This window comes from Oxyura jamaicensis, chromosome 3, assembly GCF_011077185.1.
Source record: "Oxyura jamaicensis isolate SHBP4307 breed ruddy duck chromosome 3, BPBGC_Ojam_1.0, whole genome shotgun sequence".
Taxonomy (NCBI): Eukaryota; Metazoa; Chordata; class Aves; order Anseriformes; family Anatidae; genus Oxyura; species Oxyura jamaicensis.
In genome coordinates this window covers 79,818,422-79,890,510 of record NC_048895.1, presented here as the reverse complement: position 1 = coordinate 79,890,510, position 72,089 = coordinate 79,818,422, and the positions used below count along the sequence as shown (strand labels likewise).

Sequence of the window (72,089 nt, the reverse complement as noted above, 5' to 3'; positions counted from 1 at the left end):
GCTGTGGTGTCTTACAATTTTGAACATATGATTGTAAGTGCATAAACTTAAAACAAGCATGTAATACTTTTTCATGCTCTTCACTCATTACTAGGCATCCAGAATAATAAAAACTGATCAGGACACAAAGGCCTCCTTTCATAAGTCCTCCTGTGCAAATATCTTATGAAAATAAAGGCATAATAAAGGTACTATTATTTTCTCTTCACACCGTTTGCATATGCTACAGAGATAGAAAGGATGAAAATTTACCAAATAAGGAGGAAAAGGAAAGCTTTTAAGTAGGTCTCAAGTGGGCTTCTTTTCCAAATGGAGCTTATTTGTCAGTGCATTAACGCAGAAAGAGAGAGCAAAGGTGGGATCACAGGGCAGCCTCTGGGCACATCTCTGGTTAGAACTGCCACATTGCATCTTCGTGGATACAAGTGCAGTGGCAGGGGTGGAGGATGTGGCACCTGCAAAGGCTCAGCCTGGAAAGATGAGGAGAAAGCTCAAATGCAACACACACAGATGGCCAATTCTGCAGCATCACTTCTGTGCTCTGGGACTCCTGCTTGTTGTGCTGCTCAGAGAGACTGTCACAACCTCACGCATGTGTTGTATTCACCTCCTATTTCCCATTAGATGCTTATGATCTTTGAAGGAGGGTTGTTTTTTCTCTGTTACGCGGGTGTAGTGTCTCATCATGTTATGCTGCAGTTCTCACTACTCCTTACAAATCCAACTGCAGTATGAGTAAATCTTCCTGCTGCTGTAACATAAAAACTCCAGCACTGAATCTGGGGTCAAAAAGGTAAAGGCGAGATGTGGGCCACTTAAACAACATCTCAGACATCAGAAAAGATCTAGAAGAATGAAGCCTCCTGCATCCCTGTGAGAAAGCCCTTGTCCCTTCCCATCCTCCCCGTGTCCTGGAGGGGAGGGGAACCTGACAAGACCACAAGAAAGAGCTCAGTGAAAGTGAGCAAACATCATTAAAATTATCCAATGGACCTCAGTAAAAACGTACTGAGCTGTCCTGGCTGAGAGAGACATTTTTCACACTGTAATGGCCACACAGCTCCCTAAGTGGAAGAAGGAAGGTCATTTACTTCACAGGAAAAAAAGAGACTATGAGATCATTTATAACATTACTCACAACCATTATCTATCCCAAATCATTCTTATGCCTTGTCTGTGATATTGGCTGCCTTGCAGTGCTTTGAGTCTCTCCTAACATAAAATCCTTTCTTATTCCTTAATGGCATACCAGCTGAAATATTTAAAGCATTTGCAGACAAATGTACCTAATTGTATCCTAGATGCACGAAGGCCCCAGGGAACACTAACTGCTGCCACAGTCACATTTACCTGCCCTCGGGGAGTCTGTTGTTTCAGTAAAACCCTGTCAAATACAGGTTGGTTAATAAGAAAATGCTTTTCTACAAATAGAGCATATTTGGGCTCACATCCTGCACTGACTCATTCTTCCACCTGATAAAAGCTTCCTGACCTCTCCCACAAGCTGCGAGCTCGCTACACCCCAATTGAAGGGCTGCGCTGGCTGGAGGGCTGGCAGGGCCCGGCTGTCCCACACCTGCAGCTGTGGTCCTCATTTCCCTGAAGAAAAGCCCTGTTTTCACCTTCACAACCGGCCCCAAACATGTGGTTACATTCAGGTGCAGAAAGGCAGACCTAAAGTTGGTCAGGAAAGTTAGGCAAGGAAAGAAGAACACATTCCCACCGGCACTGAGCCACACGGTGTTTTGCCTGAGCTAGCCTGAAGGGCCATATCCCAGCCCCCATGCGTGTGGCAATGGCTTTTATTTGTGACCCTCTCAGAAATCACCAGGTTCCACCTTGCCATGATCTAGTGAACATCTTAACTAGTTTCTTCTCTGTATACGGTTTTCAGTGGTTTGACTAACAATTGCAGCGTGATTCCCAGTCCACCACATGAGGAGCTGGTAAGGATCATTCAGGTTCTCCTGAATATTTTTTTTTTTTTTTTTTTTACTCACAGCCTTCATGCAGCTGGGAGTTCTACCCTGCACTTTCTGAAAACATTTGTTTTTGCTTCTGAGTTCATGCAGCAGAGCATGACTGATGCATTGCAGAGCCCTGTGGAAGCATTTGGGGCCTCCAGCAGGATCATCATCGTGTTTTGTTTACTTCAAGGATCTGGCGCAGTTGTTTCCTCCGACTGGGGCTAGCGAGTGGGTCCTGTTTACTCTTGCCAGAAATGCAAGAAAAGATGTTGTGTCTTTGTGGGGTAGGGTGTCCAAGAAGACAAACACTCCTTGGTGTGTCCCACCACTGAAGAAACTACAGCTGTTTATTGCTCAGGATCTCTGCAAGCAGCCTGTGAGCCCTGCTTGTTCCTTAGCCTATTCAAAATGACCACTGTGTTAGCAAGACATTATTTGAATAGCAGAAAACTGTGGAAACATTTGGCAAGAAAACATGTGAGAGATAACAAAGCAATTGCAATCTTTGGCTGCCACAAAGCGGATTGTTTGAAAATCCTGCCCAGAAAGTTCTGAGGGGAAAATGTTACGTGTGGTGCCCCAGATTATTTTATACGAGACATTAACATTTTTGCTGGTTATGACTATCACTTTTCCCATGCTACTGACAGTGCCCTGAACCGATACAAGGGCAAAAATAAATTGTCTTGCCCAGACCTCATAACTGTGAAAAAGCACGCCCTATTCCCCGAAGCAAAAGCGGTTGAATGATCTACTCTAAGAAACATGACTCCAAGTATTTAGTGGCAGCCATCTCAGATCACTGTTGTGCAGCCTCAATAAAAATTTGAGAGGTGGGTGGAGAGCAACTGAGAGCACTATGAATGAGAATGGTTAGTCCTAAACCTGTGTTAAGGCTAACAGCCAAAGAATAAAGGAGCTGGTGAGGAGGAACACATTGTTCTCATTATCTGCCAGTGGTTGCACATCTGCACTAAAAGACAACAAAAGGGCATTTTTTGTACAATTGTACATTGTGTAATAAGATAAGAATAAAACTAATTCACATTTATCTAGAATTTCTCAGAATGGTTGTAGTCCCTGTAGACATAGCTGACTACAAAATGTGAAAGTCTGAGTCACACCAGCAGATTGTACGTGGCAGAGAAACTAATCTGATATAATAGAAATGTTTACAAGCTCAGTGACCCTTCTCACTCCACCCTCCTCCACTTTAAAAAGCCACGTAAGGCCATGGATCAAAGCAATGAAGTGGCAGCATGCTGAACACTGAAACAATAACAGCCCTGACTTCCTCAGACGTCAATAGTGCAAGTTACTGGAGGATTTTTGCATTCACTGAAGAAGGTAATATAATCATATGCATCAAAGAATGAAAGTGGAGCTATAATGCCACCAACTCTTATCACTAAAATATTGCTAAACATGATTAAACATGGTTCAGTGGAAATATCAGAAGCTGACTACCCAGTGGGATCAAAAAAACAGCAAACAGTTCAGAAATGTGTACTCAGTTAATGCTTACCAGATGCAATCAATTTAGAGTAATAGTCAGTTCCAGTCTTTAATTCATATCTTTATGAAATGAGTACAGATACACTCCTCTTATGTCTAACAGATTTCCTGCCTCTATTTTTTTTTTTTTTTTTTGGTCTTTTCCAAGCAACACACCACCTTCTGTTACTTGAACTCTTTGTCCCTCCCTAAGAAAGCTGGAGGTCCCTTACAGATAACAAACCTGCTATTGTTTCCTGAGCAGATCTCAAGTTTGGTAAGGGTAAATGTGATAACACTATGCATTTAGGGTTTTGTAAGACACGTGACTTCACTGCGCATGACACTGAAAATAAATGAGAAGTGCAAAGTCAAAAGAGCTCATAATGAACAGATTAAATGTTGCTTTTAAATGAGATTTTATCACCCTGGGGGATGTTCCTTGCAGGGTCCCACAGGATTCCTTTCTGGTCTTTGTGGAAAGTCTACAGAAAAACAGAAAAAAAATGTTGAAGAAATGTGAGGGACAGGTTAGCTAGAAAAATTGATCTGGATTACTTGTTAAAGGAAGGTCAGTTTAATAGTATCCATTTTGACAGCCAAATGAAAATCCGTGAAGCTAGGGACAAATAAAAGCAGCTTTCCTACAGGAATGGGGGCTCTGTTTTAGAAAGTGGTGGTTTAGCAAAGGATTTAGGTGAATTGGCTAGTAATCAATCCTATAGGTACTCTCAGGATAGTTCATAGCGTAAAGGCCAATTTGGATCTCAACGAGGAGCAGTGATATATTTAGCTGCCCTACTCAAGTGCTGGTGAAAGCTCAGATGAAAGCAACAAGACTGATCAGAAGTTTAGAAAATGTCAAGTTGTGGGGAAAAACTGAACCATGAGAATGTGTCTAGTCTGAAAAAGACAAGACAACAACTTTCAAACACATAAAAGGTAGTGGCAACAGAGTCTGTAACAAAGTCTTGTCCATACCTTCTGGTGATAACACAAGAAGTAACGAGCTTAAATTGCACCAATGAAGATTTATGCTATCCGTCAGGAACATTTTCTAGTGACAGACAACTGAGCACTGGAACATATTGCAGGTTACCATAGGATAAAGAACTGTTTGGGCCAGTGGTTTCCAATCTTTCTTTTGTACCTAATCTCAACTCAGAAAACCAGCAGCGTTCTGCCTCCCATTGTTAAGTGGTAAAATTGTTTTGTCTTAAAACAAAGAGCCTTAAAGGCTTTTGAGTACTGGAAATAATAGTGATGATGATGATGACACACACAAAAGACATTGCATGGGGAATTCACCAGTTTGATGAAAAACAAATGGAAAGTTAGCTTGGGAGGTAGCCACGTTTCAGAATGGGTTTAAGAGCAGGAAAATGCTCGAAAGCTGGCTGGGGTGCACAGGAGCAGACGTGGTGGTAGAGGCTGTGGGGCTGTGCAAGAGGAGTCATTGCAGACAGCTGCAATGAATCAGTCTTAAAGTAAGCAACACATAACTGGGTTTGGGGATGAGTGGAAATGAAGGGAAACTGAGGACTCGGGGGGTGCCCATCAGGTTACTGGCAGGCCACAGGGCTGGGAGCAGAGAGCGCCAAGGTGAGGAACATAAGAATAAGGCAGAGGGCACAAACTGGGTCATGGCTGACCCAGCCTCAGGGTGATGGTAATCAAGGAGATCTTTTTATGAATGCAAATACCTACTGAGCAATCTTTGTCAGATATATTGCACTTGCCAGCCAAAAAATGATGCTGAGCTGCTGACAAAAAGAAGGGGGGGCTGGGGGCATCTTTCTGTTTTCTGTTTCTTGTGTTGCTTAAACTGTCTGAAGCCTAAGGAAATGTGCACTGAAGTAGATACGCTCATGAAATCAGGGAGGCCCTGCTTGGCTGACCATTGAAGGGTTGTGCGGATGGTGCCCTCAGGTACTAATTTCCCAGGAGCCCAAGGATGTGCCCTCAGGCTGTGTCACTCATACTGCCCTGTCTGGAATCCCTCATTTCTCATGCTTGGAAGCTAGAGTCATGATCTCAGATGTTGTCGCATTAGCTGGGTAGAGAACTGCCAGGCCTCCCACCATGTATGCGTGGGCAGATCCTTTTCTTCGATTAGTTCAGAATACTTTCCAACTGAAGTTAACCTTCACGACATGCTCAACATTATCCTCTATGTTACTGCCTGAGCCTGGAAAAAAGTGTGTTATTTCCTTCCCCCCCAGTACGTTGCTCTAACCATTAAAACACACTGCTAGGTATAGGGAAGAAGCCAATCGGAAATACATTTCCTAAACAGTCTCTGTACATTTTAGAAGGCCTTACTGATACCATAAGTCCTGCCTGGATGGATCCCTCCATCCTCTCTTGCAGTTCCTGGCCTGGCGGGGACTTGAAATGAATGTCTGGCTGAAGTCATAAGCACTGCTCCAGGTCTGTATATACCAACACTCCTCTTGGAGGGAGTCCCAGCCCACGCTCAGCACTCTGAGATTAAGAAATGTACAGAACTGTAAAAACACAAATCACAAACAAGCTCGGTGAATTTTGAAGAGCAGTTTTTGAACACCCCAGTGTGGACGGTAAACCACAACAACAGTAACAGGAAAAGCAGCACCACAAACGAAAACCCAGTACTCCATTTGAAACTAAATTCATTTAATAAACTAGAAGAAATTGCTCAGCAATGAAAAACTCCAGCACCACCACCCTGACCACATAAGATACATGAGAATAAACAGACTTGTGGGCACACCTCAAGCAAGCTTAAAACAGCAGCCTGCTCCAAAACAGTCTCCACACCAGCAAGGTGATCTCACTGTCTGGTAGAAATAACGCTCATCGACCAACTGTAATCAATCAATTTCACAGGACTGCTTACTATATATAAAAATTGAGGTTGGTAAAAATGTACAGGACGTTTGTTCCAGACCACTGTCTTCTGACCTCGATGAGCAAACAAACTGAAAATATTTCTCACGGAAACCGGTTTTGGGTTACAGGTCAGGTAATAACTTGAGAACTTCAGCAAAGGACAAACAGCAGCTCAGCAAAGCCTGCAGAGGACATTTGCGGTGATGCTTTTGATTTGGTAGTGAAACCCCACTTGGGGTCTGTTTTTCCAGAGGGGTCCAGGAAATGGGTTTTATACTTGCTGATGCCTGGGCAAAACAACTTTGGAAGCTGAGCGACTTGTGCTGGAGACGCAGGTCGTGGAGGGGGTGAAGGAAGGACAGCTTGCTGCAGTGGATAGCAGGTAACCAAGAGCTTCCTGACGCTCGGGCACAGGACTGGTTGATTAAGCAGGGAAAACATCTGACTTCTCCATCACAAACAAGACTGTATGTATAGACAAACACGTGTTCTGTGTCAGCAAATGGTATATTACAACTTTTCTTATTCACCAGGTGAAAACTCACTTTTCCATGATTTGTGTCAAGCAACTGTTGGGTGGATGTGGGAAGTCAATTAGAAGTATATGAATCATATCTTTTATCATTATTTTCTAATAATAACAATAACAATAACAACAATAATAACCACCTGTTTCAAATGTGCTGAGTGTTTTGTGGGGAAGTTTGGATAGAAGATACCTCAAAACAGGTTTTGTACTTACATCTAACGGACATATTAAACAAGGGAAGCAGAAAATGTAGTTGATGAGGGGACAGGATGCTTCTGGTCACTGTGAAATATATATTCAAAGATATAAAAGCTCATAATGATAGAGAAAAGTGCTCTGTGGTGTTTCCCATAGCATCGCCCTGATACTTGCTATGGAAATCGGTGACAGTCGTGCGAAGTGGGAACGGTACCTGCTTGAGCGGTTTGGAAAATCTCACCCCACTTCCTTCACATTTCTAAAATGAGTGTATCTTGACCTTGCCCACCTGTTTCTATTCACAGGCTGGAAGAGGAAATGAGCTTTGATGCTTCTTCCACTCCCGACTGATTTTTTAACTGTGAATGAACTTAGTCCAAATGAAGAAAGTGCGCTCTTCACACCCATTAGCTAAACTGAAACCAAAAGTCAGTACTTGAAACACTTTTCTGCATAACAGAAACCAAAACTCTTTGCATTTAAAGAGGGTAAATACCCAGCAGAAATATATATATATATTGATAACTGAATGATGTTTCAAACCAGTCTTAAGAGTTAAGATGGTTTCCTCTTTTTCCTGTGACTTTGCAGCTTGCCTTGAAAGTCACCGTTATCAGACTGGCAGATCAAGGGCAGCAATTGCTGGAGCTGAAGAGAAAGGTATGTCTCAAAGTGAGAAATCTCTGACTTCACTCTGTGACCTCTTCTGCTGGGCAGGTTAGCCAGTCTCCACCAGAAAGCAGGGCACGATGGCATTAGGTCCCCTCTGTACATACAAGAAGTAACAGGGAGTGCAGATGGAAAGGACAAAAGGAGAGGGGACAGAGGAAAAGAAGGATTCATGAAGTGCTGGGAGGTTAGGTGCTTTGTCCAGGACCACGGAAGAAATTCATGGCAAGCCCGTGAACCAGCTGCTAGCACCAAGAAGGGTATGTGATGGGTTAAGTGCCTCTTCCCTGAGAAGCTGCTAAGGAAACAATACGTGGATTATCAGCTGTCACCCAAGTGTTGCTTCACAGTAATATTGCCATTCATCATCTCCTGAGATAAATAGGGCAGATGGCATGAACTGCCCTATTTTATGGAGGTGCCTGCTGCTTTCCTCTCAGTATAAAGAGCCCTGGGTAACCAGTGTGGACTTAGCTACTTTCTCAGTGAGGAGACATAAATCCTTCCCCTGATTTTGTGGGCATACTTTGCACCATATCTGGCCCTAGAATGGAGGAGTGAGAGGTTCCTTGGGGCCAGCAGAGGTAACTTGGGCTCTGCTGGACACTGTGTGCAAAGGAGAGCTGTTCCACCACAGCTCAGTCCATGTTCCTCTCTCTCTGCATAAAAAACCTCACCCAACTGAGAGCATCAACAATGAAAAAATGGTCTTTTATGCTAAATGATGTTCTGTTGTATTTTACACAATGCAGGAGGTACCAGAACTTCTAGCAAAAACTGGAACAACCAGAAGTCACCTAGTGATACCATCAAGCTATGTTTGAGACCTAGCCATAACCATTCCTCTCCAATTATTGACCAATTCAGCCCAAACCAGGCACACACAAGCTGCCAGACTGGATCAGAATTTGCAAGATTGGTGCATAACCTGGTAGACAACTTAGTCTTTATGGTGGTAATCATTTGGCAGAAGATGCTGTGAATTACTGTATCTTGTGTTAGCTGCATAGGAAGGATTTTCTGTGTTGACAGTAACTCTGCTATCAGGAGAGGACACAATGAATCTCGGTGTAAGCAAAGACTACAACAAGTAAATACACCTAAATAAGTTTTAAGATACACAGAATACTTGTAAGCATAACTACCCTTGGGCAGTTATTATCATCAGGTGGGGAAAATGAGGCAGAGAGTTACCTGGCTCTGCTAAGAACATGAATGTAGCACTGAACAAACTCCTCTTGCCCACGGAGATCCCCTGGGTTTCTTTGTATCTTTCCCACACAGACTCCACAGCATCAAGGCTGGGGACTGGATGGATCCTGTAGGTGAACTTTGCAAAACAGTGAGCATCAGGCATTATTTTATTGCTATCAGTGTTGAAGAGGGGAAATGGAGAACGAGAGAAAATACAGTATCTTTTTCCCCAGAGAGGTAGGGCAGTGCTTACCAATGGAAAATAGTGGGTTTCCTTTTGCAACGTGCATAAATCTGGACTTCCTTCCCTCCTGGGAGCTTATGCTGCATTGTAGCTCCCTTGACACATCCCTCAGAGCAGTGTGAGGCTTTCAGACACGGTGTTTCTAGCTCTCTTTGGAATACAAACTTTGGGCTTCATTCAAGAAAGCACTTAGGCATGTGTAATTCCTTAAATTTCAATGTGACTATTCATGAGCATAGTGTTAGCACATATTTAATTGCCTTCCTGAATATGGGCCAAAATAGAGAGTATCCCAGGAGTGTTTGGGAAAGAGACTTAGTTTTCATTACTTTAATAAAGATAGCCACTCCACTTCGAAATATTTCACAAATGGTTTGGAAAGGTTTGGGACTTCTTGCTAGCACATCTCTAGGGGGTGAGGCAGGCAACCAACCCTGCTGCAAATGAGATGAGGATTGTCTGTGCTTGCACCACCCCAAGGGAGAGGACCCACATGAGAACTAATCTTTTCATGTTAATTTTTCCTAAATGGCCTCCCAGCAAGTGCTCAGATCCAATGTTCTCCACATCCATTTGTGAACATACCCATTTTTATTACCATCATATGGGAAAGAGCACTGGATTTAGAATATTCAACTGTGCAGGTAAAAATTGCAGAAAAATTCTTCAGTGTCTTATTTTCTAGAATCTGCTTTCCATTTAAAAAATGAGTGCAAGATGATAAGCAGAAAAACATGCTTTTTGTGTTAGCTCTGATATGATAACAAACTCAAGGTACAACACCAGTAAAGACGATACATTTCATTAGTCTCATTAAAATTGCCACTCGGATTCCACAGACCACGGCATTCATCCCAAATTGTTACTGAATGTGAAAAGCACCTAAATCTTCAGTATTTACAACCATTTCTTGACCAGGTGGTGCAGATACCCTCTTTATTTTTCAAAAGCAGTTTTAAAACTTGATGTGGGTTGTGAGCGAGTATTGGCAGATTTCATTTAGCTTTTCAGTTGTAAATAGTAAACACCTGAAATTGCTGGAATTTCAAAATTGAAGCATTTTGCCCAAGACCTCTATTCATTTATCCTCTTGTAGGTAATAACAGTGGAGGCCTACACATCTGTGATGAGACTCATCTCATCTTAAAATAGATGTCTTTTTAAAAGAAGGGAAAGAAGTGTGTATTTCTTTTTCCATTGCCCAGAGAACTTTTAGCTGGTGAGCTCAGATGTGCGCATCCACACTTCTGACACCTCTACAGAGGTGAGATGAGTCCTACCTCACATTGCTGATTTATCCACTGACCTAATAACAGGTAATGGACACAATGAAGCCAATGCAGCTGCAGTGCAGGAGTACAGGTAGAGGTTTCTTTTCTTTTCCTCCTGCAAACCACCTTGTTATTTTTCGTCTTGAGCATAACTGTGAGTGGGGAGAAGGCAGTGGCTGAGAAATCATTTCTTAGTTTTCAGACCCCAGTTTGCAACATTGGCAGTGAGCAAGAAAAGCCTCCTTTGCCTGCTACAGTCATGACCCATATATACACCAAACTGTTTGGGTGATGCTGAAGATTAGCACACTGACCGCTGCTGCAAGCTTCGAGGGTTTTGGGTTGAGTCATGTGTGGGTGGGGGTAAGGCTTTCTCCTTCCCAGGCAGTGTTGTTTTCACTGACAGCCTGGGCTAGATGAGGGAGGAAGGAGGTTAATGAAACAGCATGTGTGTCCTGCTTGTGGCAGCATCAAACACGGCTGCTCAGCATTTTGGGGTTGAGGGCGGGTGTCCAGCCTCTGTGGTGGGGACAATTTGGGGGCTCGGTGCAGTGTCTGCGTGCTGCCAGTGCCATCTCTCCTCCTGCCCTCTGTGCAGCTGAGCTGCTCCAAGTGGCACAAAGGCTCCTTCACCTAAAGGAGCCCGGGCCATTCCCAGTTCTGCAATGGCAGAGCTGCTTTGGGCGGTAGGGTGAAAGTAGACTGAGCCACAGTCTGTTCTTGCAGCATAGGAAATGGGGTTAGTATGCAGAGGTGCGTGTGGCTGAAGATGTTACGCAGCAGGGTACATTGCTGATAGTGCAGTACGTTTCTCTGCTCGAGGTGACACAGGAACATCCCCCGATGGAGGTGAGAGAAATGCTCTTGAGAGATGTGTGACAGATCTTCAAAGATAATTTCTGCGTTAGCCGTTCATGAGGACAAAGGCCCAGAAAGGCAAAATAGAAGGGGATACTCATATTTACACACAAGTACTCACATTCTTGTGTAAAGATAGTGATCGTACGTGGAAACAGGCAACCGAAAGTTTCCCCGGTAAAAGTGTAATTCTTGTAAAGCGAGGCTGGTGTGTACAAAGATAGTGCACTCTCACTGAAAGGACTGTTTTAAAATTAGTAAAATGTGACCGTTCGCTTTGCTTTATTTTAGATCTTATTTCGAAACGTAAGGCCATGCTTATAGTGGCATCTAGTGGCTGCTGTGCTTATGGAGGCCTCGTCCCCGACACCGCTGTCAGCACAGGACATGGGGAGCTGACACGAGTTGTTTGCCTTTTGCTCTAAGACTCCAGCAGCATTTTTCTTGTGCTTCTAGTGGAGCAGTGCAAAGGTCAATACTGAAGCCAGAGGAGCCCCAGATGTTAGGATGAATGTTGGGTTAGAGCAACTTATAAATAGGTGAAATTCTGGGTTCAGGGCTTCATTTTATTCCTGATTTGTAGAAAAGCCCCAAATTAAGGGTGCTTCAGAGTGACAACAGCTAAAGTAGCTCAGACCCAAGTCTCGTATCGTGTAAAGTGTTGGTTTTTCAGGTTTAGCAAAAGGGAAATGCACACTTCCAGGTTTACCAAAGGGCAAAAGAGCTGGGCTCTGGCCGTGTCTCTCTGTTTGTTGGTGCTGTATTCTCACCTAGTGGGACAAAGTCAGGGCAATTGCTGAAATATGGGCCATGAGTTCTCCTGCTATTGGGTATCCTAAAAAGGGACACTACAGTCGGGTGGTTATAAGATGACCCATAAGCTCCTTCCCATGCTGTGGGCAACATTGATGGAAATCTTGGCGTGATGCTGTGTTTTTCCAGTGCAGGTGCCTCCTCCTTCTCATCTGCTGTTGTATTAGTTGGTCTCTCCACCTTCATTGACTACTGCACCAGGAATTTCAGCTCCTTTTCACCCGATCTGGCCCGTGCCCAGTTCTTTATCCACCACATTCCCTGCTGCCCCTTTCTGCAGAACCCGGCAGGCTTTGCTAAGAAAAACAGTGAGCTCCGCTGTGACCTATCTCTTCCGTTTGACCCACTCTTTCCTTTAGTCACAAGCACAGCTTTGACTAATAATGTTGTTCTGGGGACTACGGCTTCTGTGAAATTCAAACACAACAGCTATGCTACTGCTACAAAAATCAACAGGTCAAGGGAAAGGGCCTGAGCAGTGGCATGCTGTTGTCGATGAAATTAATTAGCAAGGTCTGGGCACATCAGTGCTCTCATTAATGTTGAGACCCAGCCTGGGACTACTCCTGACAGGCTGCAGAAAGGGTACACCTGTATGGTGTGAGCAATACCCTGCTGTTTTCTGTCAGACCTAAAAAGCAGTCTCAGGCCCTTGTAGTAAGATAGATGCAATCAGCGTGATCTAAACTGTCGTGATGAGTGACTCATCAGCCAGAAGATGACACCAGTCCTCACTGAATAGCACCTGGTCCTTCCCTCTCAGCAAGCAAGGGCTGAGCCTCAGCAGCTGTCCCGGCACCACCATGCACCTCCTGTGAGACCTGCTCTTCCCTACTGTATCTGTTGGAAAGCTGCAATGGATTCTGGAAGCACTGAGATAAAGTCATGGCAGGAAGACCCACCAAGGGCCTTCAGACCCTTCATTGTTTCTTCAGAGATTCCCCAAGCCCCAGGTAACTGCAAAGAGAGAGGAGCTATGACAGGAGGAGGATCACTTCATGCCTGCTCTGCTTTGTGCGTGGTTCCCTGAGCATCCCCGCACACACTGCTCCCAGGGACGGACTGGACCTGCCCTTGGTGCAAGCCAGGGTGTCTCTGCTTAACCTGGAAACAGAGACAAAATTGAGCTCAAGGGCCAAAGGGTGGTGCTTCTTACATACTGAATTTCTGTGTTAAAACAATTCAGGCAACAGTATGGGGGAAGACCTAGAGAGCTCATGCTCTACAAAAACCCAGGGGAGCCTCTTCTTATGTGCATACCTTATATTGTAATGTATGAAATATTGTAGCTAATGAGTCCCATTTACCTGAGATGTTAATACATCCACATCCTGTACCACTTTTATCTTTTGACATTTTAGATTTTTTTTTTTTTTGCAAGTTGTAATTTTCTTGAATATATTAGAGTGAATTCATTTAAACACCTAAAAGCTTAGCTATAGTCTAATTGTGACATAGATATTGGTAATATGAAATCTGCTTTTGCAATGCAAATGCCTGTCTATTAGCAGAATCTTGTAAATTTGATTTTGAGTTGGGAGCAGCAGCTGTTTATTCAGTTCGCAGGTTTCTTGTGGTTTGTGGTTTCTTGTGGTTTAAACATTTGCAGGGTGTAGACACTAACGAGAGCACTGAATTGTTTATGGTGATCTTTGAAGCAGCATTGCAGATTTGTTATGATTTTTTGCCAGGCCAGCAGAAATGTATTAGCCTCTCCTTATGCAAAGTCCCACGTGCAGAGTAACCTCATTAATCCAACTCTTTGGGACCATACCACCACGCAGGTTAGCAAAAACTTACCCTGCTACCATGTGGCAGTTGATCAAATCCTTTCTTCAGATCTGTTATTTGGAGGATTGTCGCTTCCACAAAATAGTGCACTTAGGCATAAATAAAAACAAACAAAAAAACCCCAACAACTTATTTTTATAGCTCTTGCAACAAAAGCTGACGTAAGAGCAATGGACAATGCATCAGGTTAGCAGTCATCTCAGTGGCTTGTGAACTAGCTCTGTAATGCTGGGTCTGCACTGGGAGTGCATGAATGGGCTCTCCTAGCTGGAAACCCATCTCTTACAACAGTCTCCTACCAGAAACTGTGAAGTAGAGCTTCTTTCACCATTTATTTCTGTATTTTTTATTTTTAACTTTTGCAGGTACTTCCACACAAGTTCTATCACTTCAGGTTTTCCAGTTCAGTACTCTGCAACATGTATTTCCAGGAGCCAGTTCATGCTGGTTTGTATGAGCTACAGGGCAAATGGGCTGTTTCTCCCAAACTCAGAGAGCGTGTGACCAGATTTCTCCTAATAGCTCCTATCTTAATAAATACTAGTTACAGAGTGCTCCACTAGATTGTTATCACCTCTTCAGGGAAAGAGATGAATTTAATTCAAGTAGGCTGGGCAAATCTCTGAAGGGATACACTCATAGAAACAATATAAAACCATGCAGGAATAGGAAAATTATTCTCACAGTCCTTTCCCCTAATTGTTCTTCATGACATATCATATTCCTTATGTAGATGGCAAAAGGGAGCCCTCTAGGGTAAGTATTATGTAGTAAGATCTCTGTTTTCAAGGTGCTTTGCAGCTGCTTTCATTTTGTATTTCAGCAGCAAGGAAGGTTCATGAAATACAGTGACTTACATTGCAACTTCTACCTCAAAGAAAACCTACACTGCTGCTCATCCAAGGCCCAGAGACCTTGTGAGCAGAAAGATCTCTTTATCTATGTCCTGCTTCTCTAAGCATCTATCAAAGATAGGATGGAAGGGCTGGAAGACCTGTGCAATAGCTCAGACTGGCCATTCTCAGGCTCCCCAAAATAGGGAGTGAATGTGTGAACGGAGACCATCCCTCTTAACAAAGTCTCATGCTGGCCTTCACTTTTTTTCACTCCCATGGATGTTTCACGGCTGCCAAAACCTCACATTTAATGTACTGCCTCTCATTGTCCCAGTGTTACCTATCATCACACCACTGCTCTCACTCCCCATTGCCTATGCACTGTCAATATTGCCAGCCAGTGTCCTGTCTGTCTGCTTTTTCTGTAACTATCACGTCTTTCCCTCCCACTGCTCTCAGACTCCTTCAGCAAACAATCAGACCCGTCCTGCTCCCCTGTACACCCCGCAGAGGGGCGAGGAGCACAGAAGGGCAGGAAGAGGAGAGCAGCGCCGTGTGGGGCAGAGATGAGGCAGGAAAAGGGACAGCTGGAAGGAGTAGGATTGTTTGTGATATTTACAAACACCAGGAGATCTTCGTACCTAGCAAGGTCAGTGGTTTCTGTGGTCTGTTTTATGCAGTGTCCCTTCCTTGCTATTGGCTGAGTGCAAGACCCCGTCCAGCCGTGGCTTGGAGGCACCGTGTCCACTGGGCCCTGTGGCCTCATGCTGTTCTCTCAGTAAGGATTTACCGTCGTTTCAGGTCTAATGACACTCTCAGTTCTTCCTGCTGTTTTGCTGATGCACCTGGCTGTAGCTCAGGTAAATTACAGGCCTGCAGCAGAAATGACTGGGTGTAACCACCTGGCCTGTGTTGAAAGGCTGACAGACCCCGGGACTGCGGAGCCTCCTCCTGAGCCTGAGAAACTATGAATTGGCTTGCGAAGCCTGCGGCTTCGCAGCGTACTACAAAGGCTTCTTTTTTTCCAGTCCCTTTTGTTTACCACCCCAATGGCAGTGTTTTTACTGGCTCTGGCAGTTGCATAGCTAAAGGATCATATGACTATATATTTTCTGGTCTTTCCTTCTAATCCAGAAATACCACAGGCAGTAAGAAGTTCTTGTCCAGGAATTCCTGTCAGTGAGAAAGTGTAAAGCATTTTCATTTTTAATGGGATTTCCTGTTTCTTCTTTTTCAATTCTTACGCTGAAGAAATAGAAACAAGCTATTTTGCCTTGGGCGATGACCTGGGGTTGTTTCCTCTGCCATGCGTAGCAGCTCAGCCCTGTGCTTCCACTGGGACTGTGTTTTTTGTACAGCTCCTGACTTCAGGCAATGAAATATGAAGTGAGAGAATAAAGCTGTTTGTTTGGCTGAGAAAGGCACAAAAATGGATGCTTTGCTGTGCCTGTTAATATGGGGCTAGAACAAGGGTAGCAACATCAAAATTCATTTCTGTTCCTTTCCTAATCAGGTGCCGTGGCAGGGATACAGTTACATCAAAACTTCCTTTCACACTTCACTACTGGCCTGGATTTTGATTTTAGATTTTTAAATTCCTCTACCCTAAAAGGTTCATCCAGTTTTGAGTTGGCTTCACTTGGGTCCATTCCTAAAATAACAAGCCCCTCTGCTGTCTGCTGGGCTGTCTGATGAGTGCTGTGGGCTAAGTTCGTTATGCTCTGCTCTCTGCAAGGATGCTTTTTTCTCCGTATCCAGACTATGCCTTATCATTTCTTGCACCTGACTGCATTTCTAAGGCACTTCCTGGTGGCCATGTAATCCCAGAGATGTTCCAGTGTGGGAACCCGGCTCACAGGAGCACTCTGCTTGGTGCAGCTCATGGTGAACTCCAGCTGGATGAGAAAGCAAAGGGAGCACTCACCAGCAGGGCAAAAGGTTTGCAAGAACTATCTGGTGTGCTGCCCTCACCTTCCCCTGACAGACACAGCCTGTCTCCATCAGAGAGGCATGACGGCTGCATCTTGAGTCACCAGTTAGCATCTGTCTCCCAAATACCTTCCTGCTTCTAGTCCAAACCTAATTAGTGTGCTAAGTGTACTCAATAACTAGCACCAGAGTTTGGCTGTGAGAACTGCTGATTGCAAAAGGCTTCACCTGATAAAGAATTGCTCAGTTAGTTCACTAGCTGTTTTGAAGTAACAGAGAATGGCAAAAGACAAGATGTGGGGCATAGGTTGCCTCTTCTGGAGTGCTGAATCAGAGTCTAAAAAGAAGCACACAGTGTGTTACATGATGTTTCCAGCCAGAGTCCTGGGTCTCTCAGCTAACAAGTGGAAGTATCGTGAGCTTTACTGCAGTAGAAGAGAAGGAGTGGAAACTCCAGAAGCTCCCTCAGGACAATGTTTCTGTTGCCTCTTGAACTTGGGAGACTCAGCTTCCACATGGAGGGGCAGCTCCTAACGCCTCACTGGGTGCCAATGATGTCCCCTCTTCATCTATGTCATCTGCTATATTACAGAGATGGGCTACCCAGATGCTCATACAGATGCTGTAGCTCAGAGCATTTACAAGAGGCAAAGAGTGACTTAACAGCTTCAATTAGCTTCTAGAAAAGACTGCACAGTGCTTAAGGTACGCCAAAAAGGCAGCGTGTGTCTCCTCTGACAAAGCAATGCTGCTGCTCCTTGTGATGCTTTAGCCTCCTGCAGTGCCAGATGTAGCTAGTGTTTTACTATTTCTTTCTTCAAATAGCAGTGCTCAGGGGGGATAAACTTTACTTAACCTAATTAATTTTAATCACAGCTTTCAAATCTCATACTGTGCAAAGAATTACAAATTGGAATACATTAATAGAACCCATGGTTTATGCTGCAAGCTAATCGGAAAGTGTGCATTTACATTTTCTGCATGAGTTTGCAATTACCATTAAAATAAAATTCAGTTATGTCCTTTTAAATTACTAAAATGTGAAGAACAGATTGAGCTGGTCCCATTTGTTGTAGAAAATGACTTGAAAATGGCCTACATTTCAAAGAATTAAATGATTCTTCCTGAATAAGAGGTTTTAGAAAATGACTTCCAGTTGTCTAGAGTTAAGGTGCTTCCAGGCATTCTGGTTTAAACAATCTTTCTTTTACAATAATGGATTGCTTAATGTTTCCTACCTGCTTCAGTAGGGATTCATGGAAGGAACAAGGAGGGTTCTTTCACAAAGTCAGCAACCTTTAGGAGTAAGCTGGAGAAATGACATCTCAAATGACCATGTCCAAAACCCAGTGCCGAGCACTGAGATGCAGTTCAGAAAAATTACTTCCCAATGGAGGGGTTTCTCATCTGATGAATGTGGGGAAGAATATGCCCAAATCCTACAGTCCAGCAGCTTTGGCTTTCATTATGAACACAAAACTCCCCAGGTGTTTTTTAAATCATAATTTTGGTAGGGTCAGGTTGAAAAATTTACACATACCCAATGATTTTGGAGCCCGTGTCTCATTTAAAATGGGCAATGGCATGCACAGGGATGGTTAATATCCTCAGCCACTGATGGTGACCTGAGCCCATTCCCCAGCACTTGGCTGTGGGATTTTTGGGCCACTCTTCAGCAAAGCCCACTTTTGTAGCTATGTGATTATACAGGAAGGTTAGGTGCCAAATTTCTGTGGTCTAGGTCACCTTCAGTACAAGGGCTTCACTTTTGGGGTGCTAGTGACTACAGAAGGAGTCAAAAAAAAAGGTGGTCTTGGCCTTGCTCACCCATGCCAAAACAGCAGTTTTTTATTATTATTACTATTAATTTTTTTTACAGGACTGTGATGCCAGATCAAAATGATGTGGTTGACTAGCTCCTATTCTCCAAAGCACTTTTGGACTTTTAGGAAACCAAGTCCCATTCACGTCAGTGGAAACCTAGGTTTCAAGGAGCCAAGAACCCTCCTGAGCATGCAACTCAGACACCTAATTCATTTGGCTCTTTTGAAAAAAATGTTACTTCAGTGGAAATGGCCTCATTTTGAAGAAAAGTTGAATTGCTCCCCAAAGGACCATTGTCTACAGGAGTGTAGTCTATGTTACAGCGTGACAGGGCCCCAAACAGTTTTTAATATAGTTTGACATTGTATTATAATGACAGTGTTCATGAAAGTACAGTAGTGTTTGTATTTGTTTTTCAGCACAACCTCCTGCAACTTATTTATTTATTTTTAATTCGAAATCATGCAATGCAAGCAGTGCAAAAATAAAGAGGAAAACCACAGTCTCATAGTACTTTGTACAGACACAGGAACAGCTTACTCCTTTGTAAAGCAAAAAGGTCAAAATGCATTTCTTTTGGGAAAACATAAGCAGATGTATATATTATAGATGATAACCTTTAGCTAAGTTATAAGCCTAGTGCTTATTAAATAATTGATAGTACATCAGAGCTTCATGAAAGCCATGTTTTACATGCTGAGAGTTTGAATAAAAAGGCTTGTGATAATGATTTCTGTAAAACGTAATATGAAGTACAAATATTGACTCAGAGACCAGAGGATGAAACATTCCTTTTTTATTAAACAGGTTATTACATCTAAAATCACACTGAAGCTCACTGAAAACTCTGGAAGAGTAAAATTAACCATGTTATCACTCTGAAATATCACTTCAAACTTGTATTTGCATCAGAAAGCTTGTTGAGGGTTCCTTCTCTTTAAAAATGCAGCTGAAATGCTCTGTAGAGTGCTCATAACCACAGAACGATATAAGTAGCTTTAAAGGAAATGATGAGCTGATTCTTGACTGATGTAAATCACCAGAGCTCTGCTAGAGTAAGTGGAAACCCACTCGATGGACAACTTTAATTTTAAATAAGGTACAGACTGCAGATCCACCAAAATAAGTCCCCATGCACTTCCCTTAATCTGCAGTGAGAAGAGGAAAATTCACTTCTACACGCCTCTGGTTCCTGTAGGTGAGATCTGTGGGATCACATGCCCATGTGGCAGAAGGAAATGCACAAACGCACCTTGTCTTCCTTTCCATCACACTCAGGTAAATTCAGAGAGGTTGTACTGCTGCAGAACAGGTGGAGGGAGCATGTAGCTACACCCAGAGCTGCCTTGCCCTGGGTTTGTCTGCATCCTTTACGCCAGGTAAGAGGACGAGAACTGCTTCTGGAGCAGAAGCTGGGCTCCGTTTTCGAGTCACTTCAGAGTTGAAGGTAAGAAGCCGCTATAGTTTGAGGCCACAGTCGTGATGAGAGTCCCTGAAGTACTCTGGGAATTACCCAGGGCAGTCACTATCAGAGAAGGAGAGCGCTGAGCTTGTCCTCCTTTTGTCTGCCAGCAGCTGCAAATACTGCGAGCATCCTGTGGCCGCCTGACTGATTTCAAATGCTGGTTTGGTAATTCATCTGGGAGACTTAGGTACTGATAATGGTTTTTAATGTGGAAAATCCTAAAGAAAAAGTAGCATCTAAGGTGTTTCTTAAAAAAGAAAAAAGGCTAATTTCTGTGCTTCTAGTATTACTGGTTGCTAACTGCCATAATCCAGCTTCTCTGTATCTGAGCCTGTCCAGCTCTCATCCAGGTCAGCTGTGGTTTTACATAGGCTCTCTGCAGTTCCTGGAAACCTCAGCCTCTACCCAAGTTGATATCTTCTTTGCTCTTAAATTATTAACTTCGTCTAATTTCAGACACGAAACCACTTTGCACCCATTAGAGCAGTGCCGTGCATCGAAAAAGACTGCACATGATGCTCCTCACAAATCCAAATGGAAATGAGGAAACCACTGCAATTCCCAATTCCAAGCCATAAAACAGTTTTCAGCACCAGCAGCTGGTGAATTAACAGGGTTTAATTAGCTTCAGAGCATTTCCAGGCCACTGTGTTGAAATGAAATGTGTGCACAACTTAAGGCTCACTCATTGACAATCAAAATTTCTAACTTGCCAGGCCTGGGGAGTTTTGTCTGCAGAGCAGAGCTGCTTCTTCAAAAGCAGTGACGTTCCTCTGGAGGCTAGGGAAAAAAAAAAAAAGCCATATTTTTGCATAATCACAGCTTTCAGTAGTACAAAATTCACAGCTCTGTGAGAAATAACAAAACAAAAAGCCTTAGTATGAAGTCCTCACTGCACTGACATGTGAATGCAAGAGAAAATTGCCTTGCCCCAAAAAGTCCATGAGGGCTCTTTGGCACCATTTTCCCTTGTCTGGCCTTTATTCAGGTTCTTGTCGCAGTTATGGAGAGGAGCAACATGGTCCGAAGGGCTCTGTGAGCAGTCCAGCTCAAATCCCAGCTCCTCCTGCTGCTCAGCCCTCCTTTGGAAGAAGTCTCTCTCAGCTCTCAGGAGCTCAGGCCTTGTCTCTCCACCTCTGAGCTGCAAACTGCTGCAAAGCTCCTTCTACACAACCAATATACAAGCATACGGGTTTGTGGAAACCTTGAGAACCTGAGTGCTGACAGCAGGTAGACAAACCAAATAGGTTTTGACCTGTTTTGGTCAAAGGTTTGACAATCTCACGCTTGTTAACATAATCTCAACATTTTTGACAACTTACTTATTCATGCTTGCCTGCTTTAAGCTCACAACACAGATAAAATGAAGAAAAAAGAAATGCACATGCCATGAGACCATTGAAGCACGCTGACAGGATCAAAACGGTAGTCTGGATGTAAAAATGTCAGCTCTGTGTGTGCCAAGCCACTTGGGAACTTGATAGTCTATCTCTTCTTCTAACCTTCATAGCAAATGTTCTTCTTCTCCATGTGTTGCAAAAGCCTTCTAGTTGCTTGCTTAAAACTTTTAACTCTCAGGCCTTAGCATTAGCTTAGCTCTTGCTCTCCCTCTGCTGAACAGGAGGAGCATTCTAGCACAATCACTGAGAATAACACAGAAAATCTGCAGAAAAACTGCATGCATTCATTACCACTCTCATGGTGAAAACATACTGCTTTTCTCCACTAGTATGCAAAATAAAGAGCAGAATAACACATTTTTCTATTTCATCTTGCTTTAATTTAGAGGAAAATCTGTGCATATAATGTATTTATTTCTATACCAGTGTCTCCGTAGCTATAAAAATCATATATTTAGCAAATTCAGGAAATAAGCTCAATAATTAGTCCAAAACACATCTAGGCGCATGCCCGGTCTTACTATGGAGATGACAAGGAGAGGATGACTACATATGGCTACACAAGATCTCTGTACTTGCCTGAACTTCAATAATGAGGGTAATATGGGAGAAAAATCTGGGCCAGGCACGAAGAAGCCATTGGTCCAAAAAAATTGACCGATCGTTTCAACGGGCATAATTTAGGGTAGCGGTGACCCAGGTGCCACGCATGTCCCTCCAGCTGTGTGCTGGTGTTGGCCAGCTCCTTGGCTGGGGCTGAGTGAGAGCCCCAGCAAGGTACGGCCTCCTTGGGCTAGGCAGGTTCACAAGTTTCTGCATGGTGCAAGGAGGTGTCTCCCCTGAAAAGATGACAAATCAGATCTTTAGTAAAACAGCCGTGGTACATGGACAGCAAATACAGAACAAGGTGCTTTTCTGTGCTGTGCTGACTTTTAGTTTTGCTCTTAGGCGCATTTTCTGGATTGGAAACCCTGCCCTTTTTTTTTTTTTTTTTTTTTTTTTTTTTTTTTTTTTTTTTAAGTTAAAGAGAATTTGGGCTGGTTTCTCAAGCCAAATAGGCTCCAGCTCTCTCAAAATGATGGGACCCCAGGGAGCCAAGAGCAACTGAGCTAAGTCAGGAGAATAGCAGAAATTACTCTTTTGTAGAGCTTTAGAGGTTTTCTCTAGACATCATGTGAAACAGGTATTTATTTTTTCTTTGCTCTTTCAGTGGTGTCACAAGAAAGTAATGTATTTTATTTATAGCTTTGCAGTCAGTGCTGGATTTCATAAAAGGAAGATGAACTTGCATTTCCTGTGTTGTAAATAACAGGAAAAAAAAAAAAAAAAAAGAACTTGAACTTGTTGAGAAATTCTTTCTTCATATGTGCATTACTTGTGGAGATACAGCTTTAGGCACATTCTTCAATAATTGCACAGGATTTTAATGTAACAAAGTGCAATCACTTGTAAGGAGTATCCTAAAGTGTATAACCTAAACATACTTCTGACAACCTCTTATTTCAACAAAAAGTAATATCATAATTTTCAATGATTTTATGGACTTTTTAGCAAGTAAAAATTTGTTTGGTTTAGAATATTTTGTTCTCTCCTTGAATTATAAAGCTCCTTCGGACATTTCCAGCAAGTTGTCTCTCAGATTGTTTTATTTAATTAATAGCTATGATTCTGAGCAAGATTAAGCAGAGTCAGCTAGTTTGTAGCAAGCCCCCGAACTATGGTCTTTGATTAATACCTTTTTATGTAGGAGGCATATCTCATGTTAATAGGTAATTTCATCACCCTGCTATGTCTCCAAAAGATGTATTCATATATTCACTGCTATCCCACTTCGGCAACAACAGTCAACCTGGTTTGCAAGTAGTTGATTAACTTCCATTCATATCTGTCTAATCAACCTAGAAAAGAGCAGTGAAAAAAAAATAAACAACACGCCCCCAGTCCTTACTGGCCTAAAGGATCTACTCTCCAGCAAAGCTAGATGTAGGAAACCTGCCCCAAATTGTGCCGCTTACCTGCTCTTTCACCAGGTACGGAATCGCTGGAGCCCAGTAGTGAAACTCCTGGATGAACAGGCAGGAGGCTTGAACCTTACCCCCAGTTGGGTACCAATCTCTCGGAAGGTCAGCTGCACTCCCTCCTGCCTCTGTTACCCTGTAACCATGCTTGCCAGCTATTCGGGCAAGAACCACTCTGCAAGCATTATGCATCATCGATGAGAGTAGGCCCGATGACCACATTCATATCTTTTTTGCCTGAAAGGTTCCCCTGGGACCAGTGTCCCCCCCCAGAGACTGCCCTGCAGCCTCTTGCTGCTGTTTCAACCTTAGGAAGTGTTGCAAGATGGGCTCCAGTCACTGGGTTGTCATTACAGACCTGTGCTGGGACTTGTGCGCCTAAGTAACCAATGGAAATCCAGTCATTACTGTAAATTTTCTTATTACTGATGCGCTATACATTGCCAAGTAAGCGTTTGCCTTCTGGTTGCCCAGTGATGTTTTGACGAGACACTGCTGCCTGCGAGACCAGATGACAGTGCTAATGACCCATGTCCTTGTTCTCTGCTTCCCTCGCTGATGCCTCTTGTTTCTCCACACTCAATTAAGGAAGGGAATTGAGGTTAATATTCCTGTCTCTGAAATTAAACCCATCCTTGCCCCACAGTGCAATTAATGAAAACAATTTGGATACCGAGCCTTTCATCTCTAGGTCACTGGTTTATTTAGTAGGGGTTGGTGATGACTCACGCCATTAATTTGTCTGCTGGGTGGCAAACACCAAGCAAATCGGTGACATTAGCCTAGATTAAAGACGTTCACCTTGCAAAACCACTGCCACAGCTTCGCATCCCCGCTGCTCTTTGAGGTGGAGTTGTGGTGGCTGCAAGACGTCTCGTACCGCAGTTCCTCCTGCAGCTCGCCTGGAGACGCACTGAGGACACACGTGGCTTATGCTGCTCGTGGTACTCCTACTGCCAGCAATGATTAGAAAATGCTGCCTACCGTATCTCAAACCATAAGCCATCTTCAAAATAATGGGGCAAGTTATGCTGTGCGCTCTCAATGTGAGAACTGCAGGTCAGTTATATGTTTGGCTGTTTCAAGGCCCAGAGCATATTCAGCATCACAAACACAACAGTTGGGTCAAAACGGGTGTGTGTCATCTCTGGTTTTATTCATTGGCAGATGGGGAATTTTGGGGTAATCACAAATGCTAAGCGCAGACGTCTGAGAGTAATCTCTCCCAGATCCATCTGTACAGCCTGCAGTGAGGCTGAGGTGCAAGGCAGAGCAGCACTCTTTGTTCTGCATCATCCACTTCAGGAGCCTAAATCAGGCTCATAATTTGAATTGCTGCCTTGCCAGGAAAGCAAGTGGGAGCTTGTGTCTTGGTGAATACACCCAGCACCTCTCTGTCTACCTGCTCCAAGGCTCAGCTTTTCAGAAAGAGGTCAATATGGGAAGAATGGTCACACAGCAAGCAGAGATAGCATCAGCCCTCTGTAACCCTGATCCTTGTGGAGTGCTGCATGTCTTCAAGCTTCTTACAGGCACTGCTGTCCTAGATACACTGCGGCAGTCTTCTCAACCCTGTCAAGTACATACAACTCCTGAAATTAAAGAGAAACTTGTAGATTTCTTTTCCTTGCCTCTTCAGAACAAAACAAAAAAGATCCCCAGATCATGGAGATCATGGTTTGTTTTAATCATGTAAAATTTTGAATTTTGCTGTGCCTGAAATCAAGCAGAGCCAGCATTAGTGCATTATCATCACTCACACTGCAACGATTAGGTCTGAGCAGATACCAGGGGGCACATTAGTCCAAGTAAATGCCAGACATAGGATCATAAAGGTTCAGGAGAGCTCAAAGTGCTTAGTGTTCATCATCTGATTCTTAAGGGATTTGTACCGGCGCCAAGCTCAGAAGTCAATGGCATAGCTTATGATGCACTGCCATACTGTACAGCAGTATTTTTCTGCAACTAACCACAGTAACACTGATGCTGCATTCAGCTTCTGACATGCCTTGGGATGCAGCCACTTCTCCGAGTACACTCGGCTGGGCAGCAGGTCAGACCACGGAGCTGGTAGCAATGAGATTTGAGAGATAGTTGCGATGATCTTGCAAAAATATTCACCATGTAGAGCGCTGCTGTGGTGGCTTGAGCACAGATGAATAAATGGCTCGCCTGAGCACCTTTGCACTTCAGGCAGATTTCAGAGCTACTGCATGCTTGTCCATTACACAGCAGGAGGGAGCACAGCACAATCACTCAGCACTTCTAAGCACCTCTTAAAACATTCAGCTCATTCAGTCATCCTGCAAAGTAAAAGGCTCTCAGGAGTTGGCAACGCTGGCTGAGGGAAGGCTATGGTGGGTAATTTTATACTACACTGCCAGCATACAGATCTCTGCTGTTTTGTTTAGCAAGTGATCTACACCTCAGATTTCTTAAATATTTACAAATTATTATTTTTTAATTCTAATATATATTTCTGAGGAGGGTAAGGGGAATAATGAATTATGAAAAAAAAAACTGTCTTTTAGTGCAAGAAGCTAATTCAAAGCAAGGAACCTTAAGCAGCAAGTTCCTTATCACTATAAACCATTTATAAGAAACTCTTTCCATTGCCGATACAGCTGCTGTGAGGTTAGTGAGACTTTCCTGCAAACACTGAGAAATGGGAAATATGGAAGATCACACACTCTCCCTTCTCCTGCATGTGCTGCTACCGATCAAGGACTGCACTGTCTTGAGGGTCTCCTTTTTGCTAAAGAGCCTTGCAAACAGCAGGCAGCCATGACGCTGTCTGTAGCTGTGGCAGCGGCAAGTTTTTAGCTCCTCAAGGTCTGTTGAAAAGTGACTGCCTCCCACCAACTGACTGACTGCCTGTGTCCAACCAACACAGTAGGAAAAAAAAAAAACACACAAGTTTTTAGGAATGTCATCCTGCTGCAGGTGTGAGGACAGTGCCTCATTTGCTTCCCCACTCAGGCAGTTTCAGACATCTGGATTAACAAGCCCAATTGACTGCAAATTCATTTTTCTCACTGGCTTTCTCTCCCTTCCTTGCAAATTTTTGAGATTTGGGCATTTTGTTTGATTGAGACTTTGCAGGCTCACTTCTTGTGAACCTGTTATTTTGCTTTTCCCCCAGCAACTTCAGTGACCAGACCAGAAGTAATCACTTGGGCAAATGAAGACACAGCGATGCTTAAAACCTTGTAAATATGTAAGTGCCTGCTGTTAGACTCTTACACCCTCTCTTGCTGATGGTAGTTTGAAAATGACTCACTTAACTGTTACAAAACTAGTTTCCAAATAAATCAAGTACAGACTAAGGTTTTCTAGACTCATTTTCTTTTGCAATTAGATTTTATTGCATTCTTTAGTAACTGTCTAATCTCAGTATGTGGGTCTCCCTGGCAGGGACTAAATTTGTGGGAGCTGAAAAGAACACAAAGGTGTAATTGGTTGTATCAGCTAGCCATTCTTCTACCTCAGAGACTAGATGTCAGGGAAGAAGACAATCCCCCAGATGTGAGCTCTTACACAATTAAAAACCAAATTTGATTCGCAATGTTCAGCCTCTTTTGCACCTTTCATGATTTGCCACAGTAGGATTATGTTGAGAAGAGATCAAGGTCTTAGCCTGAGGTTCTGCTCCAGAAGTAGCGAGATAAACAGGCTGGAGAGTTCTTCTGCCCCTCTTTGCTCAGGCCATTGAGCTGGCAAAGAGAAGCTGTTGCCGCTGGTAGTGGTCACGAGAGCACACACCACTGGCTCCTTCCACTGCTGGCAAGGACTGGCCTCTTCGTCTGCATCTAAGCAGAGCCGGTGAAGGCTGAGGATTTGCCCAGGTGGTGCAGGCCCTAAAACATCAAAATTGCAACAGTCAAGGCTGAAAAGTCAGCGTACACTTTTCTAGGGGGTCAACTCAGCTCCCCAGCAGTGTTTGTAAGGGTTTTTACCCTCTTCCTTTTCAGCTCTGGGACGTCAGAGCACTCAGGAGAGCAGCCATAAGTAAAACCAGGCCCTCCCTCGTGCCACCTCGTTTCCCCATGCTGTTCCTTTGTCAGCGCTCTTGGAGCAAGACTTGTGCCAGGGCTACAGGTCTATTTCCCTGATTGAGAAGCAAGACAGTATACTGGTGATCCTGGCCATTTCTTTTTCTTTAATCTAAACAAAAATCCCAATTCCCCGTGTCCCTTTTGGTACACAGGGCTTTTGATGAGCACAATCCTCAAATTTTGCTACAGCTTCACTGTCTCCCAGCATTCACGGACATCTGGAGTGGTTGTTAAACCCCCCTAACAAAAAATTACCAGCCCTCCTCTCCCCACCAAGGCTGCCAACATCCAGCTATTGTGCTTCACTCATTTAAAGCACAGCTGCAGTGATCAAAATGGCTCCTTGCGCTGCCTCTGTCTGAGGTCCTATCTGAGCACTCGAGTGACAGAAGTATTTTGTGCCTGGCAGCCCCACAGGGCCCAGGCTGAGCTCAGAGGACATGCTAAATTAGCTTCACCTCCTACCTCCCAAACAATTCTCAGCTATGCTCTACCCCCGCTGCTGCTGGTGATGTAAGGAACTTTAATAAGAGTCTGATTTGCACGTACCAGGTTTAACTTTTGGGAGGCAGCTGTCCGAGGAGCCCTCCAGCGACTGACAAAGGCAGAGGCCTCTGGGGCCTTGTGAGAACAAAGACACCCGCAGCAAAGACACTTAGCAGTGGTGGCTGGGTGAACACGGACATCCTCACGTCACAGGATGACGCAGTCCCTCCCTTAGGCTGATGTTTGAAATTCTGCCCGTTTTCTGAAGGGAATCTGAGTAGTCCCTAAAGGCACATGAGGTTGGCACGAGTTATGCTGCAAAAAGGGCTCAGTGATTTTTTCCTGATTTTGTGCTGTAAGCTACAATGGTGACCCATCCTGTGTGCTAAGCCAATATGCTATATGAATGAATGCAAGTCACTCCTTGGTCCTCTGCCTAAATACCTCCAGAGAACAGGCTACACAAGCAGCTGCTCCACTGCCTCTCCCCTTCAACTCTGCTGGGAGGGAAAAGAGTTTGGGAAATGGCAAAATCCTTGCATTTCCTCTGGTTTGCATGCCAACGTTAAGAGATTTGTATTTACACTGGGAACACCAACTGCTTAGTAACAGGGAGAGGCCTAAGGGCAAACAGCTCTGAGTCTGGCAGGGGGATGGCACAGCTGGGGCGCACTGCATCATGCCCCATCTTCTCCTGGGCCCAGCAAGGAGCTGTACCTTTACCCCAAGGAGGCAGGGGCTCCATCCTGTGCGTGTCTAGCTCTGCCTCTGCCAGGGCCTTTCATTTGGTAAGTTTGATGCATGAAGACTGGATAGGTTTCTATCTGCTCCTCTTTCCATCCGTTAAAGGCAGCAGTTCCCAAAGCTGCCTTTAACTACCACCACTCTCCAAACTGGAAAGGGGTAATGGCAAAGCACACCCAATGATGGGAACACAAGCCTATTTTATCCTTTAAAGTATCACAAGTTTTTAGCTACTTCAAGTAAAGCACACAGCTATGAATATATATTCTTTCATTAATACTTGTTTAGGTTAAAGTCCTGGTATTAGCAGTGTTTTTGAAGTATTTTAAGACAACTTATTATTAATTATAAATTATTTGATTTAAAATCAGTTTTTCTGTACATTGCCATGACTAGAGTCAGGATGCAGGTTTGAAGTCAAAATATTTGTAGTAAATCTCTCAAAGTGCAGTGGGAAACCTAAATTGTGCCTGCAAGCAGAAAAGGGTCACACAGGCACAGAAAATAATTGACGCACTCCTACATAAACACATCTGTATGTATCTGTCTTTAAGGAACTTTATCCTCAGGCAGAAAGCACTGCTCACCTAGTAACATTTTTAAAGTAAATAAAAGCTAACTACAGAAGGCTTACCTGTCGCAGCTCAGCAGATTTTGGAAATAAAAATAAGTCTATCAACGTGGATTTGATACTTGCAGTTCTCCATACCTATACACATCAGCAGTACGTGTAAATGCACATAAACGTGTACACAGACTTGTTTTTTAATGATTCTTCTCCTCAACGAGGTCAGCACATGGAAACACATTCTGAGGGGTCAAGTGGGTACCTGTAATGCCCAATTTGTTCAAAGCAGCTTGAAACAGATCTGAAGCAAGATTTTGTCTTCTTCACAGGCAAGGAGACAGTTAACAGGTTGCATCCATCTGTGGTATGTCAAAAGAAACTCTTAAACAATAAAAGCCACTATGTCTAGAATAGATAAGTTCCAGGGAAAGGAATTCATCCATACTGAACAACAAGAGAGGAGCACTCATCTTGTTACAGAGCACCACCATGAAAGATGTGGCATTCTTAAAATATCTTGATATTCAGTCATGAGCAAGACTATTCATCCAACACTCTACTTGTGCATACAGGAAGGGAAGAGCTAATAACAGAAGAATTTTCTATTGGTGGTGGGAACAACTGCATGATGATTATCCCCCACCCAGTGTGGGATTTCATCACAGATCAAGGATGTCCTGGCAAGTGTTGGGGCACTATTACATGTTTGTGGAAGTCTCTCAGCTTTTATGATTCCTGATAATGTAATAAAACCCTCCAGCAGAAAGCCACACTGCTCATTCCTGAATCATATGAAATCATTCACCATTTTATATACAAGTTTTGAATTACAATCTTTAACTTCTCATCAGAAAAAAAAACAAACACAAATAGGCCTAAAAAAGCATTTTTGGTAGAACCGCACAGTGTACAGATGCATACTTTCAATTATACAATATCTTACAGAATACATACTTTAACAAAAAGCAGAGCCTGTTACGTTTTCTGAGAAGGCACTGCCCAGACAAAATTAGATGTTTCACCTCCATTATTGGAGAAACGGCTTTAACTGGACAAAAGAGTACATGAAAATCTTCCTGAACACTCCAGATAGCTTAACAGAAAAATAAAAGTACATTTGTAAACAACTTTCAAACAAGAGCCTTAAGAAAAAAATAAAGTCACTAGAAAATTAAGCTGTTAAACTCTTAGTAGCCCAAACTGCTATGTTCTACACTTTTTTGATACACCAGTTTTGCCACACAGAACACCTCACTGAAAATTATAAGCAAATAATAATTAAAAAAAGGTACAATTAAGAAAGAGACAACTTGAAAGCCAAAGGTCAAACTCCAAATTTCCTTTGTAAATTGCAAGACCAGCATATAACCTAAATATTGAATGGAGCTGAGTTCAACAGTGCACTGGTAGCACAGCACTTATTTTACAATCTGAGACCCTTTATAATGTAAACTCTGAAAACTCATAAACAACTGTTAGAAGTGACGTTTGTATTAGGTACCATAAAGCTAGCATTGCGTTCACTTCCATTATTCAGACTTTGCCATAAAGTGACTTTTCACATGCAATGCTGATTTATTTTAAACAAATCTGTTTTATGATGAGGCAAACCATAAAAACTGTCCTGGGAAATGATTTTGTGTATGTGATTATCAACCAAGCATCGCAAGTTGAGCATTGGTATTTATGCTGCCCTACTGGATGCTTAAGCATATGTTAAGCAAGCTGCTGAACACGGAGCATGTCCATTTTGGTAGATGGACAGATGTATGAGAACAGCAGTGCTTTGGATAACTTGTGCTATTCCTAATACTACAGTTATTTTCTCCACCAATTACATTTTGCTATAAATATGTGTGCCCTTAAGTTGATCCCAATATCAGTTTCAGCTAACTAATCAAATTATCTGCTAAGGTTTGGGGAATGATAACCCTTCCTTTATTTAAGTAAAAGAGGGAAGCACTTCTTACTCCCAAAGGTTTGCCAACAGTAGATTTATTTTCAAGACAGAATGACACCATTCAGTAAACTGTCAGCCACTTTTGTTGTTCACAGATACATTCACAAGATGTTTATTATCAGGTAGGCAGGAAGGGGAAGAGAAAAATACTGTGATATTTTTACAATGAATGTTTTTTCCAAACTTCTGCTAATGGGCTCCTACAAATAATTATTAATTTCAAGTATGCAGAAATCGAAGTTCAGATTACCTCTCATATTTTGAAGGCTCAGCAGCTAAATTTCAATTTTCTATTTTTCCTTTGCAAAAGAATGGTAAAACCCTGCCCACAGCTGAGTACCCCAAGAGCTTATGTAAGGAATAATTTCCTATTATATTTAGAAATGCCTCATTTTTTTTTTACCAGTTAGGAGTTAACACATAAACCAAATAATCAATCTGCAATGTAAACGAGTAGTTATTTTCTCCCATGTAGAAATGGTAAATAAGGACACTGATAATTACTATTAACATATTCTGCTTGAATTCCTTAAATGCAATTCTTCAGTCACAAAGACAACAGGCATTCTGAGATGGACTTCAAAGGAAGTATGTTCAGATGAGTGGAATAACTGAGATTCCTGATGAAGATTGAAGCTATTTCCCCCATTTTCTTAATAGCTTCTGTCATTTCCATACTTAATTCAATTGCATAATTTGATATTTAAAATAAATTCATTTCCCCGAGTCTCTTTCTTCCTATCCAAAACACAGTTACTTGCATTTATGGCAAATACTTTTGAGGAATTAAGATGTGAAGAAAAAATATTCCAGTAAGTGGTATGAAGGGAATACTTAAAATCTTGTTTTAATTTACTTTCTGAATTTCCTTTTAAGAATGCTTCAGTGACAAAAGTTTTGAAGGTTTAAAACACTTAAGCACATTTTGTTTCCATCTTTTATACAGGGGATAAACTTTGCGCAGTGAATCACATTCATACCTTTTCCCAGTAACTAGATAGAACTGCATGACATTCCCCCCAAGAAAGTAAAGAAAATACAGCCTTTTACTTCAAATATTTTATGAATGCAAGGTTACAACAAATATATTAGTCAAAATGCAGGGCTATCAAGCACTGAACCAAGGATATTGGCATCAGTTTGACTATTACTTTGCATGTGGAAAAAATATACTACTTCTACAGGTAAAAGGCATCACTAATGCATCAAGAATTACTCTGGTCAGCCAACATCTCCTCTGCAGCTTGGTGCATGTCTATGTCCTGAAAATAATCATCATTATAAACTTGAGATGAGACACTGGAACAAAACCATTCTTAAACAGGAAAGTTTTTGTTTTGCTCTTATCGAGGTAACACCAAAACCTAAAACCAAGGTCTTACAATTTCGCAGCCTCTAACACTTGTTAGGCTAGCCTTCACACAAGGAGCATGCATACAGCCACTGTTCTTGCTTTACATTGAGGGCTGTTGGTTAATTCAAGTCACTGTTTTCTCACCTTATCTGATTAACCTGTTGAACTGGATGTCCACCATAGGAAAATGAAAAAAATAAATGATGTTAAGTGTAGCAGACAAATACAGACCACACCAAGAAGCTTACACTCATGAGTTGTCATAATAAGGGATAATAATAACAATAAAAAAACCAGTCTTTTCTGTGCATATTTTTCATTTGAAAGGTCCCAGGAAATCATGATGTGCCTGGCCGTTTCTGTTGCTGATTTCTGATGACCTCTAATTGTTTTTTGCATTGCTGATAGTAAGTTGAGAGACTCTTATTTTCATCTAAGAGCTTTTTATGTTCTTGTACCAGACGGGATGTGTTTTGCTGGTCTTTTTCGTCCTGGTCCAGTTCTGCTATTAGTTCTTGTCTACAGATTAAAAAAAAAAAAAAGTAATTGTCATTTATAATCTACTTCTATTTGTGTGTAGATGACTTAATATACTTCAAACTTTCACTTGATCGTCAGTCTGATGGTGGTATCTTGTGCAAAAAACTAAGTTAACAAAAAATCTTATTTTTTACTGTAGTCTGAGGAGAAATTCTCTTCCAAATCAAATCCACATTTAAATTTTAGAACAGCTGTAAACCATAGACTCAATCTTTACAATTTTCCTTTTTATAATAGCTTTAGATGTAATTCTACAGGTCACAGTAGAGCATCTAAGGATCTACACAGAAATTTATAAATTTTTAGCTCTAACTTTGCTTAACTGTATGCATATTCAAAAATTCAGTACGCAACTTAAAAGGCAAGACAGCAATAATTTAGGTAAGTTTTTAGTGAAGTGCTGTTTTCTATTTGGAGTTGAACTTCTTAAAGCTGTGGAAAGCAGAATCACGCACATCATTTTTACACTGTTATTTGAGCTAATTTTTGCAATAATTGTTCAAAATGCTTATAGCAGCTACTTTTAGAGGAACAAATTCTATATAATTGTATCTCTTAATTTCTATGAAGTGTATTAATTTTACATAAAACATGAGGTTGCAGTTTTGTTTTTTACTGCATACTAATTATGTACAGACAGAGCATTAAAAAAGAAAAAAACATAAACCCCCAAAACCTGGAGTTGCCCAAGCAATTCAGTTAATGTTTCATCATGTAAAGTTCAAAGCTGCAGGAACTCTACTGTGTGCTTTACATACTTTTACAACCCAACTTCTTTCTAGAGCAGAATTTGTTTGACTCTTGTAAAAAAGCACTGCAGTGACTCTGGCAACTTTACACTGAATCACTGTTTTGTACTTTGAGCTGTATATTTTAAAGCAGTGCAAAACAGAATCAGGCAGATTATTTTTGTAACTGTCATTTCACTTAATTTACGCATTAAGAATTCAATATGTTTTTAAGCAACAATTTTAGATGAACAAATGCACTGATAAACTTGCTAAAAATTATCCTACAAAACTGATGTAGCTAAATAGAATGCAGTTTGTTTTACTATTTGTTTATGAGGTGACAAGAAGGCAAGCTGCCAACAATATTTTAGCAACAAAATAGTAGAGGAGAAAGTTCCTCATGATAATTAATTGTTGCCATATGGTTTGTAATTACAGCTAAAGAAAACTTCATTAGTTCAACCTTTATAGAGTAATTACTACCTCAAACAGCATTAAATACATCAATCACGGTACTATTTTTTGTTTCAGTCCTAAGGGCAATTATGTTCTGACTAAGAAAAACCAACTTGGGAGAAATACGTCTATACAGACCTTCCAGGAAAAAAAGAAAAGGAGGAATCTAAAGGTAAGAATTAACAGTTGTGAAACAGAAGCTTATTTTTATATAATTTATTGATCCGGAGGGACTATAGAAATAAAAACAAAGGTAAGACCTTCATGCTAGTTTCAGCATCACCTCAACGAGGTCTAAAACTTCTAATCATACTTGAAAAAAAAATCTACTCAAGATGCTAAGACAACATGAATAGATGATGTAAGGTCAATCTGAAAGTAGCTTTTTCCCCATTCTGTCTGCTGTTTCTCAAGTAGAGGAGGTTTACACACACATTTTTCTCATTGGCTATTCCACAAACACTGAGGCCTGCAGTGTCTCAGACTCTGGTGGGTAAGAAGCAGGTTCCTTGGTATAGTACATAAGTATGTAATGACCTCTCAGAACTGCTCCCCAGCATCAGGAAATAGAAATGAAGAGAAGCAGAACACAACAGAACGCGTTGCAAACTGAAGTTCTGAATCAGCAATAACTTTGGCCCCAATCCAACAGTACATGCAAGCAGTTGCTTCACTTATATGTGTACACAATGTGCACTGGAAATAATCTCTTTCCTCTTACGATAAGAAAGTATGTAACAGCTTTTATGTATTAGGCACTAAACCCCTGGTAGAAAACCACAACATTTGTCTTGATAATACTGCTATAAATGTGATTATTAACAAAAGTCAGATATAAGATAAAATGTAACTGCCAATAAATAACATTGAGATATTACTCAAAATTCAATAATGCATTATCCAAATGGTTATCTACAATTTACTACTGAAAGTCTTTTATTGGACAGTACGTGAAACAGAATTGCAAAGTTCCTCAACATTCCAGGTCTTTCACTTGAGATGACACAAAAATTACTACTATGGAAAATACACAAATGTGCCACATGCTTTAATGTAGGACTTGTCCAGAAAAAAAAAGTCTTAATATTGCTTAAAACTTAAGTTATGGGCTCTGAATACCTCACCTGTGGTGTGTACCTTGGCATCTCTACAAGATTAGGTCTTGAAAATAACCATGCCCTACGAAATTTTACTTCATAAAGCCTGAAACAGCAGTCACAGATAATTGACTTAGTGTAAAAGAAGCATACCGAAGAACAGAAAAAGGTCTGAGACATTTCACTTACTTCCTCTGCAACAGCAATGCAATTTCTGTCTGAACTTTCATATACTCTTGTGCCATTTTGCAGTGCTGTTCAAACACAGCCATAGATTCTTTGGAGTTTGGACATGGTGCTAGAGGCTGAAAATAAATCAGACGTTAAAAACTAATGAACTAATGAAGTCTCTGTGGTGTATTTATAACATCTTTTAAAAAATAGTAGGCTTTTAAAAACAAGTGTTAAACCATGCCCTGGAAAACTTTACTGCACTGATGCCAAAGTTGTCTCAAACCTCCAATCTGCAGTTATTAATCTGACAATCTTTTTGTCACAAGGATCAAAAATCAAACTAATGTTTAATCACATGCACCCCAAATAAAGTGAATGCAACAATTTGATTCAGTAATACCCAAGCAAAAAATATCTTATTTTGACAGTCAAACTCAAATTACATTTGGTTTTAGAGATCATGTTTCCCAGGGCTTGTTTTTAATAGCTTCATCAAATCTGAGTCAACCAATCTCAGATTACATAATATATTTTTTTTAGCCTTGGTCAAAAGTTAAACTATAAACACTGGTAAATATGTGGCACTATATTTTGCAGTCCCAAATTCACACTTAAGAATGTAATGCAAAACAAACCATCTAATGACACATATATTTATTACCTGTAACTGATGATCTAATGTAAGATATGCCATTGGGATGGAGTTATCTGACCCATTGGTCTCTGTAACAACACCAAGAACATTTCAATGCATTTTTATACACGGATAATTCTATTTTTATAGGACAAAAACAAGAAAACTACATAATTTCACAATACACAATCTGAATGTGAAAAGGCAAATGGAAATAGCAGTGTTCCAATCCCAAGGCAGATGACTCTTTTTGCTTTTCTGATAAAGTTAAGAACTTCAAAATTACGGTCTATGACACCAAGAAGAAACAAATATTAAGGTTGCTATCCTACATTTCTAAAAGCCATGTATCCGCATACACATTCTTTAAAATATTATTTTTGTACAGTTTGCTATTATGTTCTGTTTATAAAAAAATTGCCATTTCATTCTTGTTTATGAAGGATCAGCCAGCCAGCCATGCATCTAATGATTTTAAAATTAGAAGCTGTGCAAACCGGCTCTGCCAAAATAAAATAAGCACAACCTCCTGCTCAGTTTCCAAACCTACTCCTGGTGAGGATTTTAAGTATCTTCCTCACAACATGCTCTAGGGCATTTCCTTTACTCTATAGAGACACTTTATGGGTAGCAAGGGACCCAATACCCAATCCATCTCCTAGGCCTGGCTGCTCTCTTCTTACACTGCAGTTACTCTGGATTTCTCTAAAGCTTTCATCCACATTTAACACGTTTCTGAATTCTTACAGGTTATATCTTTTGGTAGCCCAGAATCTGGGGATCACAAGGTTACTGTTAAGCTTTAAGAGACATAGGAGTAAAGACACATTGAGAAGCTACTGCTTTTATAGCTGCATTATCGCTACTACAGGATTATATGGAGGAGGGTAGGTGGGAAAAAAAAGGGGCTGCTTACCCATACCCCAAAAGCACCTGCCACAGAGTAGTCGTGGTAGAGAAACTAAGGTGTTGCCCTCAAAGACTATGCTATCTCCAAGAGCAGCTTCAAAAGGAAACAGAAATAAGAGAGTGGGAATGGAGAAAAAGTGGTTAAGTGTATGCTTGTAAGGAAACTGGAAGATGGTAAAAAGAAATAAAAATAACCAAAAAACTAAAACCAGAGAGACTTAATCACCACAGTGTCTTAAATCAGAACAATATAGAAGGCCTTCCCTACATTCGATTACTGCCATTTATGGAATACTGCTACAGCAAAGGAATTATTGCAACATTTCAAATACATCAATACATGCAAAATACTTCAGATTGCATTCCTCAGCTTTTGGCTGTGTCACAGAACTGTAACTTTTCCTGTGATTGATCAGATTCGGCTGTGTCCTCATTTTGTCACTTTGCCTGATTAATAATGTATTTTCTTTTACAGAAAACTAATATTATTTATCTGTTTAGAAATGCAAATAGCCCTTTGTTAATGGACTGCATAAACCTAATAAGATAAAATATACATGTGGTATATTCTGTATTTACCTGAGTAAAAGGTGAGGGATTTCTGTGAACAAGAAAGCCACCATAGTAATGGACCCGACTTTAGCTCTAGTGGTGTGCTGCATTTAAGGCCAGAGATTTAGGACAAACTGCCTTTGCACTGGCATAAGATCAGCAGATAATTCATTGGAAACTGAAATCTATTTAACTAATGGGCAAGAGCTTGCTTCTGTGTGAAGCAGCAATTCCCCTAAGTGCTCGCTGCCTAAAGAAACTTGGAACCCGAGTTGTACAAGAGAAGGAAGGCTGTGGCAGAGGGCAAGGACTTTGGGAATTTGTGTGTTACTAGGCATAGAGTGTGATTATGCGAGGTGACAATGGACAGAAAGAAGAAAGCACAGAAGCAAAGAATATGCTGCACGAATACTTTGCAGAAGCAAAGTATGCTGCCCTCCCCTCCTGCTAAAGCAGGGCAAAAAAGAAAAGTACACATCTTACTTTCAGAATCACCTTATATTTGGTAAAATACGAGTATGCATATATGTGGATATATATATGCTGGCACAAAATCAGTCCATATGTGAGTTTCCATTTTGCAGTTGCTTACAGGAAAAGAATGACAGAATCTAATCAGTCAAAGATGAAATGGATTACAAGCAAAAGATTTCAGAATTTAAGGCACTATAAAATACGAACTTGAGATTAAGTCTAAGATTTTTCATGTACATTCTGGTAATGAAAATGTAAGTCTTACTTATGTTCTAAAAAGGAATTTGTGGGCATCCATATGCAGTCCAGTATCGGTCCATTTCATAATGGTGTGCATTATGACTTTTAAGATTGAATTCAGCTATTAAATTATGTTTACTCAATCTTATTTTGTAACAGAACAGTGATGCTTCAGTAGAAGTATTTACATTTCTGTAGACACACTCACGTTTGTATGCTTAAGACCAGTAACTTTGTGTGCACATATACATTCTGCATAAGGAAAATTACAACACGCAGATAAAGACTTAATGTATTCCAGCTGATACTCACCTAAGTAGCACTTCATTCCAGAAATCAGAGCAAGAAAGCTTTATCTGTGCATTCACAATACAAATGCACAGCACGAAAATGCTGCAAGATGTCTACTTCCCTTACTCCCCAACGACACATTGCAGACAAAAACTGGTGCTCTTAAATAGAAGCAGCACTGCACCCATACAGCACTTTGTAACAAACAGAATTCTTACAAGCTTCCATAACTTAGCATTATCAGTATAAAAAGTTTTTAAAGCCCTTGTCAGAAACAAAGCAATAATGTAGTGATTTAACCTAAGCAGCATTAAAATGGGATGACACTTTAACTGCCTAATTTTTTTTGTATCTAGGCACATACCCCACAGCATAATCAAACATTTATTTATTTTTAAAGGTAAAAGGTTAACTACTGAACAAAGGATTACCTGCATCATCAGGTGTCCATGGATTACGAGTTGGCTTTTCAGAGGTTGGTCCCGAGGTAGTGATCATTCTCACACTAGGACTAGATGACCTACTGCTGTTTCTACTCTCCTGAAAAGATACAGCAAAACAGAATGACAAGGAAAGTTAACGCTTTTTTTTTTTTTTTAAAAAAAAAAAGTTCATTTTACAAAACATTATTAAAATGAAAAAAACAAATGTGACAAAACCTTAACCTATAAACCTTAACCTATATTCCTCCCAAATACTCCCTGCAAACCTTTCTTCTTGAAAGCTTTCCAGATAGCTTTATAAACCTTGTATGCATTTCAGGAATTTCATCCTCATCTTTACTTCAACTTTGCCATAGAAAAAGAAATAGATATATTTTTGCTATTCAGCATAATAAAAAGCACTGTTGAACAATGCATTGAAGATCTTTATATAAAAAGCATAATACTACACCTAGTAATTTTCACAATACTGTTCAATGAAATCTATCAGCTCCATAAAATAAGGAAGGAAAGAGTTTTATTTCTGATATTTAGCTGATGAATGGAACTACATTCAACTAAAAGAACGCACCTTAGTAACTGCACTAGACTGCAATGTATTAACCTACAGTTTTTATTGTGGTTCCTATGTTAACTCGGAGGTTGTACAATCCATCCTTAGAAAATATGGAGAGGTATTTAACAAAACAATCAATTAGAACAATCAATTAATTTATTAAAACACAGAAATTAAAAAATGAGGAAATTCTCACTCAAAGCAAATTAAAAACTAAAAATTCTGTAGGAACCTCCTTTACACTGAGAGAGTACTTTTATTACTTAAAATCATTTTCCTTACCAAGGCACAGACTATCTAATACTGACTTCATTATTTTACCTAGCTTATTTTTCAGAATACTTATTTACTATATAAATTATTGTATGTCATACATCTTCTCACAGACATAAAAGTAACGCAGTAAAGGACTTAAAACTATAGACCCCACTATGTTTTACAGGAAAAAAATCAAAAGATAAGATGCTATTTAAAAGACAATTATTTTCAATATGGTGTGCTTTCTATTGAAATTATTAGCTAAATGTCCCTATTTTTTAAAAGAACCACTCAAATATACCTTACCTGGAAGCTGTATTTCTTTATGACCCTGATTTCCAAATATTTTATCTTAATTTAATTTTAAAAGCCAGGATTTCAGTCAGTCAAGCATCAATCCAAAGAGTAGTAAGATCCTACATACTGAAATACCCATTATTTCAACTGCATTACAATAAGTTTCTCCGGTAATTGCTTCAGTTTAAGAGGCTAGGAAAACACGCTATTAGACTGCACACACGAGACCTATAACAGTAAATGCCCATACTTTCTAAAATGAAACATCTTTAAAACAGCAATAATTTAAGTCTACTGGGTAAAACAGGGAAGTCAGAAACATGGCTCAATTATTACCTTCTCAGAGCTTTAAAAATTGTTTAAAATGTAAACCTTATTTTGCAGCAGTTAACACTGTCCCTGTGCCAACACTGAACACTTCAGTCTTGCTTGCTTATGTAATGGAAAAATGTTTCCAAACAAAGTACACAGTTTCAGCACCAATAGTTATTAAAAATGATTGTTTTTGAAGTTTCCTTACATATTTGCTTAAGCTATCTATGTTTCTCAAATGATTTCAGTCTTCACATGCTGAGGAAAATCATATGTGAGTGCTTTCTGCCTTATCACGGGAAATACAGTCATAAATACAAAGTAACATGAAACTCTGTGAGAACAAAGAAGTTGCCAAACTGGGACTGAAATTTATCCATTAGCCTTGTATTCGTTCTTTGGCAGAACCACCGCAAGCAACATGAAGAGGAGTAGCTTCATTTTTTATTGACTGTTTTACGTTAGTAGCCAGAAAGTATTGTAGACATAATCCAATGGGATGATATCATCAGGATGACCACATCAGATATTTTGAAAAAGCTTTTGTGTTGAAGTCTTTGTTGACATTATGAAGGTTTAAGTGGCCTAGCTTACTGTTTACTGTCAGTGTGCTCAGATATGAATGAAAAATAAGTATCAGAAGACAGAGCAAGCATTTTTAATGGGGTGTAAGTCCTTAAAGCAACAAGAGATCTATTGAGTATGTAGTTGACGGCAAGGGGGACCCAAGAAATGCTCTAGTTAGGGCATCTTAGGGTAACTCTAGCAAACCATGCTATACCAGGGGTGCTTGCTGTACCAGATTGCTTTGGTCCATCAGCACAGTAAAACCACTTCCGCAATAACACTGTTTAGATGAAATTACTAGAGACAAAAGTGAAGGATTCCTATCTGGGGCACATTTTAAAAGCATCACAAAATCCAAGGGAAGTTTCCCAAACTGAATAGCTGTTAGATTACAGTGGTTGAGTGTGCTGAGTGAGATACTTAAGCTCTCCTGGTGTCACACTAGACCACAGCCACCTTCCCTGACACCAGCTTTGCTGACAGATAAGCCAGTGACCGCTTTTCAGCAACCAGTTTCTGTCATCCCTTCATGGATATCCTGCCATTGTTGCCTCCTCCAGGTATCACAGTATGCAAAACATACTTTTTGTAAGGTTACTCTCAAATCATCTTTGCCAGGTGGCCAAACCCACACTGTATTCTTAGCTTCTCAGTTTCCATTTCTCAAAGGCTTAGCGTCTTGAAAAGCTGACGTGCTCTAAGGACCCCCCCGCCCCCCTTCTCAGAACAGCACGATTTTTTTCCAAGCTTAATTTAAACAGGCAAACAAACAACAAAAAAATCAGTGGTACTAGCCCTTTGTCCTCATCATCTGTGGATTCTATCTCCCTATGAAAGGGGAGAAAGAAAAGTGCCTCTGTGACCAATTGCACAATCTCATGGGCAGAATGATTCATCTGAATGGTTTCAGAACCCATGAATTCTCACACTTAACTTGCATGCGGGCATGTATACTCAAACCTTGCCTCTCAACTGTTCAATACAGTACCACACTTTTCTTTAATATATTCATTTTTTCCACTTCAAAGTAAACTGAAAGCAGAGAGGCCCAGTGACAGTTAAAAAAATGTTTAAGAGAAGTATTTATGATATTATGATGGCACTGTAAAGGATGGATGATATATACCAATATGACCCCATAAAAATATATAGACAAGGACATCTTACTGATATTGCAACATGCAGTTCTTCAATGATTATGTCAAGTAAGTTCCTAAATCTACCTGTGTAAAATGCCAAATTTTGCAATGGAGGCACAATCCTGTATAAATAGCAGATTTGTTGTGTTCAATCTAGCCTCCCAAAGCTTTTTATGGCTGCAGCTCACATCTATTTCTGTGTTACAGAGATGTTTAGGCAAGAGCAGTACTGGTAATGGACAGACACTGCATAGTCCTAAGGGGTTTTTGAAGTGCATGTACAGGCAAATGGAAAGGCAGAGGAATCAAGTCAGTGGAAAAAAGAGATTACATGCCAACATGAGTGGACCATCACAATACGTGTACAGAAACAAATGGGAATGGACATCTGACTGTAAGAAGATCGCACCAGCGCTGCTCATGTCACTTGGAGTCGAGTCTAAGGTCAGCGAGTACTAGAGCACAAGACATTCATCAAGTCCTGTGAAGAACAAACTTAATACATGTGATCTCAACAGCAAGCCCCTCCAGCGGCTGGTCCAATGACTGAAAACCTTTGGTGTAATATATTTTCCTACCTAAGCTCTCGATGTAAAAGAGTAAGCTGAGTACTAAAATCAACTGCAAAGCATTGCTACTGTCTGCTAATTTTGATAGCACCAGTAAGACCATTACTAGAAAATGTCTTAAGTCTCTGAACACACAAAAAAGTATTAATCACTATACAAACCACACAAATAATTTTTCTAGCACTACACAGAAAGAACAATCGTAAAAAATACAAGAAGGTTAGATCAGACCAGAAGCTAGGCAGGGAGTCTTGGTCTACCCTTGTCAGGCAAGCACCAGAAACTTTGGTATATTTGTTATTAGGTACAGTGTTTTCTTCCACCTTAACAAAAAATCCATTCCAAGTTGGAAAAATCTTCCTGATACAAACAAAGCAAAAAACATCATAATCATTTTCTCTTAACATGTTGGCAATTTCCAGAAAAAAAAAAACAAAAAACAAAAAACAAACAAACAAACATGTTAAGTAAGATTTCTGTTCAGCCTTACAGTGTATCAATCAAATAGCTTTAAATTATTGTCACAATAAAAAAGCAGCACCACAGCAAAATTTTGAGCAGGACAGGGGCTTAAAAGGACTGGGTGCGGGAGTGGAAGCACATAGTGCTGTGGCAGCTCAATGAAGGCTACGCCAAAGGGTGGGTGTAAGAGAGAATGGAATGCGGGGAAGAAGGATGTTTGCAATGAAGAGAGGGAGGGGGTAAAGGATTTTCATGTTAGAAAGGATAACCTATATATGGTATGGTGCATATGGGGAGATACTATAAACTGACCAGAGCTACACTAGTTACAGATGTGTTTTCTGCTTTGGCTTGTAGACTGCTTATACACATAGCAGTTCAAGATTTTAATAAGAATTCAAGGCAGTGAAGTCCAAAGCTATAGAAACCTAAAAAGAATACTTTTAGGTCTTCTCCCCTAATTACGCTGTGCTTGCTTTCTTAATTGTTTCCCAATTGAATTTTAATATGCGTATCTACATATATCAAAAGTTAGAAAAGGCTGCTGAAACCAGTGCTTTCTCTTCTCACACCAGAAAAAGGCTGTGTGTTTTATGCACTATCCATATAAATAAATTTCTTCCAAAGTGCATTTTTCGTGCCTGTTAAAATGTTATGTTCTCCATTTCTTATCATAATATTTCCAACAAGTGCAAGATAAAATAAGGTAATTTTAATTCTTCCATTTACATTTCCAATATGTATGCTATCAGAAGGAATAAAGCAAAATGTGATTCTGGTACTTCTATAGACCCTCATCAGACACTGGGGAGGTAAACAGAAGTTTTTGTATCCTCCTGGCCACAAGGACAATTTAGCTAGAATATCTACACAAGCAGTAGAATAGCTTTCAAAGAAAGGTTTTTAAAAAAAGCTACTAATATTTAAGTAAATTGGAAATTCTATGTTTTCAAATATTAACTATTCATTAAAATGAACAGAATGGAAAACCTTAAATAAAAATTATAATTAAAAACATTCATACACCAATCAGTGCAATTTGGTATAAATGTTGCACTATTACTTCATTTTTTTCCCCAATTCTCCCATAATTTTTGTTCTACTGTTAACCAAATAGGCTAATCAATTTCTTTACTAAATTTTGCAGATTCATTTCTTTCTGAAACACCTGCCTTCTCTGAAGATACTAAGATGCATTTAAGAGTCATTCTATTATTTTCAAATAGATGTAAATTCTATCTTGGTAAATTTGTAGTAAATTCTACTAATAATATCTAGGTGATTTATGAGGTTTCTGTGGCTTTCACACTCTACAGAATTAAAGAAGGATCGAATGTTGATTGCCCTTAAAGTTGATCAGCCCTAAAGTTACCACCTATTTTAGATTATTGCAGTAGGCAGTTTAATATGGAAACTTGATTAACCTGATGAACATGCTAAGCTCCCATTTTCCCAACATACTAACAATAATAGGGAACCTCAAAATTGCTAATTCACACTAGTGATGAAGTATCCTTTCTGAGTTACTGAAACAGACACAGTAGCGATAAAAACACAAAATGAACACATCTGAACGAAGCATCAGCTGTACTTTTCTCATCTACGATGTTCTTAGTATATTTTCAGTTATATATAGTATAACACTGTCTGTTACCATGGCACTTACAATATCAGATATGAAATTACAAAATGTCTTATTGAGATAGTTTTATTTTTTTGTAACATAACTTTGTGATAACACCTTCCTATAAAACTTGCACAAGAAATGGAAAGATACTACTCTAAGTTACTGTTTGGGGCTCAGAGATTCATTAATAAATATGGTTATAATATTAATGTACACTTTTTAAATTATTATTTTTATGCAAGGAGTCTAATGTATGTATAACTGCTTTAGACTTATTTCAATTGTTTTCAACTTATTTCAATTGTTTTCTACACAGAAAGAGGTAAAGGCTTTCCTGCATAACACCTGCACTGAGCCAAATTGAGTAGTACACATGAACTATTTGTACATAAAAGTGATAAAATACTGTGTGAGCTATACAGAAATCACTAGTCATCTAGAGCTCATTCATAGATTATCCTTGTGGTATCAGGTTTAAAAGCAATAAATGGCACTGCATTCAAGCTTCCACATGATTTCTACGGAATTATCCAAGGTAGAGATTTCCAAACCAGTTTCCCTATACAGATACAGCATCAACTTCACTGCAAGATAAAGAAGAGATGAGAGACATTACCTGACTGGACTCTGTTCCAGCAACAGTAAGATCTTGAATGGATCTGCGCCTCTGCTGTCCGTTTCCTGCTGGGAAAAAAACAAAAACAAAAACAAAACAGTGAAATCTATTCAGAACAAAATAAGAAGGGTGCGACTGTTGCAGAGGAGCTTGGAATTTGTACAAATCCACAGAGAGAAAGGGAGAGAGGGGGAGAGAGAGACAGCTGCAGAATTTTAACTCAAAACATGCTGGCCTGTCAACAAAAAGTATCCCCCAATACAATAACCACTCCTACCACATGAATTGCTGCTGCACTCCACTCCACCATCTTCTGTCACATGTATTTGAACAGGCTTAGGACTCGGGGCAGGAGCTGATGACGACATCTATTTCGAGTGCGTTACGTTATGGGGATTTCTAAAAGCTAGACTGCAAAGATAACACGCTGCCAGCTTTAACCTGTTGCTCTTTGGTATGCTCAAGTAACATAGCAAGGACTTCTGCCTGTGTTTTGGTTCCCTTGATAAACCAAGAAGCAAATGTGCTTCCTTCTGGGCAAAGTGAAAGCTCTTTCTCTCCTTCAGAGAAAGGAAACTATGCCCTATTCTCATGCTCTGAAAAGTGTGAAAAGGGGACTGTTCAGCTAAATCACATCTTGCTATCAACCTCCTGAGCACAATGCTGTAATCTTTTCCTCTTCTCCTTCCACCTGTTAGCAATTATCTACTTGTGACAGCTACATAAAACAGTTTAAATTTTAACACTGACACTCAATTAAAGGCATTTCCAGGAAACAAAGTCTCCTTAAAAATAAAAGAGATTATGTAACGGAATCTCCCTAACTACTTTGATTTTTATTACTGTGATTGTTTATATTGTCTCTTGAGAGCAGGTCAGCTGTCCAAAAGGAAACACCAAAACGTCCTGAGTAACAGCTGACAATGCTCAAAATTCTTGGTCTTAGATCTGCATTACGTAACTTTTCTACTAGAGGGTAGCATCTCAAACATGTACTACAGCAGTGGCAGCCCCTAACCCACCAACCACGCACTCTGCAGCCAACCCCATTCACTCAAAGTCCTGTAACAGGCATCTATTTTTTTAAAAAACTTTTAGATATTTATTCAACATCATTTCAGTATTACTTCAAAGCCTATCTTAAGTGTTTTGATTCGTAACAGTTACAACAAAAATGGAAGACTAACTATGCAATATGAATCAATACATTAAAGGTATCAATTTAATAATTCATAAATCATTGATAATAACTTAAATATAGGTACTATCGCATGTAGGAACACATTACCACAAAGCAGCCATACCAAGTCATCAGCGTCACTTCAACAATTTGTCATAATATTTTAGAATATAAAATTCCTAGGAAATACCATAAGAAACAACCATATTCAAAAAATCAAGAAGGATTCCAGAAAAGGAGCATATTCTTTACCCTGACTACAAATGATACATTGATACTTATCTAAGTATCAATGACTTTATTAAGCTTAATACTTTTCTATGGAGATACTAAAGATGAAGCAAATGCCAAATCTGTATCAAATTTTTGAACTTTTTCATTTGTAGTGAACCTTTTCCCACTAGCTGACCATTTAGAAACATGTTTATACATTTAATAGAATTGTGTACTGTAGACACTTCATCTGGCTGGCACAGCTGATCTCAATACTCAAGATACAGATGATCCACCCATGACTGACACAAAATTATGTGCACGTTTCATTCAACAACACTGTTCTAAAATTAGCTCAGCTGAAATAAGATTGCAAAAATATCTGAAATTCTCATTTCAGATTAGCAACATTTGTGAATTTAAAGAACCCGGCACATGTGTTGCTGAAACATTAGAACATGGCTGCCAAAAAGTTAAAATAATCAGGGTGGGGTGAAAGAAAAAGAAAATGCTTTGGGATGGGGGGGGGGGGAGAGGGGCCAAAACTACTGTGTTGCAATAAATGAATACCTTTAAATGAAATATCTCCAAGTTAGTAGCATGAGGGAAGAGCAAGCTCTACTAGGCAATGCCATTTTAATTAGTGTAACTACTGCAGACATCTGGCAAATAGCTTAGACAAAGCAGAAACAGACTACAAATCAACAAATACTTATTGCTCCAGATTCAAGATAAATTCAGTTGAAAAGTACACTATGGAACATGTAGTTTGTATTTGAAATTATCACTCCTACTTCTCTATACCTTCCTTTCTCGATTTTAATCATATTTTTACCTCTATATTCATTTAAAACTCCTATTTTTTCCTCATTATAAAAACTATTTTGTAAATGTGCAGAAGTTAGTATGATGTACCATGTCAGTATTTTAACAGTTTACAGGACTTTAAGATTAGAAATAATGAGCACTCAATTACACATCTGTTTTGAGAGCTTTAGTGAAAAAAACTCTGAATGCCTGATCACCACCTGAAATCATGAAAGACCTTAATTTAATTAATTGTACCGAAAGAGAAATAGACCCATGGTTCAAGTGATTACCATAACATAGTTCTGGAAGTTCCAAACAGTACCTGGGGACTTAGGCTTTCAGGTTTTCTTAATATGCATACCTTGCAGATGAGAGCTACAATTACTGGAATATCTGAATTACATTCTGTTTAGTAACTTATGGATGTATCAACTAAAAGGGCAAAATGAAAGTGAAAAAACTGAGTAGAGTAAGAACAGAGATGAGGCAAGATCAAAATGATGCTTAGAGGAACGTAGCATTAATTGCTGTATTACAAAGTAGTCAAAAAAAATCAAGAGAAAATAAAGCAATCACTACATTCTCAAATGAGTTTGATGCTGCAAAGCATTTCACATAAACAGTAATTTAAAATTTGTTCACAAAAAAAGATTTGCTCTGGTAAAGTATACGTTGTCTTCTCATTTCCTTTGTTCTATCTGCATTTTCCTGTTTCTTCCTCCAGCTCCCCCCTCCTTTCCTCTATTTCATCTTCCTCATTTTCACTTCACTCCATCTTCTCTTCTATTCTTCTAAGGTAGGAGCTTACTGCCTCCTACCTGCCTCAAGATTCTCATTCATCTCTCCTTACCAATATATTTCCTTGGCCTCAAAAATAAGTTTCACACACTCTTGTTTGTTTTCTAAAATATAATTCAGAACATACAAAAAAAATCTAACGGGCTACTCCACAGACTCTAGTGAAACCAATTACAGCTTCCTGCTAAGGCTTTTGATCATCCCTCAAATATCCAAAGCAGCTACACACTCTTCTCCCTGCCCTGTATCAGATACTTGCTGTCTCCTTTTACACTTTCACAAACATACATGCTGCTTGTTCTCTTCTCTTTAAGGCAACAGTATTTTGTTTGTATATCTGCAGCCGAAGTACAAACACACTCTCCCTCTTCTTTCATCTCTTCTGTTTTCTTGTTCAGACTCCCTCTCCTGTTCCCTTCTTTTTCAATTTTGTGCTTGTGGATCCTTCTCTTGGTTCTTCCCTGATCATGTTCTCCCAACCTTATTCATACACTGTACTCTCAAGAACTTTCCTACAAGAACCAAACCTCCCTTACAGTACAGGATGATCAGAAATTTAATATTGTTTGAAGTTTAAAAAAGTTAAAACTTTGATCTGGATTCCAGAAGAATCAAGTGATCTGGAGAGACAAGGGCAGGATTTCTGGCTTATAAAGGCTTTGAGGTAGATGTAGAAATCACAGATTAAAGCATCTATGATTTCTATGATTCCTATTCTAAAGATATTCAACAAGATGTGTCTATCCTGAGTAATCATTTATGCAGTGCCAATGCTATAAAAATATTTTAATGCTGTGGTACAGTTTTAGATGGCAAAATTAAAAAGCCAAATGCATTCATGCTGTATGCATGAGCTGCTTAACACTGCTAGTGAAGAAAAGGCATACTTTAAAGTATATTTGTTAGATGCATCTTGACTGGTTTGTATCCAAAAGGCGTTTTGATTATTTTTCTTGATCAGGTTAAACTATGTATCTTTTTTCTCTTACACACATACCTATTTAAGCCTTTTGTACTTACTAGTTTTTTTTTTCCTCACATATACATATGAAAAATAATAAAAATATATAAAAATATTGTTGCATATTATCTGTACTATACTACATATTACCTGTACAATAAAGGGAAAGAAAAGGATACTTCACCTGGCTATCTGGATACAGTCTACCACTGAAAATTCATTTGCCAAGCTGTCACACTAAATTGGAACTTGCTGACCCATTTTTCATTTTTCAGGTTTTGTAAACTAGTAACAAAAATAGAATCTTGAATCAAAACATTTTCTGTTTATACTTACTTGAAAGTATTAAAAAACAAGAGCAAATGCATATTAAAAATGTCCACTTCTGTAAACATGTTGCCATCAAATGATAAAAATTTGCATTTTATAACCTTGGTAGCATAATTAGTTCATGGATGAAAATCGGCCAAGGCAAAGCCCATTACAAAAAAAAAAAACCAACAACAGCAGATGTAGTACTCATGCTTCTAAAATAGCCCAGCCCCAAAGCAGCTGACTCACGGTAACATGCCTGCCTGCCTGGTGCCCTCCCTCTGCGGGAAGCAGCTGCTCAGCAGAAGCTCAGGCAGCAGCACGGACAGTGTCAGCACTCGCTCTTCCCACGGACGGACGTGCCCAGGGAAGGTCGGACGAGCTGGGTACGTGGCAGAAGTGCTAAAGAACATAATGGGGTGGGATCCAGACAGGGGTGCCAGTTTAGAAAGCTTGGAAGTACGACTGGAAGGGGAAAAGTGTGCTAAGAGGCTAGGACCGATAGCCACATACTGAAAGAGTAAGGAAAGGAATGAAGTGAGAAATAGGCCACCATTTATTGTCTTAGAAAGAAAAACAGAGCAACATGCTTTTGTGAAACTGCTTTGAGGATACAGACAAATATAGTTAGTTTATTAAGAAGCTGGTCATTTTCATGTCACATAACAATTAAGCTCCGCTTTAATACAAGGGACATGTTCTTTTTTTCCTGGCCCTGCAATTCTTTGTGGGAAGCTGTTCTGACTAAGAGACATCTTTTATTATACAGCCCAGACTTATTTGCATATTTGCACCTTTTTTCTTAGTGCCAATACCATGTCTTTTAGCTGAAACACTTCTCTCTTCCCAGTCTTTAGCTGCAGATCCGTCTACAGGAAATAAATTACACGTTCGTCAGCTTTCATTCTGTGGGCTAAAACAGCCATGCTTTTCCACTTTCTTCTTCGTACTTTTCATACAATCCAAGTAGCTTTTCTTGCTATTATTTCAGAGTTCACATGTTTCTTTTATAGCTCAACACACTATTCTGGCTGCCCAGTATACTATGCTGAATTCCTCAGAGATCAGACCTCAACAAGGGCCTGTAAAATAGCATTAGTGCTTTTTAGTCTCTCTTGGAAATACACCACTCAAAAGGAACTGTAATAATTTTTTTTTTTTCCTTTACAAATACTTCACAAGCAGTGTATGACCCTGAATTTTATCCTCTTTCTGCATCCCCATCTGCCCATCCGATCAGAACACAATTCATCCTATGTGATACTTGAATCCTCCTCTTTATTAATAATCACTCTTGATAACAAAATTCACTGTTAACACTTTATTGCTCATTTAATGCCTTACGAGTGAACTTTGAGAAAATTCATTCCTACGCTTGCTCCAATCCTATACCTTCTTTCATGTCTACAGGTTGCATCTTGTTCCTGCATTCCTGTCTACAGGTTCATCTTGCTCTTGCATCTGTTCCAAATTTGTTAGAACTCGCATCTTGCCAAGTTCAACTAAAATAGTCCAGGTGAAGGGCATCTAAATGACTTCCTTTTCCTAAATAAGTAAAACCTCAAAAAGGTATCTGATATGTTTGGCAAAATCTATTTTGGGAAAGCCACATGATATGTTTTCACTGACCTTTTAATTATTCTTCTCTAAAAGTTTCAAAGTTTTTTTTTGAAGCCTTATGTGCTGCTGCAGACAGACAGTACATGCAGACAACAGGTGCCTAATAAACTTTTAGAGCATGTTTGCTGAGCTCCCATCACTTACTGACACCATGAAACCTGACAGATCTTTTCAGAATATTGCTTCACTTTCTCTTTCCATGCTCTCAAGATTTCTTTTATGCCATAGAAGGCCAGGATTGTCTGAAAATTACAGTGGAAACCTAGTAAACTTTCTGGATGATTTGTTAGCCTCAGTGCTGAATAGCTTTTATTTTCACTGACTGTGCTATTTTTTCTTGGAAGTTACATTTTGACATTCTTTATTTTTCATGTAAGCTCTAATAAAGCTATTTGAAACTTTGGTACAGAACTGTATCTTCTGCACTCAACTTTAAAATACCAATGCCCCTCCACATTTATATGGAAACCTCCTCAGATGACAAAAATTTAGAGTAGGTTCCACAGTTTTTAGTGGAACTCTCGATTAGCAATAAATACTATTATTTGCAACTCCTGACAAGTCACTTTGAAACGGCTTGCATACCACTAAGGGTATACCTATCACAGTTTGGGATTGATTGTAACTATTTTTAGGCTTTAAGAAGTATAAAGTGAACATCTTGGGCTGGAAAAAAATAGAAGATGGGAATGTAAAAGATATATTTCTAACTAAATGCAAATTTGAGATAGATTAGGGTTATTCATTAAGGTACCAACAGAAATTACCAGCTATGGTGAGGATTATCCTGGTCCTCTTCCTGTCAGAAGCTTGTCTTAGTAATTTTAGTTTATTTTAAACACAACATAAATACCTCATGCAAACACCTTTTAGCTCTGGAAAACTGTAGTCAAATATAAAAATTCCACAGGTTAAGCTTTAATCTTGTTTAATCACATGCATTACACAGATTTGTGTTTAAGTCTTTTGCTCTACTAATATTTGATTAGATTAAAATGGTTGCTCAAACACTATAAAGATCAGGGCAATATAATTATCCAGACAGAAATTTTTAACTGATGTCTGTCTTTGCCAAATCATGTATTGTAATAAAGTTCTGCCTAGTTTTGTTCTGTATGAGAATCTAACATCAGGATCATAAAAGTAACTTTATTAGCAAAAGTAAGTTAGACTAGAAGATCAAAACCTTTACTGATAGAAGTTAGTACTAAAAAGATCATGCTTCTCTTTACAGAGACATTAAAAAAAACCACACTGGGCTATTTCTAGGTCTGTCTTAGAGCTGCTGGAGCAAGAAGTATTTTTTAAGCATTCTGATCATTATTCCAGCATCTTAACCAATTGACCCGTTCACCTGGTCTGCGATACCTGGTATGATGATCTCAGGGACATCCAGAATGTTGCCAAATGAAGCAGTTTTACGATGGCCTCGTTTAGGCTTGGAAAAGGCTGAAAAAATACACATACACAATACACATGCAAAACACTAAAATGGCAATAGCAAAATTATTAAATTTGTAATATTGCATTTTTCATAAACTTTGTTAAACTGTAGTTCATGCAAAAATATTTCATGCAGAATAAACTGCATTGCCTTTCACTCATGCTTACACATAGTAAAGCAATTGTTAAAAAGCAAAAACGCAGAACTAGCCATCAATACAACACCATGTAATTAGTTATAGTTAGCAACACAAAAGTCAAACACAGAAAGCAGCATGGCAACAAGAAGGGAAAACCAAATGTAATTATCCAAACAGAGAACAAATTAAATTATTTCAGATCACCTCTATATTCAGAATAAATTCTTGATTGCCTGAACTTATGTAACACTTCCTCTTTAGTGCTGGGCATAAGCTATTTTATAAACAAAATTAAAAGTTGGATACTTCTATTTCTTTGAATCACCTCCTGTTAAAGCAAACCTAACCTGTCTCTGAAAAAAATGCTTACTGTTACTACATTGCACAAACATTCCTGCCTTCCATTATTTTGCCATTTGAGTGACAATTTTTTGTTTGAAAACTGGATATCACTACCAAACTTTTAATTTCTGAATGACGTTCAATAAACATACTATGCTTTAGAGTAAAATTTGTTTTCTTAATTATTATTCTGCTGCTTCAGTAGCTACAGATAAAGTTTCCATTTTGTGAAGTCTAAATGCAGCTCCCAAAGGTAGAACGTTGAGGCTCATCCATCTAAAACTTAAGACATTTGTATTATGTGATTTACTCTAAACTCTTAGTCTAGCAATAGATGGAACAAGAAAATTACAAAATTCTTGACTATTTACTCTCAACAACAGCCCAATTCTCACCCAGTCAATTTTTTTTTCGAAGTCACAACATATTATTTCTGTCACAGAGTTGACAAGATTAAAAAAAAAGCTAAAATAATACAATGCGGTTTCAGCTCTTTTTGAAAAAGGCATGGTCAGATGGGTTCGATCTGATTTCTAGTAGTCTACTGCATTAAAAACCAAACAAATAACCCACCCAAACTCTACTATATTCAATATATTCTTTTGTTTCAAGAAGAAGAAATCTTACAGTCACAATGACAACAACAAAAAATTAAAATATTCGGAAATAATGGTTACTATTCAAAACAATGTACTTAAGGAAGACAAACCAGGAAAATTAAAAACTCACACAAAAGGAAGGCCAGAGTTATCTTCACTAATGTCAAAAACTTACATTGACTTTAGAGTGTCAGTGACTAAAGTGAGTCCTGACATTTTAAAATAAAAACACATTATTATTATCAGGTAAGTACACAGCTGCCGTCTGTGTTAGGAAACCTTTAGAGATATTCAGGGTGAGAAGTGCTGCACAATCATTCAGTCAAAGACTGACAATACAAGAGACAAATCTTGGAATAAGGCTTTAAAATAAGAACACAGAAGTAAAAAGTATATAGGGCAAGATAATATTAACCTGAGTATCTTCACAATTTAGTAAAACAAGATCCTGGAATTATCATAATATAACGAAGAACAATAGTAAAATCATTGTGGTGCAAAAGAATCGGGATATAATGCATATTTCTTTACTACTTACAGTTCCTTGATTAATTATCAGATCGGTAGAGAAATACTAGATCAACTACATAACTCTGGACTAACCAAAGTAATGTTGTCTGATTATGGTACATAACCACAGATTTAAATGAAAAAAAAAATAAAAAAGTTCCAGATATGAAACTTAGAACTTCAAGCTTGCACAGATTAACAAACAATATCCTTGATGAAGAAAACAGACAAGAAAGTGTTTGCCACATATACACATTTTTATTAAATCAATCTTTTAGGAAGAACTAAGATTGCTTTCACCATAAAATTAAGTATTTATACTTGCACATAAATTCTAATTCACTCAAGGACTCAAGGATTTAGATAAAACAGTTTATAGCTACCTGAAATAAAGCATCTGAAGCTATTTATCACTATTTCTGATACAAAAGATATCAATGCTTTGTTCATCAGATGAATAAAATGTTTATCTTTTTGAGATATATCAAAGTGAATTTTAAAAGTTATTTGGGAACACGCTGAACTTTAAATCTACCGCTTCATTTTTAAGTACTAGAAGAATAACCCTGAAGAAAATGTTATTTTAGAAATAATTGTGATGGAATGAGATGGAAAAACATTATTTCAGATGCAAAGGATAAAGCTTGTGCATTTGGAACTAGACTGGTATTTAGAAGTCTCATAATGATTTTAGAAAGGTGAAAGTCTAATTTGACAATAGTAATCTCTTCCCTGACCTTAAAAGTACCTAATTAAAGTACCAAACCTGTCTGGCAGTTGAACGTACAACAGTGAATGAAGTAACTTTCCCCCACAACTAATAAAGGACAATAAGGACAATAAAGACTACATGAAAAGTATTTTCATATGTTCATATGACTAATTTTATTAACTTTCTCTAAGATGGTCTTAAAAAAAATCCTACTTTTCTTCTTACCAATTCCTTACTCTGTCTCCCAAACATAATTTTACCTGTGGTAGAAGGTATTCTTGCTTCTATTTCAGACATGTCAGCACTCATCCTTTTCGCTTCTCCTGAAACAAGGGCTGACTGTGGTCGCCCACGAACATCTGACAAGCTCTCCACACTGCTCCCACGAGATGGGGGTAAACTCAAACGGCCAGGTTCACCCTGTTTCAATAGTTACATTTTTAAAGAGAAAGAAAAAAAATCTGCAGAAGCCCTTCCATGATATCCTCAGTATGTAGGGTAAAATAATTTCTCTAACATAGATTTTAAAAACAAGTCAAAATATAAGAAAGTGTTAAAAAAAAATATCGTCATTTAACATCCAAATATCTTGCATCTTGCAACTTTCAGAATAATTAACTTTAGTTGCATTCAAATTGAGGAGAATTAGGACAATATTGTCACAAGATAATATTGGTATTTTTCCATCCCACTTGAAATAAAATAGTGTTTTCAAAATTCACATAAATGTGACACAAAAAAAATCTGCTTCTAACTTCAGGCAATGATATGCAAATATACATATTTTCTAACCTAATGAATCCTCTTAAATGAACTATTTATTTATTTATTTAATTGGAGATACCTTATTAGGGCCTTCCAGTTTATATTTTTGGAATCATTCAGTATTTTTCCATCCCCTTTCATGCTCTTTTCCTGTAAGTAACTGACTCCAATTTTGTACTATATTTGAAAGAAAAGACACTAATGTTTTATAGCAGTTGCAACACTTTTGTCCTTCTTTGTCCATTTCTATTATGGCTCAAAACTGGAGACGTTTGCTTACCGGCTGCTTGGCTGTATTTTTCATTTGCTGTGCCAATTTTGATTCTAAACGTTTAATAGTGTCATTGGTAGAAGCTCCTTGGAAGTCACCTGGTTCCATGTTAGCATCACTCTTGTTGCTTGTGTTTGTAGAAGTGATGTCCATGAATGAACCTAGAAATCAGTAATAAGGTCAAATTTACATTACAAATGCTAGCATTCATTTCTTCAAACATTCTCAGCAGCTTAACTTTGCTGTAGAGCACTCTTTTGAAAGCTTTTAACAAAAGGCAAGACTGCAACAGATCCACGAATATAAAAAAAAAGTAAAATGGAGTGGGTGGAAGAAAGAACATACAACTAAGTACTACGATGACATTTGAGGTCAATCTTTAGGTTGCTCTGAATTTAAAGTAAATGGTAAATTAACAACACAAGCAGCAACATCATTCACAACTAGTGGCAAGGTCCGTCATTTGCTACAGAGGAGCACAAATACCTGAAAAATAGCAGGCAATATATATTTGTAGCGTAAGGTAATAAGTCATATCTTAAAATTATGTGCTGAAGGGTGGAAAACACAAGATAAAGTCAGTAAAATGCTATGGCTGAAAAGATTTTGTAATGTAATTTGCAGGTCACTGAGTTGCAAAGTAGCCAATGAAACTTCATTCAAAATAACAGCAATTTGGAGATAGGAAAAAAACAAATCAAGCAGCAAAAGGTGATGACACTTTAGATTAATAACTACTGAAGTGGGAAAACTGTATCCTATAAAAACAGAGGACTGAACAATCTTTATTTTCTATTAGTAAAAGGATTCCTCTGGGGCCAGGATTACTTGAAAGCCTAGCTTACATTTTGTTCTACTTCCCTTTCTAGTGATTTCCTTGTGCTTCATTTAAACCTCTGTACTTACTGCTGCTGAACATAAAACAACTACAAGTTTAAATTGTAGAGATCATAACTGAAAGCAGGCACAGCTTTCAAGAACAGTCAAAAAATTAAAGATGTCAGCTCCTACACATTACATGAGACTGGAAGTGTCAATTGCTAGCAATCTTCATGGAAACAAAAAGGAGACCTTAAACTTGGACATTCTGAGCTAGCTTTTATTATATGCTTGTTTTCCATTAAAACAACCGGTATGCTTCAGCAAAACTATTTGTTTGAGAACAATATAAATATGATGTGGTACAAAGTATTAACAAAGATTCCTGCCAACGCTTAAGATTTTGGCAAGGTTACCTTTCCTACTTTAATTTCAAAATCAACATAAAAGTGTGCTTTATAATCCACCTGTATCACTTTATGGTGTTTTCTTTTATTTATACAACTGTACCTGTACTAGTGGCAGAGTTGCTTTGGCCTTCATCTGAATACTGGCAAGGATACTGCAGAGGTTCATCAGCTCCTGGAAAGTACTGTGAAAAAAAGCAGTATTTTAATAATAATAAAAAGCAATTAAAATTGCTTTAAAATAATTCAAATAGTAGTTCATGAAATAATTCATAACAAATCATATATTATACACAATTACAAGCATTTATATAAAAGTAAATCCAATTATTTTAAGTAATACATTAAAATACATCTATGACTCCTGTTATTAATTTTCACATATTTGTTATAAATTAAATACTTTACACCTCCCATAAGGAAAGAAATAACTCTCTTTTTCTTTTACCACAATAATTTTTCTTTTTAATCAAAAAGAGAAGGAGAGAGAAAACATGAGCCTGCCTTTAATGTGAGTTAAAAGGCATACCTGCTGTAATTCAACTTCCAAACGTAACAGGTTAAGAAATGATTAAGATACTAAAGTAAGTGTTATACCCGCATCAAGTGTGTCATTATTTTAACAATTTCCTCCATGGAAGGTCGTTGTGAGGGATCCTTGGACCAACAACGGGTCATTAAACTTTCAATTGGTTTAGGTAAGTTTTTGATCAGTGGTGGCCGAGTACCTACAATTGAAATTAGAAAAACAACAATTAATTTGTTAAACAGACTGTAAGAAGACTGACAGTGAATAACCTCTGTCTGATATCTTGCCAAATAAATAGAAGAAAACATATAGTTAGTTGTAGTCTGATGGAACTGTCCCATTCTTCATTTTCTCTCTTTCAAACAAAGAGCTGACAACAAAAGTTCATTTGTTTGCACCACATACAAGTTACAGGTACGTACAAACAAGAAATGAAATGAAACTTTTCCTTCAATAGTGGTTTGAATAAATTCACTGACTGACCAAATACAACATATTGCATTGGTAATTAAAATGACAAATGAATATATTACAACTTTCTGAAGAGTAAAGCTCTAGTCCAAGCTAGGAAGCCTTTGATTCTTAATGCTGAACTCACCAAAAAAAAAAAAAAAGTACTTTTGAGGCTGCTTTTGCTCATAAGAACTTCCTGAAAAATTAGTAAGCATTAGTAAGTTTGACAGAAGCATCAATTTTGGATGACTTTTTCCACGGACTCTGCACATTTTCAATTATATACTACACTTGAAGTAAAATACAATTTATTCATCTGGTTTTGGTTCCAATTTCTACTCTTTACCATTTCAGCAAGTACAATTAATAGACATCCAGTTGCGTTTAACACATGAGATGTAGCGACATTTTGCAAAGAAAGCAGTCAGTATTTAAAGATATATTAGCCATAGCTTTTCTCCCTTGTTTGGTCATTATTTCATTTGTAATTATATGTAGCAGGAAGTCATAGAATGGCTTCGGTTGGAAGGGACCTTGAAGATCATCTAGTTCCAGCCCTGTCATGGCCAGGGATGCCACCCACTAGATCAGGTTGGCCAAGGCCCCATCCAGCCTGGCCTTGAACACTTCAAGGGATGGGCATCCACAGCTTCTCTGGGCAACCTGTGCCAGTGCCTCACCACCCTCTGAGTGAAGAATTTCCTCCCAACATCTAATCTAAATCTCCAGTTTTAGTTTAATAACATTTTCTCTTGTACCATCACTATCATGTAAAAAGTTGCTTTCCATCTTTTTTCTAAGTCCCGTTTAAGTACTGAAAGGCTGCAATAAGGTCTCCCTGGAGCCTTTTCTTCTCCAGGCTGAACATCACTAGGAACATTATTGTCTCAATATTTGGAAAAGGTTCTTCACTGAGAGGGTGGACAGGCACTGGAACAGGCTCCCCAGGGCAGTGGTCACAGCACCATGCCTGTTGGAGTTCAAGAAACATTTGGACAATGCTCTCAGACACATGGTCTGATTTTTGGGTGGTCCTGTGCAGATCCAGTTGGATCCAGTGATCCTTGTGGATCCTTTCCAATTCAGGATGAACATCCTCAGCTCCCTCAGCCTTTCTTCATAGGAGAGGTACTCCAGCCTCCTGATCATCTTCATGACCTTCTTCTGGATCTACTCTAACAGGTCCACACCTTTCTTGTGCTGGAGGCCCCAGACCTGGATGCAGCACTCCAAGTGGGGCCTCACAAGGGCAGAGCAGAGGGGCACAATCACCTCTCTCTACCTGCTGGCCACTCCTCTGTTGATACAGCCCAGGATGCAGTTGGCCTTCTGGGCTTCAAGCACACACTGCTTGCTCATGTCAATCTTGTCCACCAGAATCCCCAAGTCCTCCTCTGCAGGGCTGCTCTCAATGAGTTCTCTTCCCAGTCTGTCCTCATGTCTTGACCCAGGTGCAGCACCTTGCACTTGGACTTGCTGAACCTCATTAGGTTCATGTGGGTCCACTTATCTAGCTTGTCCAGGTCCCTTTGGATGGCATCCCTTCCTTCTGTTGTATTGACTGCACCACTTAGCTTGGGGTCATCAGCAAACTTGCTGAGGGTGCGCTTGATCCCACTGTCTGTGTCATTGATAAAGATATTAAACAGTACCTGTCCCAAGACAGACCCCTGAGGGACACCACTCTTCAACGCAAACATTGCAGCAGCCAAATAACACAAAAAACAGAACTGATACAAAAGTGTCAGTGTCTTAATATTAAATCTTTATGACAAAAGTGCTTACTTAATGAAATATAAAACTGAAAAAGTAATAATTTAAAGCTGCACACTTAAGAATGTTTAGCAAATTTATAGGTCAAATATACAACTTGAAATGCAGTTAAAAATTTTCAACTCACCATTGTGAACTGCCCACATTATGCGGAAAGCTGGACCACCAATCTCATCAAAAGGTTTCCTACGGGTGATTACCTCCCAGAGAATAATACCCCAACTGAAAACGTCACATTTTTCACTGTAATTGCTACCTGAAAGAAATCAGCAATATAATCTGTCTCTTTTATATATATAACACTAAAATAAGTACAATTTAAGATGAAAACCAGCTCTATATGCTTTCATCTCATATTTGCTTTCCTGAGAAAAAAAAAAATCTGAAGTTGTTTAGAACTGCTTAAGCTGCTAACTTAAGACTGAAATCATGACTGATCATTAAGAATGCCTCTCTACAAACCAGTCCTTTTCACCCTGACATTATAAAATATTGCAGTTTTGGTATATAACGGCAAATGCAGTTTATTAAATTTCAAAGATCTCTGGAATTCAGAACTTAACTGATTATTCTTGCTTCAAGTAAATATTGCTGTTGATCTCTCCCACTTTAGTCAGTCAATAAAATCACTGCCATATCCATTGCTCTTAATTAAAGGTCTTTCAATGTTACCATATGAACAAATCAGCAGATTCCCCAATTTTTCACCATCTTATTTTCCCGGTTTATTATTTTTACTCTTTTTGTCACATCATTATTTAAGTTTGGATCACAAGTTGAATATTTCTAAGCTTCCTGTTATACGTGCAGAAGACATATAGTTGATATAGAATAACAAATAAAAATGTTCATAGGCTACAAAGGAAGACTCTATGCTCTGTAACTCTAACTCATACAAATACCAAAAGAAACATGAATGATCATGGACATTATAGTATGTGCATAAATGTAAGTGATAGGGATTTGCTCATTTGTCTTCAAGCAAGGATAAAAATTGGCATTGAATGGCCAAGAGTTTTTTTTTTTTTTTTTTTTTTGTTAATACATAATTAGAGAGCATCATTGAAACAAATAATTTCATAAGCAGCAAAATTAATGAATTCTAGTCTCCTGTGGTTACCCATTTTTTAAGAACGCCCAGTCGCAACAGACTCAACTCTACCTATGAGCCATCCTCCTCTAGTCCGCAGGCCTGTGACAAACTACAAGGAAAGCAGCATGCTCTCAGATCAGTTCTTGCAGACTGACCAGTCTGCGATCCAAACAGAACAAACAGGCTGCAGCCATGCACCAGAAGTCCTCTCTAAGGAGCACAACTAATTTGAACTTTTCACAGCTACTGATTTTACAAAACTCGTAAGAACTTGGCATATCTGAAACCCTTTATACCTGTTATCAAAGTAGCTGAATGTGGCAAACAAATTTAAAAGTTACTGAAGGGGACAGTAACAATAACAACAACATTAGCGTCATCCATCAGCCTTCTTTTTCAAGAGATAGCTGTTAACAATGGCAGTCTTTGTACTTGTGCAGCCACAGCATTTCTATCTACACATTCAACCCTGTCTTAGGCACTCCACTTTTGCTAGTCATTCTCCCTAGCAATTGCAAGATGGAAGCCCAGCAAGAGCTTTAATACTGCTGTGTGGAGCAAGGCACTAAGGAGCTTACTCCCTCTCTCCTATGTCAAATCTCTGAAGGCAAGAAGGAAAAACTTCCAGGCTCCAGGTCTGAAGATCAGATGAAGTCACTTTTCAGCAGAGACAGCCTTCTACAGCAGAAAAAAAGTTGCTTGCTCCTAACGAAGGAGATCCCATGTGGTACATACACAGTGGGAGACAGACAGCCCATGACAGGGAAGTAATGCTATTCTCCTGTTTACGCACAGTTCTCAGCCACAGAATAAAATTTCTAATTCTGAAGTGATAGTCTAAAACCAGTATCTCAGAGAGAACATTCTATTGTGTTTCATTATGTAACAGAGCCAGGATAACAGATACATACCATCATTCCTCAAGGCATCCAATTATCCCAAAGCATTTTAAAACAGTTTCTTGTAAAGGGAGTGAAGGGAGTGCAGAGATTAGAGTAGTTGCTCTGTTTCACTTTATCCTGATCTAAATGACATTATTTTCATTTAGACTGTTTGATCTGTTACAAGAGTCCAGGTGCCCTAATACTTAAAACTGGGGGAAAATCCTAATATTAGAGGATTACTGCAATGATCACTGACATCTACGAGAGATACTTCTTGTGCTTTTATAGTTCTCATCTAAAACTCGGTACTAAACACTAAAATAGTATCGGTGTTTATTTTGTTGATTTCGGATGCAGTAGTATATGCAAACAAGTTTAATGACTTTGACATAATTTTAGTACTGCTTAATTGCTTCCTCAAGAGTAATATGATACGCTGCAACACAGAAGTTAGATTCCTTTGTCTTTCCTTTTTACATATTCTTGTATGAAGGGCTGTGGCATTATCAGTAAAAGCTTTCAAAAAAAAAAGTACATAAAGCCAAATGTAAACTAAAGGCTTTTGCTGCCATCCAGCAATAAATCGGCAATACAAGATTTCTTTGTTCTGCCTTGTTGCATTCATATAACAGGAATTAGGATAAGCACTGTAAATCCCTACTACAACGTATTTATTTCAAAATCTGTTTTAGATTATTATTTGTTCACTCAAAAAAAATCTAGCTTAAACATTGATGGTGCAGTTGATTACTTATAAAAGAATAAAACATCTCTAATGCATACATTCCATTTAATAATAAGCAGGTGTTAAGAAATGAAGCATTCCTAGCTAGAGTTAATGAAACACAGTAGGTTCCCTGATATAAAGCGATATAGTGGAAAATTTTTAGGCACCAGAGTGAAACGGAATCATCTTTGTGTGGGTCCACTGATTAACATTAGGAAGAATAAGGTACCTTCAAAACAAACGCTCCTAAGGTGGTGCTCAGAAGGATGCACCTTCCAAAACTGCTAACTGTTGATATGTATAATTTGCTGCTTCTCTCTGGAATAAGGACAGTAAAAGAAAGGAGGCCATTTGGATCCACAAATTGGGAAAATACTGCACCAGAGGCACTTGCAAAACGTAGCAGAACAGGACATCTGCTTCCTAAAACAGGAAGATGATGCCTCCAGACCCCTCTGTCCTAATCACAGTAATTTAAGGTATTGACTGGGTAAAATGTGTTTAATTTGCAATCTAATGAGGACTGTATTATTTCTTTAATAATCATAAAACAATTATACCTATCTAATTATCAACTGTCATCTGTCTTCTCCAGCTTAAGAAATAGCTTACTTTCTTACTTAACTAAATTAACTGTTAATAACTAGCATGCAGGCAAGAGGAAGTACATCAAACCTCTAGAGACGAGCAAAACTAGGAAAGAAACATGAAGAAAACCAGACAAAGATGGAGTTACAATAAAGTGGAGGGTTGAAAATGAAGGCAATTATGTTCAATTTAGAGACACTAACAGGCAAATTCTAAAGATAAAAGCTGATCAGAATAAGGAATGAAAGTAATGACAGCATATTTAAATGTCAGAAGAGTTTGAAATTACTTATGAATCTCAGAAACAGCACAATCCTGGTGAAACAGCCCTCTGGGTATGTTTTATGTAGTTATAAGAAACAGCAGCTATCTGAAGGTACCCCTTATATAAGCTTTGGAAATTACACAAAGGCCCCACATACTCACGTAATTAACTATTTAATGGTAACATGATAGTCTGTTTGGTGCTGCTCTTTGAAACTTTGCATAATTATTTGGCAGTATACAATCATAAAGATTTTAAAATAAAAGTTAGACTTCTACCAAGAGTCTTTCAGCTGTTTCAAACTTTAATAGGCTGATTGAAATAGAAGTATCAATTAAAAGGTGTTCTTATTTCCTATACAAATAAATTAAAAGTTGCATCCCTATAAAGAATGCATAATAACGACACCATAATTATTGTTACCTTCAAAAACTTCAGGTGCCATCCATGCAGCACTTCCCTTATTGTTGGTCATGTGTGTTTGAATATCACAGGCTGTACCAAAATCACAGATTTTTAGAACTGTCCCCCCAGCTACCAAGAGCAAACTGTCAAGGGAAAAAAAAAGTAATTGTAGGATGAAATAGTCTGGTATTAAAATACTGAATTTTTATCCCAACAACTATCATTCTAATATAAGTGAATATCTAAGGCTGTGCTCAATGCTTTTGGTTTATAATTTGAGAAATAAGTAAGGTCACTCGTGTCTAATCTGAGCATATAAAATAGTTTTTTAAAAATCAAATGCACATTGTAATGCATTCATATTTCCATATGCTAGATTTTAAATATATATCTTTAGGCATAGCAACCCACTAAGCATATACTGACAAAATTAGTCTTTCAGGTGCCAGAGAGTGAAAAACAAGTACTTTAACAATTTTGGCATAAGAATGATGACCAAGACTCCCATTAATATCAGTCAATGTAGCTATTTAAATGAAAGAACTTGAAGCTACATTTTAACAGCTCTCTAAATTGAAAGTGGGGATACAAGACAGAATTCAAGATTCAAAGTGTGACTTCACATTACAGTTTTATCTGGTAAAACTGCTGGCTACTACCAAATGATTTTGTAAATCTCTGTTTACACTCAACCTGTAGAACCAGATCTGAAGCTGGAAGATGAATCAGATCAATAGACTGACTGGATAGAAATCTATTCATTTTTGTTTTAGTGGATTGTTTTGGTGGAAAGTGTTGAGAGATTCTGGCTAGGGGTAGTGAAATGGGCTGGAGGGCATAGAGAAGGATGATCATGACAGATTATATATGACGGTATCAGATATAACAAAATATTAAAACTAACCAACCAACCAATCCCCCACCTAATATTCTCTTAGTGAACAGCACAACCCACTGTAAAACTGGGACATTTTAAATGACTGATTAGGGGAGCTATCCCTATCAAAATCCTCTTATTTGAGGAAAGGCAGGAGCAGGATGTTTTTCCAGTTTCAGTTTAACTGAAAGCAAGTGATTAGTTTGTTTCCTGAACCATGCACCATCCCTCTGTAACTGCAGTTTCAAAGGCACAGCTTTCATTTAGAATACAATACATGCAATACATTTAGTATCAATCAAAGGTATTTGTGCCAAATACAATGAGATTATCAGAAATGATTTTCTATTAAAATTTTAAGAAAAAGAAATGAAATATAAGCCATAAACCTACTTTGGTGGTTTCAGGTCTCTGTGAATTAGAGCCTTTGGTTTCATACTGTGGAGATACGCCACTCCCTGGGAACACTGTAAACACCAACTCATTGCATGTGCAGCAGTATAATGAGGCAGAGGTTCAGCACCATGTAGCACTGCAAAACAAAGGCACAAACTAAAAAGAACTTTATTGCATATTACAACAGATACAATAGGGTCAACAACATACCAATCAGAAAGCTGTATGGCATCTAAGTAATTAACAAAATTTCATCACTGAAGCTTTAACAGCCTGCAAAAGGATGTTTTAATTAATGGAAATTTCAAAATAATGTCTAAGTTTTAGTATGTCTTTCATAATATTTTATGTTCGAATTCTAACACCCAGTAACAATATTTAACTTTTTTCTCAGGCAGTTAATGCTAGCACAAGGGGAATGGTTTTAAACTAAGAGAGGGGAGATTTAGGTTAGATGTTGGGAGGAAATTCTTCACTCAGAAGGTGGTAAGGCACTGGAAGAGGTTGCCCAGAGAAGCTGTGCATGCCCCAGCTCTGGAGGTGTTCAAGGCCAGGCTGGATGGGGCCCTGGACAACCTGATCTGGTAGGAGGCATCCCTGCCCACAGCAGGGGGGGTAGGAACTAGACTAGTATCCTCAAGGTCCCTTCCAGCCCAAGCCATTCAATGATTCTATGAATATGAAAGATGTTGCTTGTTCTGGGCTATCCCTGCTAAAATCTATGTTAAACAACTACACAGGGAATTTACAAGGAAGAGTCCTTTTCAGATGAAGTTTTCCACTGGACAACCTTCAATGACTTCTGCAAACAATAACAAACTGATATCAAAAAACACACTAACAGACTGAAAAGTAGTCTTTAGAAGTACACTCATTTCTCTTTAAAAAGCTTTTAAGACATATGTATGAAACAACTTCATATTCTAGGTAATATTTTCATTAACACCAGTACTTCAGCTCCAGTAAGACATCATATTGAAATGATACTCACCATTGTACAGAGAACCTCCTTCAGCATACTCCATAACAAGACACACCTTTGTGAAGAGGAGACAAAAAATAGGGATGTTTAAATGTAGGGGCAGAAAACAGATTTTATAAACTTAAAGGAAAGTTTTTTTTGAAAAAAACTGCAATGTGTCCCCACCTAAGGTAATGGAAAATTTATCTGTGACGTAGAGTCAGGGTTAATGATAGACATTTACATATTAAGAAAAAGAAACTACCTTTATACTTAGTTCCCACTGTAAGTTAGGAAACAAGAGAATGCACTTTCTCCCTCCTGCTCCCATCCTGAAAATCAAATGCTGTCTTCAAAGTGTAATTCATTTGCCTTTACTATTTTTTTAGAGTGGCTTTCGAAAATTTTAAATATCACGTCAAAATAATTTAGCTAGTTCTAAGAAAAAAAAAGGATGTAGCATTATTTTAACCAATTATATATTCTGCACTAGAATTAGTTATGCGTATATCTGTCCTGTCACAGTATTTGCTCTTCTGCTTTCATAATTTGAGGGACTGTTTGCAGCTGTAGCATAAAGAGAGCAAATCCTGAAAACTGCATATATGAGAACAGGAACTGATTTACATGCTATGATTCATGTGTTGCTAATAAATTTTAGTTTTGCATTGCTGATTTGCAATTAATAGAACTGTAGTTCTGAATGACACAATCTATGTAAGATACCAGATGCCATTTTTACAAATTGAAATATAACCACTGTTTAGAAAGAGTTTTCAGGATTTTCTTGAAATAATTTATTTCTCCTAAGGGGGGAGGGGAGGGGACACAAACCTGAAAATATCAACCAACCTACATATCTGTATCTATATCTGTATCAAAAACCCTTACTGTGGCTTAAACATACCAAATATATATAAAACACCCTCTTTATATATAAATTTTACATTTTGTGCATTGCTGCTTGCATATGGTAAGCTAGTCACCTTTTGTCTTACTGACAAAGCTGTAACTTACTGGGTTTAGACAGGCTCCATATAACTTGACAATATTGGGATGGTTTACTCGTGACAGTTGTCGAAGCTGCAATATAAATCACACGTCATTTCAAACCACGGGAAAAAATGTTAACATTATTTTCACATCTATAATTCATACACAACAACAGCAATTGTAGTTTTATTTGTCTGCATAACCCTTGGTAGCGATTTGAGAAATTATAAGACTAATGTCTCGGTTTGCATTTTAATTTATATAATTAGATTTATGTCTAACTGGAGCTGAATTCAAAAGAAATGATAGAGAAATTAAATTTATTTTTATTTTTTCATGGTGTAGTAAGATCACTCAAATCACAAGCACTCTGTAACTCTGGCTTTTTAAAGGTTTTGTGCTCCTCCTGGTGCCCCCAGTGTTGGAATCCAGACTGTCTGACCTCATAAACAATCTGAACCATAATGGCTTTATTCATAATAAAGAAAGCTACTGTTCTGGGGAAAAAAAAAAAAAAAAAGTGAAAAAAGCCACAAGCCTATAAAATATGCCATCGAGTTTAATATTAATGTGACAGTTTCCAAGAGCTTACTGCTGCTTGTACTAATTGATGGTGTTAAGAAGCATGCCTGCTACAGAGACAAGATTATTTTGCACTGAATTCTTCTTTGCCCCTAGATAAAAGAAAAAGCCGAAGGATTTTCTTTTCCCTTTACACAGACCTCTGAGGCAGCTTATGCTGTTTGTAGTCCACGCTAGGGAGCTAATGTTACTTTTTCTGTGCACTTCAGAAGTTCTAATAAAACTGAATGGAGCGTTACATCTTATGCTTGCACTGTGTAGGCCTTCCTAAAACCCAACAATTATTAAAATATTTCTGTGATTCTCAGATCTCTTTCCAACACAAAAATGCTAAGAAAGGGATCTGATCTACTCAGTATTAAAGCAGTCAGATTAGTAACATTAAAAACATACCATGGTAATGAAGAGCATTTTTATGTAGGTAGGCCTATTACAAATATGCTTTCCTTACCCGTTAAAAGTTACATTTTTAATATATTTGTATATCTTGAACATCCTAGATTCTTACTAAGCAGCACAACACAATACACCTCATTTAAATTAGATAGCATTTAATTCTAGAACATACTAGGTATGGAAGTTTATCAGTGTATCTGAAGTGCTTGAGATCTTTCTAAAGAAGTAGACTGAATGGAAGAGTGATTTGTCCTTAAATGAGTGACACTCATTAATAAACTGACACAGAATTATTTAAACCGCTGAATTAAACATTTTAAAACATGGACCTGACTGTGTGAAGAACCTAAAAGCTTTAGCACCTGGAAGCATTAATCAGCCCCATGACTCTGGTGGGTATTTTGTCTGTGTCCTGACTCCACACTGGGGCAGAATCCAGGAACTGGTGTTTCCAACACCCCTCACCTTTCCGTTTTTGTGGGAGTGAACTAAAGGAGCAGCAGCGTGCTCTGACAGGAGTCCTGTTCTGTATGCGTGGGAGTCCAGGACTGTACTGGGTACAACAGACCACATTTACTTAGTAATACCGACACAGTTTTCAATATTCTACATGTGCCCACAAATTTAACACAAAAAGAAAACACGCTTTGCAAAAACCTGTGTTTACCAAACTTACTGTACCTCTACAATGAAGGCCTTTCTTTCAGATTCACTTTCTATTTGCTTAATGGCTACATCTTTAGCTCGCCATTTTGCCTTGCAGACCACACCAAAGGCTCCTCTTCCAACAACCTAGAATAACACAACACGAAATACTTAAGTTAAAACTCGGTACGGTTTAATTTTCTAACCAGAATTTCACAAATAGAAAATAAATTTAGCTTAGAAAACTGAAGACATGCAAAATTGAGTTTTACAGCTGCAATGTAATATTATGCAGTTGAAGCATAACTCGTGCATACCTAAACTTCCTCCAGAGATCTTTCACAGAAGAAACTCAATAACAGTATTCCAGAAAAACATGATCTTAATAATTATTTCAAACAAGATCCGCTCAGAAGAAAATTAGGGGAATTTGACCAATGAAATCCTATTTTTACCTGCTCTATTATTTTTATACTTGTGAGTAACAAATAACTCAAACTTCTGAAATGGAAGTGCATTGCCAAACAGCTGTACAGAACTATGCTGAAGTCTGGCCGAAGTGTTTACAGTTATCTTCCCACTTTCGCACAGGTGCCTGAATAGTGTGAGAACGGGATTTTTTCCTGAGAGTCCTGAAAGCAAGCCCAGTATCTGCATAACTATGCCTTCTCCATTTTTGTTGATCCCTGCTTTCTACTGTGTTTGGAGTTCACATTGCCTAAAGATATACAAAACAAGACATGAGCCTGAGGTCTTCACCTTAACTTCACAGAAGCAGTAATAGCAGCTTCTATATACTGTATTATTCAAGAAACCTTTAAAAACAGAAACATCTGTTGTGAAGAAGGTTATTATTTATTATTTAGAATAGTTCTTTGAAACTCAGTGTGAGAATGAAAGCAGGATACAGAGAAATGTCCTTTTTCTGTGAGGTTATTTTCAGTTATGGGCAAGTTATAAAGTACTATAAATTGAAATTTCACTTCCAGCAAACCAGCAACATACAGAAACAACAACAACACAGTAATATGCAAAATTGAAGTTGAAACCAGACCACCACCACCAGTGACTCTAGCTGCTACAGGAAAGCAAGGACAAGCTAGTAGTTACATATGCCTGAAAGAAAGGAAGGGAGGCTAAGAGGAGAAAATGGAAGGCACAGAATGGCATAAAAGAAGCTAAGGGCCAGGAGCTCCTCCAAATCCAAAGGAATGCAAGGTGGAGCAGATGGGAAGGATAAGAAAAGAAGAAAGGGACAGTGGGCTCGGCATGTCGGTCTCTAATTCTGTATTTGGCTGTGGCAGCCTTCCTTTGCTGATGGTTTTAACAGCATTCTGTGCTCATGTTACTAGCCCTTAATTTTCAAGTTCTGTACGCATCTTGAGATACAAGGCAGACACTTCTAAACCAATGAATGCTTTTTTTTGGGAGGGTGAAGGAGAAGTGAAATGGAATGGGCAGAGAAACAAGAGGGTGGAGTGGAAGTATTGACAAGTGAGATTGTAACAACAGATTATTATTACAGTTTAATTTTACTGTCTTCCTGAAATGGCTAATGTGCACACAATATTATGTAGGATTGAAAAATACACACTTCCCAAAATTACATTAACTCTTCACTAGAACTATTTATGACATTACCCAACCAAAGAGGGAAGAAACCCTTCGGAAACAGTGACAAAAGGAATATTCAAAATTAAAATACAGAGATGCCACATAATTATAGTACACACAAAATATTCCACCATGGTGTTGCACCCACGTTATAAACATCACTCTGATTCTCATAGGCTTGGTAGTGATTTCACTCCTTAACAGGATGGTTTCTTCCAAAAAAAAAAGCATGGTTTGGAGGCGTTCAGTCAGTAACTGCACATTCCCAGTGCTGAAACAATGCCAAGATGGTACCTGCCAAGGCACTTGTGTCACAGCGACCTGACTATCATGCACGTAAGCCATGCTTTGGTGAGGTTTGCACTACATGCTTTCATACCAAATATACAAAGGCTGATTTCCCCTGAGAGCAGGGATGGATACAGCTGCAGGTACATGGATCAAGACCTGCTACAATTTTATGCTTAAAATCAGAAAGTCTACAAGCAAAGGCCTAGCCTGAAGAGAAAAACAAAAAACAAGCAAGATTTTGGCATTAAGAAATATGAAAAGGGGATGTACCCAAGATCTTTTTGAAAGGTCATGTACAGGTATAAGAGCCAGCTGCCCAGGAACGGTGATCAGTGACATTTTCCTTTTCTGGTTTCCTTAGTACTCACAAAGAAATATTTTCTGTTCCACATTACAGCACACAATCTGCCTTCCAGGATGCCCTGGCTTCTCACCCTTACCCACCACAACGGTGGCTCACAGACCAAGCCTACCACAAGACAGCCACAGCAGATCCACAGTGTGCCACGTTCTGCTCCACACAGAAGGGACCTATTGCTTGTACCCCCTTTCTCCAGCTAGGGTAGGGCCATGACTCTTTTGATACAACAGACACCAATTCTTTCCTTACAGTCCACAAGCAAGTTTGAAAATTCAGAGCTGTATGAATAATAATCGAGCAACGTATGTACAAATGGGAAACTGAGCCACCTGAAGACCAAAAGGTACCATCTTGGTATCTCCTCTTTTCACTTAGGCCACATTTTGAATAAAAATGCCGAAATTCTCGACGTTGGCAGGCCCCCACCTTCTACCAGCACAACAGAGCTGTCCGTTACCATGCCTCTAGCCACCCCTCACAATGCACAACCAGACCCACAGTCTACAGAAACTCTCAATCTGTGGGTGCGCTGTAAGTCTGCACTTTGCAGAAGTGCTGATTTACTACGCACGTAGAAAGAATCTACTGTGCACACACTACTAAGCACATTTAACTTAGCAGCCTCCTTATATCCCAGAAATGCTAAGGAAATACCATTGAATGGAGAAGGATGCCACAGAGCAACTCATGTGAGATGAGCTGCACTGGTTCAGTTCCAGGTCTGCTGTTCCTCTATAACACAAAGAAACCCAAACTGATCAAATCAGTGGGAAGAACTTTCCCCCTCGCCTAGGGGAAGGGAATTGTGCATATAATGACTTGTCCTAGCAGGAAATAATTGACCTTATGGTGGAAGGCCGAGTGAGGTTCCT

General features: G+C 39.1%; 1 protein-coding gene across 8 annotated transcripts; it reads right to left on the bottom strand.

Moving 5' to 3' along the window:
- Positions 1–30,011: 30,011 nt before the first annotated feature.
- MAP3K7 (mitogen-activated protein kinase kinase kinase 7) lies at positions 30,012–69,141 on the bottom strand. Of its 8 annotated transcripts, none has more exons than XM_035320741.1 (17): positions 68,988–69,141; positions 67,353–67,418; positions 66,366–66,411; positions 65,372–65,530; positions 64,120–64,244; positions 60,267–60,395; positions 57,982–58,112; positions 57,488–57,569; positions 56,168–56,319; positions 55,383–55,542; positions 52,745–52,825; positions 45,483–45,550; positions 39,068–39,176; positions 37,087–37,173; positions 36,198–36,259; positions 35,552–35,667; positions 30,012–33,057 (listed from the first exon to the last, which is right to left on the bottom strand). In XM_035320741.1, the coding sequence occupies exons 4-17, from the start codon at positions 65,461–65,463 to the stop codon at positions 32,877–32,879; spliced, it is 1,575 nt and encodes a 524-aa protein (XP_035176632.1). In that variant the 5' UTR covers positions 65,464–65,530; positions 66,366–66,411; positions 67,353–67,418; positions 68,988–69,141; the 3' UTR covers positions 30,012–32,876. The 8 variants fall into 8 exon arrangements, with proteins under 8 accessions (XP_035176632.1, XP_035176629.1, XP_035176630.1 ...); XM_035320738.1 differs by having other exon boundaries at positions 65,372–65,510; XM_035320739.1 differs by having other exon boundaries at positions 45,483–45,547; positions 65,372–65,510.
- Positions 69,142–72,089: the final 2,948 nt, after the last annotated feature.

What these genes read in the sequence shown, in the direction of transcription:
- MAP3K7 (XM_035320738.1), bottom strand. Translation starts at nt 66,399, where the DNA reads ATGGAGTATGCTGAAGGAGGTTCTCTGTACAATG. An exon ending in ATGGACACCTGATGATGCAG is followed by an intron (nt 37,174 to 39,067) that starts GTAATCCTTTGT and finishes TTCCTTTTGAAG; the next exon opens with CTGCTCTTGGAGATAGCATA. An exon ending in CAGGTGCTTTTGGGGTATGG is followed by an intron (nt 36,260 to 37,086) that starts GTAAGCAGCCCC and finishes GTGTTGTTACAG; the next exon opens with AGACCAATGGGTCAGATAAC.